The 72,089-nt window shown below is 35.8% G+C and overlaps 2 protein-coding genes across 2 annotated transcripts; one reads left to right on the top strand and one right to left on the bottom strand.

The window, feature by feature from the left end:
- Positions 1–15,242: 15,242 nt before the first annotated feature.
- On the bottom strand, positions 15,243–20,733 carry LOC100369944 (protein SPEC3-like). Its single transcript, XM_002741699.4, has 3 exons — positions 19,877–20,733; positions 17,174–17,356; positions 15,243–15,520 (listed from the first exon to the last, which is right to left on the bottom strand). Exons 1-3 carry the CDS (start codon positions 20,040–20,042, stop codon positions 15,390–15,392), a joined length of 480 nt encoding a protein of 159 aa, XP_002741745.1. The 5' UTR covers positions 20,043–20,733; the 3' UTR covers positions 15,243–15,389.
- A 23,444-nt stretch (positions 20,734–44,177) lies between these two features.
- LOC100371135 (potassium channel, subfamily K, member 13-like) lies at positions 44,178–65,340 on the top strand. Its single transcript, XM_002741706.4, has 2 exons — positions 44,178–45,226; positions 63,708–65,340. The coding sequence occupies exons 1-2, from the start codon at positions 44,866–44,868 to the stop codon at positions 64,634–64,636; spliced, it is 1,290 nt and encodes a 429-aa protein (XP_002741752.3). The 5' UTR covers positions 44,178–44,865; the 3' UTR covers positions 64,637–65,340.
- Positions 65,341–72,089: the final 6,749 nt, after the last annotated feature.

The following is a 72,089-nucleotide window of genomic DNA, read 5'->3' as shown; positions in this document are numbered from 1 at the left end:
TTTTTTTTACTTTTCATATAATACAGTAGTCACACAATGAGGCAGTTCATATTTGTCTCAGTGAATCATTAATTTTTGACAGACACCTGTTCAAAATACTTAGACTAAAGCCAGCTAAAATTTTCTGTTATCTTGCATGTTTTATGAATCTATTCACATCTAAATGCAGCACTTTTTTTTCAATGAGACATTTGTTTTTATACTAAAATATCTGAATTACTTTGAAGAAAGCTGGAAATTATGTCCCTTAAAATAATTAAACAAATAAGGCACCAATGTTTTTGTAAGATATTTACATCTTTTAAGGACATTCGGTAGACTGATTCCCCACTGTTGGTTCAACCCCAAAACTTGTTTGTATTCAAAATTAATTATGACAATGCATATTTATATTGAAACAAACTATGATAAGAGGAATTATATTATATAACAAAGGGCAAGGTCACCAGAGTTCAACTATGTTTTTAAAAAGTATACTAAAATGTCATTCACACTGTAGTCCAGACCTTTTAATGGAGAGAAACATATAAAATAGTCTGTTCTCGATTTTTTTCCCTAAGTTAACCCTTCTTCTCTCAAAGAGTTATTGTCGCATACGACTTATTTACTACTCCCGTGTCACTGAGAATGTTCTAGAACCGTACTGTGTCTGTGTAGAATATTCTAGATTTTGTTTAGAAACTGGTTGAATAGGTAATAGAACACTGTAGGAGGCAATAGAAGGTGATGGAACATTCTGGAAATTTATAGTAAATTCCAGACTCATTATGTATGCTGATGTAATGGTCTATTTATAGACAGTGTGGGTATATATAGGGGAGTTGTTCAGCACTGAGATCAGATCGGAGATCTCGTTGAATTGTATTGGAGTTTCTAGTTATTGGAGTAGTGGAGTTTTACCGCGTTATTGTACTTGGTGTTTGCAGAGTATAATAATACCAGTACCAGTTGAAACCTCATCTGTTGGCTCCGTGTTCGTATTTTATCATCGCCGCCAGGGAAGTCTTTTTGTTACTGCTGCCATTTTGGTATTTGAACCATCACACCTGTACTATACCAATTACGGTAATATTACGTTGCGTGTGACAGTTATTCACCCCTCAATATGAGCCATAAATTATTTCCTCTTGCATGCAAATTTGCTGACCCCCCCCCCCATTATCTGCCTGTATTATACACCTCACACAGAGATGTGTTAATTTTATGTCTCCAATGTGTGTAGTTATACTGCTCCAAATATGAATTCCCCCCCCCCCCGAACAGATTTTCTACTTCCGATATGTGATGTGACATAGACTGAATAATATCTACCTTGGCACCAATGTGTTTGTAAGATATTTACATCAATCACAGGTTTTTGGTAGATGTACATGTATATTCATATTGAAAAAAACTACGATAAAGGGAATTATATTATATAACAAAGGACAACGACAAGTTAAACTCTGTTTTGGGTCCCGTCCGTCCGTGCGTCCGTCCGTCCGTTCATCGTCATATCTCGGACATGCCTGAACCGATTTTGTTCAAAGTTTGTACATGTACAAAGAAAAGTCATAATCGAATATTGTGCACATCAATGTTTTTGTTTTGTTTTTCGATTTGGTTGACACACACATTTGAACATGTGGCCAACCATTTCTCGGGTATACATTGATCAATTTCATTCGAACTTGGCATTGACATCACTCAGTGTGGTGCACGTCATTTTGTTTGGGTTAAAAGTTGCCTACTGGCTGCCATTTTAGTTTCTCGGATTTTTTTTTTTTACAGATTTGGCAGATTTGATACAAAAGCAAGACGTGATGTGTTGAATGTGATCTCAGTTATTTTTGGATCTTGATGAAATTTAGCGACTGGCAACTATTTTTGTTAAAAAGGCCAAAAAGTCAATAAACCTTTTTTATCAGTTTTCTTCATTTGAACCACAGTTTCTCTATAGAGGGACTGTTTGAACTGTCAACAGATGCACGTGACTGTGTTTTGTGAGTTGATTCAAACTGATCTACCAAGCGGCCATTTTGCTTTTATTTTCACGTGTGCATAACCATTTCCCAGACATCATTGCTTCAACTGATTTTGATATGAACAAGACACATGGTGTTTTCTTTGGTTATTTCATTCAAAATGTCCAACTGGTTTATATTTGGGTTATACAATTTTGGACGAAAATAAGAGGTTTGACTGAATACAGTCTGGTAGGGGTCATTTGAAGTACGCCATATTTTTCACAAGCTAAATATTCCCCACTAATTTAATTATAGTATATGTACATTTTTGTATTCTTTATAACTGACAGAGAACGGGGACTGTGTCATTGACAGTGACTTTTTTTTAAATAAATTTGAACATACTGTACATTGGTGCTTTCAGTTGTGCTTTACTGTTTTGCGCCGATGAACTGATTTCTTTTGTGAGAACAGTAGATGTTATACTGTACGGGAAATATATCGTACAATATGACTAATGTTGACGAAACTATTGTCGTTGTACAATAAATAACGAGGGTCGTTAAGACTGATGGGGGAGGGCAATATAAACCAGCCAAACTTATGGATATGCGCTACTACAGTCAAAGTCAAAGGTTCTATCAAATAAATGAGATTTTCAATAGCACAAGCCCTATTATGGCGGCCATTTTTGAATTGAAGATTTGTCAAAATACATGCAACCGAGGTTCATAATTCAAAAACTAATTTGGTAAGTTTTTTTTGCCGGTTTTTCAAATAGTTAGTAACTGGGAAGAATTTAGGACTATTTCAGGAGATTTTAGTTACGTTCATCCTTAACAAAAATAATATCTAGCCACAATGAAATTGAACAGTCAGTTGTTAAGCAAAGAAAATATTAGAATAATTTAGATAAGTATGGTAATAGTATTATTATTTCGAACTTGATGGAAAAATAATTCAAATTATTCTATGTCTGATTATATTGCAATATTGATGGGTTTTCAAATAGTCAGTAACTGGGAAGAATTTAGAACTATTTCAGATTTGTTGTGTCAATAGTGGCGTTTATCTTTAACGGAAATAATATCTACCCACAATGAAATTGAACAGTCAATTGCTAACAAAAGAAAATATTAGAATAATTTAGATAAGTATGGTAATAGTATTATTATTTCGAACTTGATGGAAAAATAATTCAAATTATTCTATGTCTGATTATATTGCAATATTGATGGGTTTTCAAATAGTCAGTAACTGGGAAGAATTTAGAACTATTTCAGGTTTGTTGTGTCAATAGTCGCGTTTATCTTTAACGGAAATAATATCTACCCACAATGAAATTGAACAGTCAATTGTTAACAAAAGAAAATATTAGAAGAATTTAGGTAAGAAATGGTAATAGTATTATTATTTCGAACTTGATAGAAAACTATTCAAATCATTGCATGTCTGATTATATTGCTATATTGCCAAGCTGTCATTCATAAAGCTTTATTGGAGTCACGTGACTATTATATGAAATGATCGATGATCTGAATTTGTGCAATTTGTGGGAAATATGTATAAAACGTTCAATTTTCAACTCTTTTCAGTACACCTGAATGTTGGCGACAATTTCGTCTCTTCGTTTGATTGTGTGTTCAATGATTAATTTCCAACGTCATAAAGACGTTGTATTTTAACGAGCGCTTTAAATTTGATTTCTCCATTAAAGCGGGAGGGTCGTCACCTGCGCACGCGCGGGAATTGAGTCAGAAGCGCAAAGGCTCATGGGTAGACGCTTGTTTGTAAACAATGACACGCTATGGCCATCTGACGCATGCGCAGGTGACGACTCCGCCGCTTTTAAGCTTTCCGTTTTAATATAATGCGATATTCCGGGCTGTTTTCGTAATAATGACGCAGACAATTGTGAATATAGTTATTAAGTAATTTTAGTAACAATATAATAATACTAGTAATCTATAAAATTGTTAGAATGTGTATTGATTTGTGTGTGTAAAACAGTTTATTTCCTTCTGTACATTGTAGATTGCACGGACTAATGGCAATTATAAACAGTGTACCAAAGAGATACTTACTGAACAAATTCCAACCAATTATTTCTACCTTATAAAGGTGCACATACCTTGCATTGTACATCAACTATTGAGTACATTGCATCGCAATGCATGTAACGTTTTAGTTACGATCAATATAAATATTCTATTTTTTTACATTCCCACAAAAGACGTGTAATTTTTTAAAAGGTAGTTCAATTTTTGTGTTTCTTTCGTCTTTTGTAAATGTAATTGCTTTTATTTTTCTATAAAATGAAAGTAAATTGAATAGCATATTATGATTGAAAACAAAAATGAAAACTCAACACTCCTTATTCAAAGTCACCATCATCACAATAGACAGCATGTTAATTATCAAATTTTTCATAACAGAAAGATGAGTTTGTTCACATGTTTGCTTGATTGTGTGTAAACATCGATCCCCGAGTACGTGACAAAATAAAGAGTCGCATTAGTGTGCGTATAGTATATTTATAAACTCAAGTGACGGTTTGGGAGCATCTTGTCAATCAAAACACGCGTCTGTTTGGCTACTGTGATGATCCTGAATTATTTCCAAAGTGTGTTGTCATACATGTGACCTTTGACATGTGAAATAGATACGAAACTTATTTTATTTTGTATTATTTTGTTTGGAGCTTTGTTCTGCTGTGAGTTGACAATTATACATAAAATTTCAGGAGTGTATAGAAGACTTGCCGGAAAAAAATGATGGAACGACGAAACGTTTTCACTGTCGGCATATGCTAATTTACACTGTAACATTTAAATTCATCGTCCTAGCTTTCGAAATTATTAACTCACTATCCTGGGCCAGGTTTAATTGTTTTTCTTTAATTTATTGTCTTTAAAATTGAAATACAATACGTTTAATTCTCTACCCGCGCATAATAACATACGTGCCCTATCGATTGCGCCCCCTGTTGGTGGGCAAATCTATGACGTCAAAATAACCTATGTGGATGAAGTATTATCGTTAAAAATCGATAAATGTGTTTGGTTGTGTAGTCGCAGTCGCCCGACTTCTAGAATACAGTAAAATCTCTCGAAAACATGAACTTTATTGAAGGGCGACTACAGATCAAAAAGATACCGACGCTTTGAACGGCTTTCATGTCACTCATCTACGTCATAGAAGCACTTGGTCACTAGAGGGCGCAATTCATAGAAAAGGTGCATTTAGTAATTTAGTAGACCTCAGGCTAATAAAATTAACTACCAAAAAACTGTAATTGTGTACAACATCTCATCAACATAACATTCATAAAACATAAGCCTATTCAAAGTAAAATGGTGCTTTGACATATCTTTTCTTCAGTGAAAACAACTTGGACAAGACGTCTAGCCAGTTTACAACACAGTGGCGCTTCAATTTCACTCGATACCTAATGTTAAAACTGAATCAAGCACCTACTTACATTGCCTTTCAAAAAAATGGTTCTTTGTATATACTAAATTGAATTTCCTACACTTAATACATGTAAAGCTTGGCCGAGGTTATGTTGGATCCTGGCGCTGCGGATCAACGTGAACTATTACATGTAATTACGTCTTGTATTTCATATAATAAATCAATTTACATTTTACGCTGAACATATGAAATGTTTCCGAAAACTGGAACCTTCGAACAAATATTGATTCAAATGTGTTTTCGAATTACCTGTTGTTTTTTACGAAGCTAGCATTTACTTCTGTGAAATCGATATACAATGTTTGTTTTCCCAATCAGTTATCTCGTTTAGTTGGATATGTCAAAACAGGACCCTGAAGCCATGTTGGACAAGGACGGTATCATGACACTGCGCATTTACAATAACGACGTCATCTAAATCATTTACAAAGAATTTAAAGATCAATGAAATACAAGAATAAAAAAAAAACAGTATGATGTAACAACACGGTAATATAACAAAAAAGAAGCCGGTCACGTTTGAGACGCGGCCAGCAGTCATATTTTAGCGTAAGGATATCAAAGTTGACTAGCAGTTGTCTGACCTTCCCGGTGAGAATAACCCCAGCTGTTTTCCTTCTTTGAATCAATTCTAAATACCATGGTACAACGCATTATTATTCTGTTCGTCTTCCGCTAGCTTAAAATTAGATCAATTTGTTAGTTTGTTTTGACATCAGTAATCCGTTCATGCCAGGTTAATGACTATAATAGAGCACCTGCGAGTCTGCCCGGTGAGTGGTGAAATGAATGTTGCCGCTCGTTACGTACCGACCGATAGGTGGTCGGCTTTAATAACAACGCGATGCGTGGACGCACGTACGACGCTGGAAGAGTAGCAAACACAATCTGTACGTGGTGCGTAAATTTCGATTACAAACGCTCAAAAGTAAAATAACAGAATTATTGTCCTAAGCATTGAGCAATACCCCCTCCCTCTCCCCCATAAAACATATACAATAGAGGTGTATAAGCAGAAGCCGGGTGGAAAGTTTGACTGATATTCAATTTTACAGAAAATTTCAAATATCAATATCAGGATTACATATTTCTAAGTATAAGTGTTTTTTTTTTTAAATACGCTAAGAAACTTTACGTTGAAAGTAAGTGTAAATGTACGCCCCCGCCTTATTGTGCATATACCTGGAAGCAATGGCATTATATGATTGGTGCGCTTATTATCGTGATTGTCGAGTAATCATCTGCACGGTATATTCGATACCCGCCATTAGCTGTCTTGCACAATGGTCTGTTTAAGTAAGCGTTCAGCGAGCGATCGTTACATCGTTCATGTCAGTAACGACATGAATACATATATAGTATATCATGACCTAGCAAAGCCAGAGGGTACAAAGTCTGGGTAAAATTACATCGGATAAATTCTACATCCTTGTAAAATAGGTAACCATGGTAACACCATTTCGAAGCGTCTCGCGTCGCCAACACTCAAGGGATGTGTCTATGATTTAATCATCAAAGTACGGTTTTAGACTGTTTATGATGCGCTGAAATTTTATTATGTGTCAATTTTCATATAGAAGGGTCATAAACCCTCCATTACGTTCAACAATTGCTGTCACATACAACTCAAAATAAAGTGATTTCTTTCGTCGTGAATTATGATGAAAATATAAATTCTGAATGAGCTTTCAAACATTCATCGAAAAAAAATAACATTACGAAAATAACGTACCTTGTGTTTAATTAACTCTCTGTAACACTATTCTCAACATTTCAGGGAAATCTGCAATTGAGTTGTATTGTATTCGTTGTTATCTTAGCTTTATTCTTGAGACAATGAAGAAAAATACAGAAAGGTATATTATGATGTTTGCATTTCGTGCAATTTTCGTAAATTAAAAATTGCCGCCATTGTGTGTTTTATCGGCCCACTTTATAGTAGTATATCAAATTACAGGTGAATTTTAAATGGTTTCAAGTGTAATTTCATTATATCGGTTTGGGGAAGATGTGGGTGATATAGAATGGCGACGATTTGGAATTTATGCAAATTACACAAAACGACCAAACATGTTTGCACTCATTTGAATATGTCAACTCCTTAATTGCTATCAATTTGAAATGACGACGGCCATCTTGAATGGCCTTGGGCATGCACTTGAACTGAATAATGGACATTGCTGCATATCTTGATATAGTACAGAAACAGACCACATGACCCAAATTTATGGTCTACCAAATATTTCTGATAGATGATTGACAAACTGCAAGATAGGAAAAATTAAAGATTAAAGATGGCGGCCAAGATGGCTGCTACGATCTTTATGGGCCACACCTTCTAGATATGATGTGGTAATAATAATAATATCGTTGTGTCGTCGTTGTACAACTTTGTGACATACAATAGTGTAGCCACGATCACACTTCATCATTATCTTCTTGTATTATTTGTCTCATCACTACCACAAAGGTTCTTGGGTACATAGTTTGCTGCATTTTAAATAATTTTTTTAAATACAAAATTGTGGATAAAATGTGATTACATGTCATAATATAAAAACAACAAATTCGATGAGAAATACATTAATACTCTGGAAGCTTATGATATTCCCAATAATATAACAGATTCCGAACAGTTTCAAACGGACGGCCGCCATCTTGGATTAATGCAAATTCGACAATACCATAGTAGAAGCTCCTGGGTAAACAATATGTGTCGTTAATTAATATTATGAAGAAGTTCTGAACCGAATTGAAGATTTTATCTCATTTTACTAGACACAAGAGTTCGAAATGTCATGAAAAATTGTTATCCTTGTTTTTATGGTGAGCTTACTCATATCTCAACATTTTACATGGTGGCATGGGATAAAAAGTAATACTGACATGAATCCTAATATTGTGAAGACATTTCTGATTTACATATAATTTAACGAGGATGATAATACATTTCGTTATATACCATAGGAGGCACAAAATAATGTTGTTTTCTTTACAGTCACGGTGTCGGCCATTTTGAATTTATGCAAATAAGCAAAAACGATCTATGATGCACAGTTTGCACACATCAGCGTTACGAATGGAATATATTAGTAAACCCATTTCAGCTAACAAATCTGTGCCATATCCAATTGTACATTTAGTCGTAATTTTGGGAGTCAATAAGCCGGCCAATTTACGTGCGATACATTGTTATTCTCGCGCCAATTATGAGGAAATGAAAGAGATAGAATGGATCATCGTATGTTGATTCACAGTGCAAATATGAACATTGGCGACGTCATTTTTTCTTCATTTACGAAATCCTCCCCCAAATCCAAACTACTCCAATAAGAATCGCAATCGTAATCGTAGGTCAAATAGACACTGTCAGAAACAATGTAATCTACATATCTTATACTTCATAATTTAAACCTAAAAAATGTCATGCGATTATGACTTAAGCTAAATTAATCCAATGCTTGCGGTATTTAGTCATTTTCGTGGACAGACTGGGGCTGGATAACTTAATAATTAAATAACGATAAAGCTTCTGCATTACCCACACACAATTTTATACTGTTTCCAAAGTCAATGTCATGTTCAGTTGTACTATTTCAGAAAAACATTGAATACTATAGACAGTCATTTCCATACCACTTTGTCTTCCTTCCATGTTAATACTTGGATTGTATGTTTTAGCGCCGCTGTTGACTCGGTCGACAGTGCGGAGCTCTTCACATTTGTAATTGTTTGTCGTCGTCCGTCGGCTTCAACATTTTCGACTTCTTCAGCTGTATAAGTTTCACATTCACCGCATTGAAATGTATTGTGGGTGGTTCATTTGGTTACCATAACTTAAATTATCTAATTTCAGTGAACATTTGTGTTATTTATTAGTAGAAAAAATGCTATTTTCGACTTCTTCTTGAAAATGGCTAGCCCAATTGTTTAGATAATTTTAGTGAATATTTTTGTCAATTTCAGTAAAAATAGTCATTTCTGTGGGTTTTTTGAAAATACGACCACCCCGAATGTTTTGATATTCTATATTTAGATATGTTGGATGGATCACTGTCAGAATGACTTGATTCATTTCTCTATTAGACTAATTTATTTAGTGTCGATAACTTCCATTTTCCCATTTTAGTGAATAATCTTGTTATCTTGACAATGGCTAGACTGATTGATTTCATATTCCTTTCTCATTATGCATCACGAACAGCGAAGTTATTTCAGCCGGTAAGCTGCTTGTTGATTCTTGTTGAATTGTGGGAACGAGGCTATGATCGATGGTGAAAAAATGGCGTTTTTGATGCCGTACTTGGACACGAAAATGATATATCGTGCACCCTTATGTTCATGTTTGTTTCTTATTTCAATTTTTTATTTATTTATTACATAACAATTATTAATATTCAATTTTTTTTATATTGCTGACAGACAAGCTTTAATTTCAGGTTTTGTAAATTATTATAATGATTTTGTATATTTAATTCATGCATTGATCCGAACAACGACATTACGGCGCCCGGTATCCGGTTGAGTGACAAGTTCTTTTATATAGCCCTAGAAATCACGATTAACACGAACCAACTACAGGATGACTTATCTCCACGATCATTACTGTTGGTATTCCCTTGTGCTGCAGCGTCTATCACTGGGTCAACATGTCGAATTACTGTGCCAATGTAAACTCGGGAATGCAACAAACCCAGCAGAATTTGACTAATCGGGCACAAATTTAATGATTACGGTGAGCGTCTTCGTGTAATTACATGTTAATAATTCAAGTAATATATTTGACGACATTTGTATATGCGTCGATGAACTCCGCTCTAGTTTTAACGACGATGTCGCAGACGGTGTTCTAGCTGGTGATGCCGATGTAGTAGTTCATATATCCATCGCAGTCACGCACGGAGAATTGGCAAGAGATTGATAGCGTTATAGACGAAGAGCAGTTTTATCTTGAACTATATCTATTTGATCAAGAAAAGCTGTTGTGGGATTGCAGAGAAGGATCCCAACCTATCGCATCTGCTGTGTTTTCTGGCTTAGCTTGGGAAAGGAATATTCAGTACATTCATCTTACATGATTACTCTGTGCGTATTTTTTTTTTCGAAAGGATAAGTGATGTGTGGTGATGATTATATCAGGCTTTTCAGAAATATCTAAAAAACAAAATAAGCATTTATGAATAATATTCAATGTTGATCATTGATGTATAATTTAGTTGTGTATTAACAGGTAATTATACAATGAATATAATGACGAATATTCGCGGGTTATGTGTATTAAAACAATGTCATTAATTTGCTAATTAACAATCATGTGTTACTGGATACAATACAGACATATATGTGGATATTCTAACAAATAATGTAATCACTGTGGGTGGGCGTTGGGGCGGTGATGCGGGAGGGGAGGGGTTACAAATGTACCAGAAATGATCATGTACTGTAAATCATGCAAGTGAGATTCATCACGCGCCAAAATGTAACGATTTCAATAAATTACACTCCTGGTGTGTCAGATTCGCTGTCAAAACGCTGCCAAGTAGATCGAGATAGAATCTTACCTTCGAGCCACTGTACCATCAAATGTTGTAACTAACAATCCCCATGAGTATTGTTATATTCTTTTACCGAACATAAGCATATGTTAATACAGTATTTACGTTTTAAATATATTTAAAACTTAATTTCTATACTCCATAAAAACATCTTTGAGCGAAATAACAGATTTGCCACGTTTTCGGCACTTTAAATATGCCAGTAACACGTTGAAAATGTTCAATTGCCCGATAAATTCATGCATTTAAAGGTAACTGTTTAAAAACCGCAGTATAATTACATTTCATTCTGAAATCGAATTTGACGAATTCCCAGAAATAGAATTATTTTATTTTTAATTTATGCAGCATAAAAATTCACAAACTGGCTGTCCATGAATCCTTAAACAGCGAACCTTGCTTGAAAAATTGTCAGTTATGAACATAAAATCTGATTCACTACGATTCCCGACAACGAAGATACAGCTGGAGGCCGTGCTTCTATATTATTATGGCAAAGAGAAATAATGTCTTCTTTTGTACAAGTTATACAATACATTTTCTCACTACTATCATCATTTCTCACCATGCATAGTCTACAAATTCACCCCGAGTGATGTTAGAACACTGCCGTCACGGTCATCCATCAAGCTAATTATAAAAAAAAAGTCTATACAATTGTAAACACATATTTCTTTGCGAAAATCACAGATCGCGAAAGAAGCTCACCGCGAGGTGTCTGCAGTGATGTATCAACTATTTATGATCTCATACAAGTAATTCCATGTTCTCGTTACACTCTAAATAGTCGCACTATATTATCCGGCTGTGCACTGACTTATCAGGGTAATATTTTTCTCAACATGTAATTTGATCAATCATGACTCATCAAACGGGAAATTTGACCGAATGCGAAGTTTTTTCAGTGAATGCGTCCAAGGTTGTACGCATCACTGGATTGATCTTAAATGTGGTGATTATTCAAATTTGGTTATTCACCCATGAATTGTACAATATGAAAATTATTCCCGCCATACGTTATGGTTCTGTTCAGAGACTATGAACGATTTTTCGCTCCAAAATGAAACCACAATCAATAATTTTATTATATTCGGAATTTTCGTAAACTCGTGAAATAAAACTATTTTAGTGTAGTTGTCATTTATTTACACTATTTTCAAAACGGTAATGGCTTTCTAAATCGTTCTATGAGCATTTCCAATTGTATCCCGAACGAAATGACGGCCATTTTGAAAAATAATTCAGTGTTGAAAAATGTTATGGAGAGTGTGCACGACAAAATTAATACAAATGTAATAACGTGCGACATTGTGGTTCATACTGTATTGAACAAATAATGGTGAGCATTATGGTTTTTTTACAGTATGTAAGTAGGTAGCACGAGGTGTAATCCACTGCATGGCATTTCCTTCAGCTAAAACAAGATTTAAGTTAATAATGAAACTGAGGTTTATTAAACTTTTACTACCCTGCTGCACCGTGACTTCGACACCTGGGCGTGACATTTTACGATTCCAGTAGAATCCTTCGAGGCGAATCTATCTCAATGTTGAATAAAAATCATGGTTTACCGGAATAGGGAATTTTAGCGGAAATTGAAATAATTATTAATATACTCACTACAAAAAATGTAAAACAAACCACGATAATAACAGTAAAATATATTATACCTATTATATTATATTAGTTGTAACTGCGTGTTCTCGTGGTACCACGTGCTGAAAACTTGACAGCGCTTAGAGTCAAAGCAAAACAGATTGTGCGTGAATCAACAATATCGAATGTTTGTCAAAATTTGTAAGAATCCACTATGATTCAGTTCCGTTAGGAAATTTTGAATATTTATTTTTTTTGCAAAATTACATATGTGTGTGTTTTTGCGAGCTCTTTGCTTGTGAGTGTTATCGACTTTTTCTCAGTAACCACATGGCCGATTTATTTCAAGCGTACCAATACACTGCACGTATATTATTATTTTTTTTTGACATTTCGGTGTATTTGGTGTATTTAATTTAAATAAAGGACTCTGTGTCGAAACTTTTACTACGTGTTAACTCGTACGGCAATGTTCGCTTAGATAATGGGATCGGCTGTGTCTCGATCGTTAGTGTACACACCCCGTCATTGCCTTGTTTTATAACACTGTCATCCTTCAAGTTTGTTCCTAAGAATTATGGTATGGTCTGAGTACGATTACATTGCAGTAAGTATCCATTTATCTCTGTTCGTACATGTATTTGTAAATCCGGGAGTATAATATATTTCCACGCTGACGACGTTGACATTTGTCTTTGTTAGTAAGAAATTATTTGTGTGTAGAAAATTCAAAAAAAAAGAATGTGCCCATCTTGCGTCGACAATAACTTCCATTTGTCCATCTACCATCAGTCATTATAAGCTACCATATTGAAATGAATTTAGCAGGTGGTTCGTGTAATCGAATTTCAATGCAGGATTACTACAATCGTAATCGGTTGCTTTATCGTTCGTTTTAATACCTCGTGTGCGTCTCCTCTCAACTGATTAATAACATGACGTAATGCGCCGTGACCTCATTCGTAACTAACAATATACATTATAAGTACAGTCGGTATTAAGCTAATGAGAAATAAGCCAATCAAATACGAGAACGCAAATGTTTAAGAATAAGCTTCGCCTTTCAGGCACTTTTAATTGAAACTCCTTTTTTTAACTTTTTTGAAGAGTACACATCAATGCTAATATGCTGTGAAAGTTTCAACTTCAATATTATTAAGCACATTTGCCACGTGGATTTTATAAAACTGTCACGTGTTTATCTAGATGAATAATGTCTGAATCCTCACAATTTACTATACATTAACTTTTGACAAGACAATTCAGTAGATTTCAGGGCTAAGAATTGCATTAACCTCATATTCTACTTCCCGAACCCTCGATATGAGAGAGACCCCACTTAAATATAAAAAGGTGTCCCATTTGTACACAGAATATATTGCAAGATCCAGTTCATTTTCCTAGTCGGGAATCGCTATGGGAAAATGCTGAGACAAACCCTGTCCATGGACATTTGAAAAATTATCTGACATTTCTGGTACATATAAGGATGATTATGCAAATTAACAAATATCTCATACGCAAAAAAGTCAATTTGAAATAGTTTCAACTTCCCTTGGTAGATTGTTTTTTCCATTTTTTTCCAATCTTAGAATGCCGTAAAACATACGTACCTCTTTTTATTGAATTTTTCTTGAAAAATGTGTCTTTAATGACACCAGTTTACTCAAAATGGACCGGAATAAACGTGCCCAGGCTAATTTATTTTTACGATTTGTGACAAAAAATAGCCCACATTATGAATCACAAAAATTACCCACATTTTTTGATAAGCTGCCATATCTAGTTTCTGAATCACATCCTAAAAAATATGTATCTCATCATTTAACTAAAATAAGTATTTTTTACGTCTGCTTTGAAGATGGCAGCCAATTGGCATTTTTTTCTTTTTTTTGAGTGGCACTATAACATCTCGACGTACCGTATAACCTAGCAATGAATGACTTGAATAATAAATAAATTAAACAAATAAATCACCCACTCAATGAATCAATAATAAAATGAATAAGTAAATACATAAATTACTCGATGAACGATAGATTGGTTGTACAACAAATGATACAAAACTCGTTTATTTAAACGAAATTATAAGAACACGACAACACGATGAAAAATTGATGCTCGCAACTTGAAGGCGTTCCTATAAGGATGGTTAAGTATTGTAATCAACGAACGCAGCGATTTTATCAACAACGAAAGGACGATGGTTACCATGGTGACGTGTCTTCAAAGGCATCACCATAGAAATAAACTGCCTGCAATCAGGCAAGAGTAAAGTCCACAACAGAAGCAGTTAAATAAAGTCCACTTATGCGATTCACGTAGCATAAACACCTTTGTAGCCCATGCATCTTTCTATAACGAAACGCAGTGTCGATACCATGACATCACTGCATGTTCTTAATTCCGGTGGGTTAGAGGATGCAGGCGGACACCCAACTATATCATACCCGCAATGTTAGTACATATTCACTTTAAAAAGCCAACAACAAAACTGCGTTATGTGTCCATGTCGGTCAGAGTTAAAGCGCGGCAGTCGTCGCGCTGCGCATGTGCGACATTTTTGTTGATAAACAGTGATTTTCCCACAATCCAATGTGCTCTACTAATGGAAATCACAAGTATGAGGTTTTTCCTTGGCGCGACTTACCGCCGGTGACTCATTCGATACTTTACAACCACCTAGAAAAAAAACTAAATTAAAGCTTCGTAACGTCTCAGTTTGTACTCATTGATCTGCGCAACAGTCAAAGTCGCCATCTTTGTTTATATGAAACCCATATATCTCGCGCATGCGTGGCGCGACGACTACCGCCCTTTAAGTATATGTTTTAAGTCCAGCTTGGTATAGCTGCACCTCTTCGCTAGACGTCGGCGTAGCATACCCGGATGACGGTTGAGATACGGATGACAACGTAATAATAGCTCTATTGTCTGGATTGTATTCACCTGTAGATTAAAAGAACAAATATGCATTAAAATAACTCAACGCCTCACAATGAATTTTACATTTAGTTTAATAAAACCGTGCACATGACTGACCGACGTATCATGTATTCGTGGTAACCCAATATCTGTATATCATACATTTTTTTACACTTTTTGTATTTTCTCCCAGACAGTACTGTGTATCAGTAATAGCTTTTCATGAGGTTTTTATTCACCTTATTGTCCACCATGCATCGCTTCCAATTTCATAATTTTGATTATTCTATTTGGATTCTACTGATTCAGCCTGATCCAATCAGTTCGTATTCACAGAGGATTTAACTAATACTGTTTCTTCTGCTCCGTATATTCATAGCACATTTCATCAACGATGATATCGCGACGTGTATATGCCGTAAGGATGTCCTTATATGGAATAAAGCTCCCGGGCAAGCAACGCGGAAAACATCATCTTTACCAGCCATGTACTTGACTTGACGAGCTTCCACAATACTGAGTTCCGGGCAACTATCATCCATACTAATGCATTTTTATGCCTTGTCGTTACTAAATATACATACAAATTTTATCCAAATGGGTTGTTTATCTATATTTTACCCCGGATCAGCACATTCAGGGACAGAAAGTGTGTGTTTAGCGTCGAACATTAAAACACCAGGGTCATCGCCCTTGTCGTGTTCGATGTGGATCTTATAGTATACAACGCGTGTAAAGTACATTGTTTGTTTACATGAAATCGAAAGCGCGCTGTTCGAAGACTACAACACATATTTTTCAAAAAATGTATTTAATAACCTGTTATTTTGCGCCGTGCCGTTTCTTAAACATGTCTATGTACTTAGAGAAGTATGTACCCTCATTAATCTCAATACATCCATACAAAACTGGCACCTGCCAATTTTTATCTAAAGTGTAATCTTACATGAGTAACTGGCGACCAGCAGCTGTCAATTATTGAACACAACCTCGTTATTCTAAACATGGTAATTGTGTAAGGTGATCGGTCCCCCGAGATTAAATATGACGTATCTAATGCCCAATAACAGTATTACAACTAAGTACCAATTTCTTTCACTTAATTCAAAGCTAAGTGTTTTTATAAAATATTCACTGTGGATTTCCTTACTCCAGTATCCAATCCTGTTACTGAACTCGAAATATTATTTGGACAAGAACTGGCAAACGTACTTAATATGTAAATATGTTGACATAATCATAATCAATACATTATCGTATGTGGCTGAACCACGTCAACGTTAAAGCGGGGGAGTCGTCACCTGCGCATGCGTCAGATGGCCATAGGGTGTCATTGTTTACAAGCAAGCGTCTACCCATGAGCCTTTGTGTTTTTAGCGTGTGTTGTTATCGTCGCCTAGGACTCAATTCCCGCGCGTTAGTACGTGATTCCCCTTCTTGTTATGACAACCATCCTGTGCAGTGAGTTTCCGCTATGTTAAGCGTGCAACGGATTTTTCCGATTCGCCACATCCTTTCATTTAGTCCACTTACGCGTCAAAGGAACGACATACGTAACCGCACTCACACACCAATCTGTACGGTCACTTGAACTAAAACGTGTTGGCATTCCATTATCTCACGTAGCCTGTAGTTCTCACCCGGGTACCGAGAGTGTTAAAGAGTGTGTATACTTACTTGACATGGCAACGAAGGCAATTCCCCAAAGCACGCTCCATATCCAACCAATGAAAAAAATCCAGCAGGTAGCTAACTGGACAACGCCAACCCAGAAATTAATACAACATGTGCCTGCCTTCCCGTTACTGGATTGACCTGGATTGGCACAACAAAATACTGAAAATCCAGCAACAGCAGTACCTGAGAAAAAAATATACGAGGTTATTTGATTTGCTAGGAATTAAAGTAATCAGTTTGTCGATGAACACAGGGAAAATGGATCTTCCGTGGCTTATCGTGGATTAGGTTTATAAATATCCTGGCAGTGCGTCGCAATCTCCCACGCTACTCCGATCGGACCCGGAATACAGATTGGCCACTCACAAACTTAATTCAAAAAAACTCTAGTCGACTAAATGTGATTTCTTTCCATTAATCGTTGTTTGTATAATTAACTTACTATTTCTCCAGAGTCGTGTATTAACACTTTGAATGAGTGCCGTCCAATATAGACATGACTCCACATTAGATACATCTGTAATGTTCCTATCACCGATTTTGAATGCAATTACGAAGTAATATCGTTGGTTTTAATTTTATCGGCGATACTTAAACGCTTTAGACACAATAATGCCTGCTCATTATCCGAGTAGATCACAATGAACTTTCGATAATATATACTAAGTCACGGTGATTCAAATGTCAAATACAAATATATGCGAATTCGGAATCTCTATATACATATTGAAAAAACGACGATCAATGATTGCAGCGTCATTGTAAATTTTAAGTCAATTATCTTATCTTTAGAGTAATTTTCGATGGAATGACAGGTTAATTTATCGCCGCACGATTGTCTAATGCGAGTATGTACGAAATGTTACTTCGAAAAACTTAAAGCGCGGTAGTCGTCGAGCTGCGCATGTACCACATTTGTGTTGATAAACATTGATTTTCCCACAATTCAATGCGCTCTTCAAATGGGAATCACAAGTATGAGGTTTGACCTGGGCGCGACTTGCACTGATTACCGCCGGTGACTCCTTCGATGCCTTCCAACAACATGAAAATTACTTAATTAAAGCTTGGAAACGTCTCAGTTCGTACGCGTTGATCTGCGCAACAATCAAAGTCGCCATCTTTATTTATATGAGACCCATATATCTCGCACATGCGCAGCGCGCCGACTGCCGCGCTTTAAACATGATGGGGGAAAACTCTTTGGACGCACACTGTGGTTGATTAAGTTGGTTTCATATTCATTGCGCGCGTGCATTGTTTCACAGGGAGTTTACTGTTTACACGTCAGATTGTAAAATGAACTAACATTTCAAAATGGCTGGAAGTAAGCACACGCTAAGTGTTAATGTTGACAGACAAATTGAAATCAAAATAATGGATTTATACTACAGCAGATGTTAGTTCCCATGCAATCATGAATTGCTTCCCAATATAAACGACACGCGAGATCAACTAATAACCTCAAATCAAATCCTCCGTGGTTTGAGTACGTTGACTTGTGGCAATTCAGGGAGGAGATTTACAGAGACGTTCTCGTGGGACGTTATCAGTGGCTAACATGGTTGTCGATGCCAACATGTAGATGATTTTGAGTATTTCTGTTATGTTTTGGTTGATTGATTGTGACATGTTAACAACGTAACAGGAACCACAATATGCAATTTTAATATTGTTGTTTGATGTTTATATTAATAGATACATTGCAATATAATTTACCATGAACGGAAAACGCTACACACAACTGAGTATTCTCTAATACGCATGCGCCCCGGTTGTTTTGGTTCGTATAATAACAGTCATTGCACCGTGTTTCATTTTATTTTCTTTCATCTAAAGAACACAGCTGTGTATCCGGCAAACGCGACATTTTTATATGGAGTTTCGAACAACATTATTAAAAGAAAACATGCTTTTGCTCACATTGCATCTTTAATTGACTCTGGATTCATCATAAAATAAAAATGTTGTTTTTGTTTGCGAAAACAATTTGTTTGACGACGCTACGCGTATGCGCATGCGTTGTGAATTACTTATACGTACTATTAATTAGTCCATAACGATTCTTTAAATTATGGCGATATAGATCGTTCCAGTGTCAAGAGACATCTACTTTTAACTAGAGAAGAGGGAATAGAATTGAATACACGAAACACATGCACACACGATCGCGCATATTTTAGCAGCATGAATCCAAATAACACAGTTGCACGTGTAGAAGTGAATCTTTCAATTGCAATCCCATGGATACCTTGAGAAAATGAAACAGATAAGGCAGGACTAGTGGAACATAAATCATGTATAATTAATAAGCCAGTATTATTTCAATACTAAATCAACCAAAAAAGGCAATGAAATAAAGGGGAATTCAATGTGATATTAGACGAATGTACCATTTAAACTATATACACTATCCGTTGTTATTAACTATGCGGAGAACAATCACTCAGGTAATATATAAAGGTGTAAATACACTTTGAGTAGAGAAATAACGAGACTGACAACAATTACGTCTCCAAACACTACACAGATAAATTATTATTGTTGAGAATGCATATCAATCTAAGATAGTGGTGTAAATATCGATTGTTCGCTTTGATTTTCTGATTATTTTTACACAGAAAAGCGAATTTAAATTTCGCCATTATTCGACGTTTAATTATATTGAACACATACACAGAGCCAGTAATAATGTAGTCTTACCTAGTCCCGGAATACATATATTCAATACTAAACAGGTTACCGCGGCGCATATGTGCATGGCGGGTATAGCTGCGCGGAGTTGACTCGGTTTGGGCGTTTCAGCTTTTACCTTCACAGCTTCCGAGACCACAGGATGATCATAGGTCATTACTGTTTCTTTCATCATTTTCGTAGAAGAAGTGTATTCCCAAAGACTGTGAAAACTTCATCAATGATGTTACGAAGGGTGACGACCCATCCCCAATCACTCATGGAAATATACAGTGCTCGCAAATATGTTACGCAGTTGCGAGTGGCAAATGCCGCAAAGCATGACTCGGGAAGCCTTTTCAAATATGGTAATCGATGTACAGCCAAATATGACCCCGATGAACCGCGTTCAGACTGGTGTCAACTAACTAAAAATAAATTGAGGCATTCACCTGGTAGTTGAATTACGTTGTCGATATATTCAAATCTGTTGAGCGAACCACTGCTGTCCCTATTCGCTGCCTATTGTTAGCACCGGCATATGACGGAATGAACGCGGGCACACACACAGATATTATGAGATTCCGTGTACTGTGAAGTCTGTGGCGATACTTTAAGTATCACTAGCACACTGCATCTATATAATGTAAGTGCGCAGTTTACACATTATCCCTCGTCTGCTTGTAGCGTCGGCGGGAGGATGTTGAAATAGAATCGTCCTAAAATGGAAAATCCAATTTCACTAACGATGCCTGTAAGACATTGTTTCATAATCAGATTTGTTCGATTCGCCCAGTCAGTGTGTCCTAATACATTTTGTTGTTGTATTCTTGGAAGCGAGTAACTGGGCTGATACTAGGTGGAACAGATGTGACCACAAATCCCGACCTAGCGTGGAATACCACTGACGTGCCCCCTCTATCGTTTGTAACCGCACAGGACACAAGGACGCTTGGACTTATTATAATTTATATGTGCTGTGTATTCATATTTATAATGCACTAATATAATTGCCCGAGGGATTAAATCAATAAGACCGCGCATACCCCGTTCTTTAATATCTTTAAAAGTCGGCATCCACCAATACGAACAGGTATACCTGTATTGATGAACACGTTAGATTCGCCTCGGGCACCGTGACGTGGAGGAGATTCAAAGATAGAACTAAGTATATGTTCACAATGACTTGAATAAATAAGCACAGCGTGCATCAAATATATCATGCATGTTTTTTTATGATCTACAACTGATTTATTTTATTAATATATATATAATATAATATTTATGTATGTTAGATTTAGATTCAAAATAATTGAAGGCGAGCGAGCAGATTTTTTTTCATTTTTGTCATACTTTTAATCTATGTCAATTCTGAGCAAAAATTACTATTGTGATACCATATGAATGCACACTGAGTAAAATACGTCAATGTTCATGCTACGAATATACAAAGCAGCGCGCAGCTGGCAAAAGGATTTTTTCTCGACCAATAATTAATTTTCTAGCTATTTTCCTGTTATTGTCACAAATGTATGCCCGTTGTCTGAACATGTGTCTACTCATTGAAGAGCTGCATCACTAGTTGGAATTCTGCGTGCGGCTAAACAGTGCGAATTCATGTAAATCCATCAATCACAAACCAAATGGGACCGACACGTGGTGCAAACGTTGTATTGTATCGCAGTGGTAAACCTACCGTACGACAACAGCGTAATGCGACAATTTACGACAGTGATATTGCATTTCCCGACGTACTCGCACTTGAATTGTTACTTGTAGCCTGAACTATATATAGTTCAGATAAATATACCTCAATCAAGTCTATTAACTGATTTACTATAAGCAATACATGACACCCTATGAAGACCATAATATGTTGCTTGGTAAAAGAGGCCTAACACATTGACAATGTTATTCCATTTTATATTCATTTCCATCCAGTTGAAGCCAACATTTATATTCTACGGGTGCAACCATAAATTGATTGCCTTCGCAGTGTGTGATGGGATATGTTATTTTACTGGCCGATAGAGTAGGATATACCGAATGTTGACTAGACTCTACAAACAACTAAGGCTTCCAGGAGATTACAAATACGTCATTACTTTAACCGAGATTGATTGATGTACTAGTTTACGTAAGATCATTGAACAAGCATCTTTCTGTGGAATGTATACTTCAACTTCGTAACATTTGCGAGATTGCTAACTTTATAGAAAAAATGCAGCTTTATTCGTGATTACATTGCCTTAAACCCAATATGATTGGGTATTCAATATTTATAGCGTATCGAATAAAGTGCGACTACGTGCTTGGAATAGTCGTCTTCCCAAGGGTTGTACGTACTCGTAGAACGCGGCAGAAGAACGTTTCACTGCATCGATTATAAATTAGTATGCACACCATTTGTTTTCAGAAATATGCCATTTAACAAAATGAAAATATTCACAAATGTGTGTTTCGTTGGAGGACATTGATTTACACAAATGCGTTATTGGTGACTTCATGCTCATGTCGTATTAGCATATTGTTGTGATTCATTTGCATACCGAGATGTAATATATATTGATGCTTTAGACGTTGGTGGTGACATGTACATATAATAATGTATTCGCACTAACATGATATAATGCGTACTTCATTGATCAATATTAATATCTTTTAGTCGGTGGTCGATCGAAAATGTCAGTGAAAGCTGCTGTTAAGGGCATGCAGTCCCATGAGACTGTCATCAATCGTTATTTTGAATGAATAATGCATAAATACGAGTGAATAAAAGTCGATTCAAATAGTTTTTTTTTTCAAACATGAGATTTACCACCATGCATGTCCGAAGTGCGCCCTCTGTTGACGGGTCAGTGTAATGTTGTTCCTGGAGTATTGAAAACCCCGCAGTGTCATACTGTCATTCGATGGCCCAGGGACGTAATCTATACTTCAGATCTATGACATTTTATCACGTTTAAGTACTTACCTAATTATTCTTAAGAAACATAATGTATATAATAGGTTTCCATAGCAATCTGAATGGTATGGATCATTGGTTGCCATGGGAAAAATGATTGTCAAATTGAAAAGTATAGTGAGCTGCGAAATGTCAGTGTGGTCTGATTTAAGTCACAAAATAACATCCAAATATGTAGATAGTTGGTGCACAAATAAACGAGAATTAAAAAATAGATATTCAATGTTAATATGTCAAGAAACAGCTGGTGTTCTTAGTTGCATAAACGATTTTTGTTATACCTTAGTGGATGGATCTGAATTAACGGTTTCCTGGTGCCATAAAATATAAATATCATCACCCAAGGGCGGTTTTACGTCATATTTGTTAAATAGTTCGATTATTTTAGAATGATTTGCAATGTAACAGACAAAGAACAGTTGGGTATTGTGATACGTATGCATGCGTGTCATCTACTGCTACTGTGGTGCGTGACCAATAACGATAATCAGTCGCCAGGGTTTGTGCGTATGACCGTATTGATATGGTTACTAATCACACTGTCGATTGGTGGCGCACTAAACTTTGTTTTACTGTCTGCGAGTATGGTAAAGTCGGTCCTGGGATATTAGATTTCAACAATTCAAATACATGTAAAGTAAACTTGTGATTAAAAGGTTGTTGTTTACTAAATAAATCTATAAGATTAGTACGACCTCCGCGATTCTAATTCATTTTACCAAGGTTGTGGTGTTCAATGTTAAGTGTACGTGTTTAACTTGACTATGTTCGCCGCTGATGGCGTTTATAAGCTGCATGCATGGAAGCTATGACGATGCAACCACTTGAAAAGGGAGTTGCCAGAATTTAACCCCTCCATGTTTTTAAATTTTACTTACATCATGTATATATGTACATGCTTTCAAGCCACTGACCAGCCTTACGTATTAAATACCGAATATCAAATTTCACGTAGGGTTACTACGATAATAAACATTCATAAAACGATTCAGCGTTAAACAACTGTAATGAGACCAACTCACTGATACACGCGCTAAGTGAGAAAGTTAACAATTATAGCGCCACCAAGTGTTACAATCAAATGCAAAGTGCAAAGATTTCAAAGTAACAATGTGTTTTGTATTTAAAGTATTTTCTGAAGTAAACGCCATTAATTTATTTTCATGTTAGTTTTACGTGACAGTGTACTGATGCAGCCAATTGCCCAATAACTCGGTTGAAAGCGAGACAAATACAATGTCTCACGTGCCACAGTTATATTCCTAAGCGAAGTCACACACGAATGTAATTCCCTTTATTACTATAATAGACGTAATGATTTTTCCAGTAGCTATGTTACTATACGATGCCAGCAGCATCGTTTTGTGTGTCTTAAGATAAACATGTTATCATTTGGTTCAATACACTGTTATCGTTGGTTATTTGGCGACAACAAACCAAATATTGTAAAGTTGAACAAATCTTTCTGTTGTTGATATCAATAATGATAACGCATGCCAGGCCACGCACTTACGTACGTTATTACAGACCAGTAATGCTTTGACCAAGGGTCTTTTTTTATATCTTCTGACCCCCGGTTACCACTTGGTGTAGACCGAATGCTGTAGAATATTGCTGCAGTCAAAACAATGGACAAATGATCATGTTATATTTATTGGTAAATCATATCACCTGAACAGCTGTATACGTTAATATGTATCCAAAGAATTCAAGTTCTATCTAAATATTTTATAACTCCACGTTCAGAATGTTTAAGTTCACTGAATGAAAAAAAATGAAAATGTGGGATAGGAATTTATGAATATTTCTCCTACTATAGACACAGTTTTCAATGGAAATTGATACGCAAAATAATGAAAACGGCATCTCCCTTTCATCTGGTCTGTGAATCAGCTTGTTAATATATCTTGAGACCCTTTATATTCATAAGAGCGGGAGACATATTGGTCTTGTTTTTACTAATACATAAAGTAATACTTGTTAAACATGAAGATTTCTCAGCCTCTTTCGACTTCATTTATTGCATGTAGAAAAACAAATATTTATTTGTGTTAGATGCCAAATTTCATGCGATTTACAAAACTATTTATTCAGGGTATTCAGTATTTTGAATTCATGTAAACGAATAACATATACATTTAGAAATAGGAACAATTTCACAGAAAACTATTATATTATTAACTCCAATAAAAATATTAAAGTGTTTCTAACTAGATTGATTTAACAATTTAATTTACAATTTAAAATAGAAATGTGTTTATTAGAAAGGAAAAGTGTGAATTGCTAGTTTGTGTTTGGTATTTAATTTTATTATGACAGCTGATCGTCTGTGTACGTAATTTAATAGTTAATAGAACTGTATTTTTTTCCAGTGCAATCTTTACAAAATTTGCAATGTCTATTTTTTAACTGTGTTTTGTCATTTTTTTGTGTATAGCAAAAGTATGGTTAGTGATACAAAATCTGGAGTAGTTTTGAGTTTCTTAACCAAAACTCAGTATACATAATATTCTATTTTTTTTAAATTATGATTATGTTCACAATTTACAACTTATTTGAAAGATTCTTCATATGGCTATTCACATGAATGGCGAAAGTATACCGATTGTTTGTTTCGCGGTGACCTGGCTTTCGCGGTAACCCGGCCATTTATTGAAAAAAAAAAAACACAAAAAACACAAAATATATGTAAGTCTAAATTTACAACAAAGATACGATCGATTATAAAAGTACGTTATTACTAAATTTGACTTTTCACGAGTACTGTTAAATGTAGGTAGGCCTTGCCGGGATGATCGTAGTTTCCTAGCTGGTCTATATGTACATGCAGTATGTCCGTTATATACGAAGGCGTGGGACAACGTGTGCATTTAAAGAGAAGCATAACAGATTTAAATGAAAAGCGATAAAATGTGTGAACCCATTCCATTTCTTCGATATTCATTGTGTGTTATCGGCAGAAGACCTCCATTGCCATGGTAACTCGTAATGTACATCCGTTCAAAACAGCGCATTGGATCTGCAGAGTGGTAGCGGGCGGTGTTAACGATCTAGAACGACAGCCTGTAAGTGGGAGCGTCTGCCCTCGTCACATATGCACAGTACAAATAAAATGGACTACGAGCGACACGGCAAGATAGATGTCATCATACAGAGAAGTAGCTAACTTGAACCTCGTTACTTTTCGCTTTAAATCAACCTATTAAGCTACAAGAAGTAAGTACATTTGAAAAATGGGTTTTAATGGTATATTAACAAAATGCTTGTTACAAGGAATGTCGTTCAAATACAACATGATTGTTTTTAGACAAATGGCTACAATTTCCTTGCCGTTTCGTTATCTAATGATCGATGTGGCAAATCATCAATCCATTATATTTGATAATTCAAGTTATTTAGTTTAAATACAACTAATTGGGCTCTCATCTCGAATCACACATATACAGAAACAAAAATATATTATCAATCGTTCTAACATTGGTTGTTGCCAACATGGTTCTCCCTGTCAGTGATACATGAGTGCGACGTGAGTCTATATGGGGGGGGGCAGGAGTCATTCTAACTCTGTTCGATCGTAGATGCATTTAGAGCACATATTACGCATTTTACTGAATGTGAATGTTATGTGATGTATTATCTTATAATATGTTCATCAGTTTATTTTATTACATGGTCACATCTGGAACACAACTATTGTTACGTTGTTTCATTGCTGTTCTGTTGCCGTTTTTACACAACGCAGGCTAGTGACGTCGCGTCAATAGATGCATCAAATTATGTCCTTTCCCTCCTGTCTGTGGTCCATCATAATTAATTCAAGTGAATAGTACCAGCCCGCATTTGTAGTTGGAAATTCACTTATTAACCATGATGGCATTGGCACTAGCCTCTATCAATAACTTCTAATGTCGGTACTTACGAGGATTCAACTAGCTAATTTCACTGTAGAAATCAAACTATGCCACCTATAGCTCCGATTTCAATTTTGCATGCTTACTATGGTGGCCATTGAGCATCAGGGGATAACTGATCGTTGTTGTGACGATAATTGTACGCCCTAATTAGCAGATGAATGACCCCCAAATATCATAATGAGCTTTGCAAATCATATTACTAAAAATATAGTTTGATTTATGTGGGTGTATAATTATTATTATATGTTTTAATACTTCTGTATGTTTTATAGAAGGATAGTACTAGTATTTCTTCTATAAAATAATATATCGTTTTTTTGCGATCTGAAATGCATAAACATTGTGTTTACGAATGCGGTTGTACAGCAATTTGTATCTAATATTTGAAAAACAAATATTACCAAGGAATTGTTACTCGAAAAGCTTGTTTCTACGTTGTGTAAACATATACAGTCTGTGCATGACAATGGTTTTTATCTTTTTTCTATTTTCTATTCATAACACGGTGACATCTGGATGGTGGACTATTCGCCCTTACGCAAGGCTTCTATACTGCCCTGAGGCTATTATTGTCAATATCCAGGGGATTTAAGTTTTACCTACGATCTGTCAAAAATATAATGTAATGCAGTGATGATTTGAATTGAAGAATATAATGGATTTCCGTGTAAATATCCTTAAACTAATACAGCTTCACGTCTCTCGTACAACGAACAAAAGGAGATAAAAATGTAGATCGTGGCATAGAAATTGTTGACCCACTTTTGTTCTTGATTTTAAAATAAACAAAACCACTAAAATGTTTAATTTACAAAGGCACGCCGAGAAAATAACCCTTTCTGATATTTCTTCACATTATTTTAATTCAAAGGAAGTTTCATCCATGAATGATTGGAATATTGAATCATATCTTAAAATCAGTTTGGACACACTGGTAAAATATTGTGTTGCTATGAAAACTATGCTTGTAAAAATAAAATGTTCTGTATTCTGTTGTATTTCAATTTATCAAGTTGACGTACTATTGTCGTTCAAGTCGAACAACAGTGACAGATTTAAATGACGTCAACATAACGCTAAATTAAATTTATATATTACCATGCAGTTACCGAACATCACAGAGGCTATACATGATGTATTAGCTGCTATCATTTACGTATCGTTAGACAACCGTTACCATAACAACGCCGCCTTTGACCATGAATCCATAGAAAATAAAGCGTTATGCCTATTTTATGAATCCTACACTATCAGTAACAGCTTGCCAATAAATAGCGAATGGTCTTGTTCGTTCGTTAGTAAATACGGATTATCATGAATTTGCGGATGAAGACGAATGGATGGGCTGTCACCGGGTGCCCATCGTGTCTCACCGTATTATGGCTTTTCAACGCTAAAACATTTGTACTAGAATTGAATAGATGTAATCAGAGTAATTCATATGACGTCACCTCATGGCATATAGCATTACTCATGACCTCAATTTGTCGCGTATTTTGAATACTGACTTATTGTCACTTTCTGATTTCTCGAGATCGATGGTAGATTTGCAATAATTTGGGTCATCTGGATTTCTGACCTTACGTTGAACTACAAGTAGTACAAGTATCGATTTCGATGCAACAAATAGGGCCATAAAGTGTGTTGTGACTTTGATTGATCGGTTTTTGACGAATACCACACTAAAAACTAATCTCTTATTATCGCATCAGTAGGCGGCTTAGATACGTATTTCATCGACGTTATCGAATGTAAAATCTCATAGCAGTGAGAGATTATGAGTACTATAAAAAAAATAATTTGTCATGGTCCCATCTTAGCCCTTGTTTCACTGCTCTTGCGTCTTATTTTAAAGATATAGATATTACGCGGATCCAATCGTATCGACAAACCATACTTAAAACTCCGTATTCCTACTAATCTAGTAGTTTTGTTCCAGTTTCATTTCAAGATGCAATATATACGAAAACGTACATTTTTTTAATGTTTAATGTAGCATTTTGAAGACCGAATTGAATTATGATTTATCCTACACTAATAATTTTACTTTTAAAGCACACTGTACTGTATTTGTTAGATGAAAAATGAAAACAAGTTATACGCATGTGCGGTGATTGTTATTGTACGTACCAAAATAATTATTGCGCACGCGCATTATATATTATATTGTTTAATCAAACGAATACTTGGATATGAGCATCGAGAACAAGTTTGTGATAAACCATAATCACATGTATCTATCAACATGCAGCATAAAACAGCAGTATTAAAAAATCCGATGTTCTCATTCACATTGCATCTTTAACGCAAAGCCGTAATGACCGCTAAGTGTTCTGGGATATCATAAAATGGCGGTGTTTATTAACGGAAAGACAAATGTTTTCGAAAATAGAATTTGCCAAATAAAAAAGAAATATCGAGTCAAAACTGCTGTTGAACGATTGAATATCTAGCATTGAAGATAATAATTCATTCAATAGAAACTGTAGACGCATTTTCCCCCGCCAATTCATTTCGGGCAGATTATTTGAATTGTACTCCCCATCAGTTTTAGCCATGATTATGCGACACGGTTGGATCCGTGACGTAAGGGGCCACGTGATATTCCGATCATCAAATATGACCCTGGAGCCACTGAACCCATGTAGGCCTCCCAGTATCGTTGTCGCACCAAGTCACGCAAATCTGCCAAACGTCATATTGTGTGTCATTGCTAATTGGAATAAACGAGGCAATTAGTTAACATTAATTATAAACCTTATGTGAACAAAATATTAGTTTATCAACGAGTAATTATTCTAGTAATCATATAATTGATGATGTTGCTTTCAAGGGAGAGTACATTTGATTTCTGGAGGGGTGCCGTGCATGTTGTTTTAATTCATTCATATTGTTCCAGACGTTATGCATATATATCAGTATGGGAGTTGAGACACGAATGGTGTTCAGTCGTTATATCATCAATTTAGTCACTTGAACAGTTGGCACTCTTGAATATAATAACACTGAACGTAACTATATGCAGATAAAATAGTAACTAGTCGAATTAAGGAATATTTTAGTTCGGGAAAGAAAAAGCTTTGTGATATTGCATTCAATTCGAATCATGTTTGGCAGTTCACACTCTTTACCACACATAAGCATCTTTCTACATTGCTAAGATATCGACAGGGTGCTTTCGCTATTTTTTAGCTAAATATTGCTCATGTGATTTAACAATTTAATATGCAGCTATGCGAAGTGCAACTTAAATACGCAATATAGAATATTGAATTTTTAATACTGCTGCTTTATGCTATCTGTTGTTAGATGCATTTATGGCTTATCTAAAACTTTAAATGTTGTTCTTGAAGCTCATATCAAATTAAATTTGTATTCGTTCGAAGAAGCAAGCAACTCTCTAATGCGCGTGCGCAGTAATTGTTTTGTATGTACAGTCGTAATAATCACCGCACATGCGTATAAGGTGTTTTCATTTGTCATCCAACGACTACTATACAATGGGACTTCAACGCAAAATCGTCAAAATGACACATCAAACGACAATTTCAAACGACAATGTTTTTTTTCATCAATGTTGCATCTTTAATGATTGAGCGGTCTTCGAATGATTTTATCATTGTGAAAGAGTAAAAAACATTTTAAAATTATAATTATGAACTATACAATGTTTAGCGTGTTATAATACCGGTGATATTATAATATTTTTAAAATTAGTGTGACATTTATTATTAAATACATGTACATATTTACGAACAAAGAAAACGTGTTCCCACGATTTCTGATTGACACATGTTTTTATTCAAATATAATAATAACAATTATTATTATACATCTGTCACCGTAACGTCATAAATTACAGCGTGCCGCAATTTTGCGGTATTTTACGGGGTATTTTCATCCTACCATATTAGGAAATGCGAATTCTAAATATGGAATGATAACGCGCGTAAGCGTCCTCTAATAATAAAAACAAACATGACTGCCACCAGGGTTTGACCGGACCCCACACAAAGAAGTTCGCTGATTTTGTTCCAAACATTTTGGATTTCGGCATTCCCATGATGTATCCTTGGAAGGAAAAGATGTACAGTATAATAATAAGGTTATTACGAGGATACCTCAAAGTATGCACTCAGACAGTACACCGTCGCCTCGCTGTACTGTCCTCGTGCATACTTTGAGGTATCCTCGTAATAACCTCATTATTCTGTATGAAAAGCAATTATACATATAACGTGTGCGCAGAATTGAATTGGGATTAGAAATTGCGTTCATGATCACCAATTGTGTTCTTCAGATTTTTGTTATCTTGCTATTCATTTCCGATATATCTAACAATGTGTTAGTGGCTTCAGTTTACTAGTATTCATCGCAATCCTCTTTCGGTCATTTGCCAAGTGGTCACGCCGTCGTCTAGTCCATCGCTCTGTGCTGTGATTAAATATCAATTCAGTATCCACCTGTCATATTATTCCTGTCTTGTTGATAGCAGCGGATGATAATACGCCCATTCTGTCCAATTCAATATGCTGGCAATAAATTAAAATATTACTACGTTTAGACCTTTGAAAAGTATAATGAGTTTCCCGGTCACAAATCGACCAGAACTTAGTACCAACACATTAGTCCCAAACTTAGCTTGCTGTCTGTCCAGTCCGTACTCGATATTTAAATAGTCTCTCCAGAAATTATTTCATTCTATTGGTTTACTTGATCTTCTTCAGATACTCTAAATGTTATATACCGACTCCATCTTTCTACTACAAAATCGGAAACGTTTTTAAGATTATACAAGTTAAACTTTCTTGACAATAAAACGAATTTATACTAACCAGACCTCTCTTAGTCACCCTCAAATTAGTCTCAACAGTGACAACTGTCAATAAGTGATGGAAAAGTGTTTTATTTCCATATAAATGCACTACTCCGAGCTATATAACCGGTTTTATTGTTGGTATTAATAAACACATTACGCAGGTGCCAGAGATCATGTGACAAACAAGTCATCTACTTATATGGTATTAATTGACTTTTGCCATGTCACGTCATTAGAACAATGCCGAATCTTACACATTGCCAGAAACCTTTGCCCAAGTAACTTACATGTATTTTGCTTATTCACATGGCAAGTTTTTAATTCATGTATTTAACTTTTAAAAATGAAAATAATATTTTCATTTAACCTTCTGATAACAGGCCCATAGCCAGCACTTTTGAATAGGGGGTTCGAAAACAACAATTATATATTTGATGTGAAATGTGTGAATTTTATAATATTCAAAAAGTGTGTAACAGATTACAGACATTTTTTATATTATCGGTTTTAAATTCAATTGGTTTACTTTATGTTACGTTGGTAAGATATTTCACATAACATCTTTGAACTATTTTACCATTTTAGAGAAGGGGTCCTGAGCCATTTCTCACCTACAGACAAACACATCCACACCATTGATCCACTACGGCAAAATGCTGTACACAAAAAAGACAAGACTGTACTTATCTTAGCATTATTGTCTAAGTATTTTAAGGTAGAAGGCTACTTACGAGATTTTTCGCTCTTCGCAGATGTTAGCGCACATAAAAGTGACACGATTTCATGTCGAAATCTGTCTACAATTATTCCTTTTAGTATTAGTCAATTTTGTATTATGTAATTTTATTTCTGTACAGGGCCTCAGCCTATCGTATACTGTAAAATGTAATGGGTAGAAAAGTGCATAGCACGTTTTAAACACAATACAACATCCATGTAAACATACGGTACTAAGTTAAGCTGAATTCATATTCATCTCGTCGCTTGAAAACTGTTAAAAAATATAGAGCTATTTGATACATGGTGTGGCAGTTTGTGTAGCGACGAAGTAAGCCCAGACTGTCAGTATTTGCATAATTGCATGGGGTTATTGAAAAAAGATCAGCCCTTAGATCATTATAAAATGGACATATAAAAACAAAGTGAATTTCATTTTCTACCATGCTATATTCGAACGTATCACTGCAAAAACTAAAGAATTATTGATCTAACTGTATTTTTCTGGGTCTGCCTAATTTAACATTATGTTTATGGCCAAAACAGCGAAAACACGTCAGTATAAATTTTATTCTATAATTGCTTGCCAATAAATCTCCCAGGTTATAATACTACTTTGATTTTTCCAAAAGTACACAGCTTGGATGATTGTGAAATTGAGGCATGCCACTATTGTTTTATTCTTTGAGTAAATATCCCTAAGAAATTTGCAGTATCTTCAACTTGTTTTTCAAACCAGACAATGCCGAAACCACATTTGAACAGGAGATTTTTATGTGGGTTTCCCAAGCAAGTCTGCCGGTCTTGTCTAATCGTTTAAGCATGATATAACATGTTTTGGGGTTTCAGTAATTTTAACCAATATGAGATACAACGCTTGAAATAACCACAGCACAATGGCAGCCTTCCACATTGTCTAACATCGCTACATTGTTTGTACAACTACATGTATTAATGCTAAGTACCGGGTAGATATCTGCAAAATGCTATCTGTACCCTCTCGATTTCCAAATTTACGTTCCCCCATATCGCTACCATAAGAAATAGTTGGCACAATGATTGCATCAAACAAATTAAATGCACTAACCAATGGCATACTACCAAGTTTCTTACAGTATGTAAATATATTTGGTTCACTGTAAATCTGTTTTTAGAGGGCGGTAAAATAATATGCATACAGTGGCAGTTTAGCAGCGGTCTCAATAGACTTTAATGACTACAACTCAATCAATCAATCAATCAATCAAATATTTTATTTTACCTAATAATGTACACTTGTAGTTTACAAAACAACTCCTTTTATGAATCCACTAAAAATATAGTCAATTTTCTGAGACATTAAAAAAAAAACGTGTAAAAAAATATGTTTGCAATTTATGATTCATCGCATAGTTTCAGTGCTGAAGCAACACTTTGGGGGTAAATTGTTGGCTGCAAGAAGCTCTTCGACCTATACAACTCGTGATGATAAATCTTCGGCATTTTTTTAATGATATGATCAACCCGTAGCTGTACACTATTGTCCAATAACAAAGGCTACACGTACTAATACAATAAGTTAACTACATTTGGCTGATACACTTGAAACAAAACAGTAGATATGCCATCATTAACTTGAAGAATACAAAACTAATGAACCAAACTAGGAAAGTACACTGTGGTGTTGTCGTGCCAATCCCGTTCGATCCCCACACTTTACTAACTGAGCGAACATTAGCACAAGACAAACTGCCCTATTCAGGACCACCAGATCATTCAGAGAGTGACTACCATTACATTATTGTTTCAATGTTGTTTTAATATTTAACATCAGGTGCTTGAACGCGATCTCCATTACACCATCGCGGAAAACCCGAATAAAAGCATGCCTGTTTATAACAGTTGGCTGCTGTTGAGCTGAGACGGCATAACTTCTCGATTGATATTTAAAGCTCGTTGCCACCTAAATGCTCATTACTATGCATTACTCATTACATTATTCTGGTAGTTACCTCACGGAGTCAAGTGATTTAAACAATGATAATTATTTTAATTAATACTGTTTGTTTTATTATGTTCTAATCTACGATCATAAATATATTCACTTCCAAAATTTAGGGGGTTCGACCGAACCCCCCCCCCCCGCCGCCAAACTACGGGCATGGATAAGCATACCGGTGTGTGGTCATGACTACCGTAGACACATTAAAGTTGTTATAATTAATAACGCAACACAATAACTCACTAGCTGTTTTGAATTCATGGTTTTAAAATCGTATTAGGTATTAACGATTTTAAAGAATATGTTATACTTTGTTTATGTCACAGTGATTTACTGTTTTATTTGCATCTACGTCACACCCTGTACGTGCCTGCCTTTTCAATGACGGCAAAGGTTATTAATTACCAGTTTCTAAATATAGCTGACTCCCGTGTTGCTACATACGACACAAATGCTAATATTAATTGCGGCAGTAATTATGATTCAAAACGTGTTCTATTAATGTACCCACCTTGGATGTATGTCGATTTCAAGGCTATTAAGTCCGATTTCTAAGGGGTGCCATGATATCTTCATTATCGTATATATGTCCATGGTATTTATATATTGCTGTTCTGTTCCAAACAGATAGAGAAAATGTCTTCAATACCAAAAATCATGTTTTTATCGCGGACTAATAAACGTAAGACTATCAATTAGTTTGTACATTCACATTGAATGAAATCTCAGCAGCGCGTAAGGTACGAAATAAAATATATAATGTAATGTTTACTTTGAAATTACGTTTTTAGCGTCGACAGGAAACCCATTATTCTGGCCGATTACATCCGCCAAGAGTTAAATAACCAAAAAACGAAAATTTTGCTAAAAAACAATATACACATGACAGTATAATGCTATTTTTAGATTAATTCGATAGGGATCAATGATGATTTCGGGGGAAATAAATATAAAACCTTTAATCAAGCAACAGTATGAAGTTGGGCAAACATTCATGGAGTAAAACAGTGTAGATAACACACGAATACGCGGACTGTATGACATGTCAATTTAAAACTCTTTCCTATCTCCGAAAAACAGTGAATTTGTTTCCTCAAATATCCTGAATCCAAGCTCATGCATTAACGTAACTTCAATTGAGCTCGGGAACTTATGTACTATATATTATGAAACTTGGTCGAGTGATTGTTCAACGCCACTTTGCGTATTTAAAGTGTCCATATTCAGTGAAAATACTGAATACTTACTAACCGTGATTACAAGGGAAGTGCCTCCAAGCTAGGATGTTATGGGTGGAAACCCTGTTTTTATTCAGTATGTTGTACTAATATTTAATCTTAATTGTATTAATATTAAATGACTGCTATAAACCTCGTGTAGTTATTGCACTCATTATTACGTGAAACGGTCTGCGATGGTGCAGTTGTAATAGTATACATTAGTGAGTCCTAGTAACGGGGCAAACATGTTTGGAAGTTTGTAAATAACGTGACCTTCTTTATTGTTATGTGAGTAGTCAGCTTTCTTCAAGAGAAGACGATCTACAAGCTACTTTGTCCTTGAAGATGCAATTTGGATGAGAACATTGAATTTTTAATACTGCTGTTGTTCTTGAAGCTCATATTCGAATACTCGTTCGAAAAAAACAATGCAATTAACTAATGCGCGTGCGCAGTAATTGTTTTGGTACATACAATAACAATCATCGCACATGCGTATAAGGTGTTTTCATTTTTCTCCCAATAGCTACTACACAGTGCGCCCCCCAAAAAATGATTAGTGTACGATTACCCATAATCCAATTTCGTACTCAAAATGGCACATCAAATAACAATTTTATAAAATACATGTTTTCGTCCATATTATTTCTTTAATGATAACACCCATGAGCGGTGGTTATTTTTGTGTTTGTCGTTCCAAAACTATTTATGATACTAGCTCAACAATAGAGTAGGAAACACCATGAAACAAATGGTTGTTGTGAGGGAATAGCTCTCGATATCCCGTGTTGTTAGCTATTTATACACTGATTTTTTTTTTAATTTAATTTTAAAGTACTGGACAAGGTCAGAATATTTTCCCCATTAACAAATCGTTGACCACTCCGAACCATTTCCGGCTTTACGACTTCCTTGTAACTCCATCTGCTCAACAACACACTGAATATTTCAGGTCAGCTGCTTTAATGTTTACATTGCGCAATTCTGGCCGGTAACACCATGGCTTATCTCTCATTAATACAAAAAAATACCAACTGCCGTCGCTGATTGGCCACTCGCGCTGACAACCACTTGACCAATGTAAAAGGATGTTTATGTTTCTATTTATTAACAGTTATAATTGTCAGCAAGATTACGTACGCTAAGCCCCGTTATATAAATGACACGATTAAGTGTTCAAATGATGCTTTTGCATTGCATTGCATTGTATTGTATTTAATATTAGATACCACAATAGTAACAGATACAGATATTTAAACTATAGTTTTACCCGACTAGATGATAAATTACATATATAACATTGAAGTATAAGTGGTCAAACTTTAATTCTGGGTTTAATTTGGTTACATCAAAAAATGATTGTTGATATTGTAATAAATAAGTCTACATCAAAGTTAAACAAAATATTGGGAACTGGGTTGAACTATTTCTATTGTTCATAAAAAAAACATCGCGATCACCAAGGTTCACTATGTTATTGCATTTATAATAATTAAGAACTGTAATTCATTCTCAAATTCGCAAATCGGCGCCGCAACAATTCCGTTACGAATTCCATGGCAGCTGGCGGTGTCTGTTCAGAAACTATTGAAGTTATACTTCAGTAGTTATAGGATATGACGCTTGGGGTTGTAAACGGAAATCTGCGCCTGTGATAAGTTCAATTGTTAGTTTTCAAATACCACCTTGATATTTACATATCTTGGCTTGGACAGTCTCTGTCTCTCGCGTATATCGTTGCCGTTACTGTTTGTTATACTGCCCTCAGCGGCATTGTTATTATACACAGGTACACAGACGTCACAGAGTCATAGATCCACAGACATGGACGCGGAATCGAGTCTGTGTTCAAAAACGACTAAAAGATTAAGTCATACATAATATAAAATTATACCTATTGCATCAAACAATATGCGACTGCTTTGATGGTTTCGACAGTGTTTATTTAGTGTGCTACAAAAGGATATTTCCCGTGAACAAAAGCAAACACTTCGTACGCCCACTCATGAAATACAGAGCTTGGCGAACTTGCCGACAGCCTGGTGATCAAAGGTCTGGGTTAAAAGATGCAGTAACAGTTGGTGGTAACGATAAAATAAAAGTGACAGTGATGCCAATCAAAAAAACAATCATAACAACAGATTATAACCGATCGTACATTAGCGATTATCACAACCTCGACCAAGAACATATCTCCCACGTACCTGTAATTCAGTTGTGAACAAACACAATGTGAGCAGTAAATGTTAGGTTCCCTGGGAACGAGGTTACTGGTACAAAGCACATATATACTCGTAAACAGAATCTTCGTTTTGATTTTTGTGATTCTATCTGTTTTGAAATCTAAGATCTATTGAAAGCCACAGAAGAACGTGAACTCATTACAATCTACATAAGTAAACCTTTTATTATACATGTTAAATAAATACACATTATATTTCAACATCTTGCTGTCTAGTATATGTTTCAGGTATGTAGCATAACGTTTATAGAATACACAGCCATTATTTTCATTATTTACTCGGCTCATTCCAGTTATCATATTTAAAGGAAGGCAGTCGTCGCGCCGCGTCTTGTTCGATATGGGACTCATAGCGATGTAAACAACGCGTGTAAAATACATTGTTTATTTACATGAAATTCGAACACGCGCTGCACGACGACCACCGCGCTTTAATAGTATGTATATTTCATTTTTAATGTTGTTGATAGTTGTATTTAGTGTCCATACTGCTGCATAAATTTGATATGGTGTTGTGTCAATAAATTAAATTCTAAAATTCCCAAAATATAATAAAATATATAATATAAATTTGTCAACATGTGGATAATAAAAAGAGCTATTTACTGAAGAGTTTAGCAAAAGGTGGAGTAACGCGCTTTTTTTCTTCTTTTTTGGGGGGTTTTTATCTTTCACAATATTTTGGCATAGACCAGAAAAGAAGTTGTGACTCGCACGCTGAACAAAAACAAATCACATGTTGTGTTAAGCAAAATTACCCTCATTCGAAAAACACAAACAGGTTAATAATAATGTTTGTCACATGTTGACGCATAGTTCATTGAACTGTGGATACTACCCAGTAACAATATTTTACAAACACGGAGTTCAAAACATCCATGGTCTGTATGCTACGCAATATCATTATCGCAATGATTTGTCAAACTTTCGTATAATTGGTTTTTGCTTTAGCTTGTAAATACACTGTGGGATAAATTCTCTCGAAGTGCAATGCAGTGTATGAGCTAATACCTTTCGAGGAAATACCGAATGCAGTCTATTCTCAGGACGGCTGTAAATATGCGCTACTGTTATGTTTTGTCGCTATTTCACATCGTTCCAAGTGGCAATCAGAAAATTGTTGTAAATTAAGGTTAAAGTTTTAATAGCAGTGTGTTGTTTCCATAGTAACGTCCATGCAGAGACACGTGAGATAATAATGTTTATTGACGTGTGCATGCTTTCTCAATTCACAAATTCCCCAATGGAGAATTATATTTAAAAAATAAGAATATCGAGAATCGCACTCACAAGCATTACACTTTAGGATTCAGGTGTCAGTAATCTGAAGGAGTAAGGTTAGGCACAGTCAGTAAAAACAATGCTGCCTTCTTATTGGACAAAGGAGTATCACGTGATGGTAGGAGTTGAGCTATCCTAGCGTCCCAGAACGTGCATGCTCACTGATGGAAACAAGGTAATTTTTTTTTTTGTCGTGAGTCAACTTTATTACAAACACCGGTGTCATATTCTGTTCTATCGATGCAAACTTAAGTTCTAAAGCTAAAATTGTGTTGTGATGAAGGATTATTCTCCATTTTTCAAAGCACTCCAAGGTACTTCAACACCCTATAGTTCAGAATTTTTTGCGGCTTCTGCATGTGTTCAAGATATAGAACTATGATGACTTAGTATTTCGGAACAACGTTCGGTGGTTTGTTACCATTAGAGTTGGGTCTGAACATTTTTTCTTTCTAAAATATTTAAATTATGCCATTTTCTTCGGATTACTGAGATCCATTCTGAAATCAAATCGTTTTTAGTATTCATACTCAGAATTTGAACTAAATGTTAGACCTGCTGCAGCGTACTACTTTATTATTGTGTCACTTATCGTCACCAAATGTCACACTTTAAGCGTGAAAGCTGCCACAGTATACATAATTATGTCACTTTGTCAGAAATATTTAATAATTTCATTGTAATAAATTTCGAAGCGAACGTGAAAGGTCAATTTTCGTTCAAGAGTTCATAAGCGTATGATTGGAAAAAAATATAAGTATTACATGTCTTTCTAATTTCATTGAAATAAAGTGGGGACCATTGATCGAAATGAAAAAAAAATGAAATTACAGTCAACTATTTGGTCGCATGGCTTCATTTATTATTAGTGAACTATATACTGTTCAAATTTAACAAAGTCTGAGAAAGGAGTTGCAAGAACATTTGTGTTCGTCATTCCGTTCATATTTGTTGGTACATCACGGTGTTACTGGTTATAATTCCCCACGGCAGCTGGTCTAAAGGTTTCAGTGTGTAGTTGAGTGGGTGGAGTTATTTTAAGCAGCGAGGCCGTAAAGCAGTTATGCTCCGGGCTTCCGAATGGTCAGTGTCAAAAGATGGCGGAAATTACAGAATCATTTGTAGATGGAGAAATTAAAGCGGGAGGGTCGTCACCTGCGCACGCACGGGAATTGAGTCCCAAGCGACGATAACGACACACGCTATAAACGCAAAGACTCATGGGTAGACGCTTGTTTGTAAATAATAACACGCTAAGGCCATCTGACGCATGTGCAGGTGACGACTTCCCGCGCTTTAAGTTGACTTTGCCCAATACTTCAAATTAAATTAAAACAATCAGTGTAAAAGTAACATACACCACGGGACATTTTTTCGGAATGTGCTCTCACATCTATCTGTCCCATGGTGTTTCTAACACTAATAAATTCTAGGCATTACTCGACAATATGGTGTACATGTAGTTTACCGACAATGTATGTTTCAAGTTGTATATAGTACGCTTTGTGATACAATGCGCATGTTCACGAAATATCATCATTACAACAAAATGATTTTTTTTTCTTTGAAGTGCTCCGTGTATATCTCCCACACGTAGTTGACCTAATTTAGTTGGAGAGCCGAATGCATTCTATTTTCTTTGATTTCATCTTTGTGTTAGATTGGCTGTATCATATTGTAAATAGTATTCAACTTCATCCAGGGCGGCCAATTTCTTCTTTCTGAACTGAATTGTGCAATTTTCATGTCGCTCGTTTATTAAATGTTTTGGTCGGTTTGATCGGGTAATAAGGCTATTTGGGAAAAAAATGAAAATAAACAACAGTTTTTTTTTTCAATGATTATGTAGGAATACAGAATTGCAAGTCATAAACTGATACAAAATTCTTGAGGGCGTCGTTCTATTGCCATAGTACTGTGACTCCTAACGACACACCATCCTCGCAGTATGTTATAAATCCGCGAAATATATTATAAATCTGCGAAGTGTCTTATAAATCCGCGCAGTTTTTATAAATCCGGGCAGTATGTTATAAATCCGCGAAATATATTATAAATCTGCGAAGTGTCTTATAAATCCGTGCAGTTTTTATAAATCCGTGCAGTATGTTATAAATCCGCGAAATATATTATAAATCTGCGAAGTGTCTTATAAATCCGCACAGTTTTTATAAATCCGTACAGTATGTTATAAAATCAAATCCGCGCAAACATGTGTGAAGCTAGCGAACGCTAATATGTCGAGCGCAGGTATCATTGCAGAGACTGCCGACTCGTCTAACATCATTAGTATTTCAGATAGTACACGTATTTTTTTAATTCTTAATGTCTTTCTGACTAGGACAAATCCCATAACAGCATTGGCTGCATTGTGTGTATGTAAACAAAATATGAATGAGTAGCATTAATTAATTGAGATCAATCAAGTATCTATAATACCGCGTATAGCGCCACCAAGTGTTCAAATTGAATAAAAACATTGCAGCGTTTATGATCCCGATTTTCCGTTGAAACCTCCATAATTACAAATTATGGTTGAGTCTGCGTCCCACGCATCTATGCGCTCCGGGTCAGTGTGCACTGCGTTGAAAAACACGACCTGCTTGCATATATGTTAATAAGTATGTCACATGTGTCATTAACTAGTTGAAGTATGAATCCAAAATAATCCAAAGACTCTTTAAGAAAAATCCATTCGTAATCCTTATTGGAACGTTCATGTGTCAATCACCCTTCCCTCTTTGCATTTCACATGCAAATATTTTTAATTTATTCATGTCAACTCCGGGTGATGTTCCTAGGATGGTATGTAACTGAGTTGAACCAATTGTGACTAAAGAGCGCTTCTGCCCTGAGATAAACTAGGCTGTTGAGCCTGAGCTATTTGGAGAACACATGTCCGTGAAAATGGGACTTATTAAGAAGCCGCCATGTTCTACTTTACAAGTTGTGACGTCATTTCCTAACAGTGTTTAATGACGCTCGACTGTAGCACCTTGGGCTGTGCTAAAAACGACGGTTTGAAATTCAGATAAAAGAATCGGAGTGTAATTGGGGTTAAAAGTCTATTATACAAACACGTTTTATGTAATATGAAGTGACTGGACTGCGGGTTCGACTAACAATCAGAGGTGCAAAGTCCAGTGACTACACGTCATTCTACATTACCCCTAGAGATTGTCTGAATCACAGTCACTTTTAAAATGTTTGTTTGTCTACAATAATATTAGGTATTACGAGGGATCTCGTCAACTATTACAATAATTCATCCGCTTATTGTTTTGTTGTGGATCAGTCTGTGCGGTATCTAGTAATTTTCACATCGGTAGTTTCGATGGCTATAAAACCACGCGGACTTGAATTGCTTTTACATGCAATATCGCCGCCATGCGTTGGGCAAAGGCCAATGAACTGGTTAGCAAATGTCATCATCTCCAATGCATATCATGAACTATCCAGTGCATATATACAATACAATCTTCGGGGTAAGTCAAGTTTTCGTTCGACTGATTGTGTTGTTAAAAATGCATATTAATGTACACTCTTTAAAGCGCGGTGGTCGCCGCGCAGCGCGTGTTGGAATTTCATGTAAATAAATAATGTATTTTACACGCGTTGTATACGTCGCTATGAGTCCCATATCGAACAGGACGCGGCACGACGACTGCCGCCCTTTAAGAACGTAAACGACGAATTTGAGTAAGATAAAGCACGATCACTTGAAACACGAAATAAAACTGTTCCAGAACTCTGGTATTTATCCCGGGGGCACTTATCTGTTCGAGGGATACGCATGCGCATTCTGAATTTCGCGGAGAAAGGAATATGATTTTTTGAAGTTCGCATGTCCACGAAAACCAAAACTGAAAAGAGGTACTTTTTAGAAAGACTGACTGCTCATAGGTCAAGCATGAGACCAAGACTACAAAGTGTTTTTGAGAGACATTGTTGTTTTAGAAGTTCCACCTGAATCAAGCGCATCAAATGCGCAGAGACGATCGAACAAAACGAGACATTATCGAATCTTCTCGGTGTTTTACTAAAATAAGGGTGTTTTGTTTTTTCCAGAAGTCTACATTTTATCCCCAAAAAGGGCAAATTTGTATTTAAAAATCAGTGGAAAGAGGTTGTTTTTAATTTTGCAGAACCCTGTCCTACACATACCAGATAAGTTCTTCCCCGTGTGGACATATATATAGGTTATACTAGTCTAGTCTATTTCCCGTTACATGTGACTGTGTTGGAGGGCGGCGCCAGGGACTGGGTACACATGCGTGTATTAGTTGTAATATATAAATCAATAAGAAAAAAACGCATAATGTGTAGGATAAAAAATATTTAATCTAAAAGAACTTAATTTGCGTATTTTGGATACGGAGCAATAAAATATACTATTACTTTCACACTGTTTATCGTTTTCCTTAATCCATTCAGTACATGTTAATGAAATAATATCAGTGTACCCGCACTATAGCGTTAAGTAATAATTCACAAAGACAAACATGTATTTGTTTTGTTTTTTAACGCGAACAAATGCATACATATACCATACAAAGGAATTAAACCAGGTCGGGTTCTATGGTTAGGTCGGGGATTAGTGATACGTGATTCTTTACCATTGTTAGTTCCATGGATGGTTTTAAATATCCTACCACGAACCATACAAATAGTCCGTTTATAATACTAAGGATACGAATCCAACATCTGAACCAGGCATTAATATTAAACTGACAGTCACGTGACACCGATATCGAGTCAGATGCACCTGTTCAGTTCTGAACCGGTCTTCAAGAACAGCTGTCGACATATCGATTTGTTCATTCATAACACCGATTTCTAACGGAATTTACTGACTTTACAATTACCACCTGTTAAACTGCCTACGAGTCGATGCAAGCCAATGTTACAGTTGTTTCTTTCGAAATAACGCAATTTTCCCGTGGATAGAACAGTTTATTTGTAATATAAACACGACGCATGCGTGATAGGCAACTCCCGGCGCATAGTCACTTTCTACAGGGGATGTTGAATAAAGATTAGAAGAGCCAAAAGCTCGACTCCGCCAATCGCTTTCCCGAATGATAATTGTAATTGAAAAGGACAGCTTTCACGTCTCAGGGGTAGGACTATATTGTGTAGGTTTTCCATTTTGCATCCATGGTAATACGTAGGCAATTATTTTTTTCTTTTTAAACACAACCCCCCTTTATGCACAAGAGCTCAAAGCCATTTCTGTCCTATTACGTATGCGCTCACCGTATCTCGTTTATTTCAGGGAAGTCGCCATCACCTTCGTAAAAGATATCTACAACGATGACGACGGAGATTCTATATTTTCCTCGTGATTTTTAATATGAGAGATATACACTAGTGGGTTTCGAAGAGACGTACAATAGGTAAAGAGGATAGCTTATTTACTTCTGGCTCTCGCTTCTTGTCGCTTATCGCCATCTTGTTTATCGGGCAACTGTGTTTTGCTTCGTGGATACCGACAACCATATGTTTACTTCGAGATCACCAAACTGGCATGTTCTGTTATTCGCGAACGATCGTCCACTAGCAACGACGAAAACGGAGAGATGATTTTTTCAAGATGAAACGACGATTTTCCATGAAAGCGGAGGTTTGCGTCGAAGACATCACAGAAGACGGGAGAAGAGTATTCATTATATATTCATGTCATTTTTTCTGTTGACTGAAATCTCCGCATCGAGGAAACTTATCTGGATGGACCAAAATGGATGCCGTTGACTAGTCCGAGAGACCACAGTCCACAGGGGCGTTTCCCTAAATTTAAGTATGGGTTGTTAATTGGCAAGTACTACATTTGTCGCCAAACACAACCCGCCAACGATCGGTGCCCGTTCTTGTGCCACCACAATGGCGCGAAGCGGGGGTTGGTGTTCAATGATTCATTTGAGAGAGGATAACGCACGCTTTATACTGTTAATGATTTTTATTCTAATTTACCTCATGATCGGAGCAGCTATATTTTCGGCAATAGAACATGAGCAGGAGAAAAAAGATAAACTTGAATACGAATTGAAAAAGACGGAGTTTCTAGATCGAGTGAATGCAACTATGAATAGTAGTGAATTTTCCACATTTCAAGAAGAGTTCGAAGAATTCCTCGAGTATCACCTGAAAACTGCCGTTAAAGGACTATTAGCAGATAAAAAGAGAGATCGCTGGGATTTCTCTGGATCATTTTATTTTGTGTGTACAGTAGTTTCCACAATAGGTATGTTTTAATTAATATTTTTTTTCTACCGTGTAATGTAGTATCTGCTTCTTACAGGTGGTCGGCGACATATTTTTCACTGATGTTGTTGTTGTTGTTTGTGAGTCATTACGTCACTCTAATATTATCTATTACTCACTCTGCCAACAATTCGTGCCATTTGGTTTACAATGGTGACGAGTATTGTCAGATAGCGAGTACCGTTTTTTTTTTGGTAACAATCTCTCAATCATCGCCGAGTTGTCTGATGCACTAGAGATTATGCGCAACAATGCAGTGGTATGAAATGCCAGAGCCCCCGGTGTTGGCGAGAAATAATATTTCTATTTTGTTTAAATCCCTGCGTAATGACCCGCTGTATAACTATGCGGATTATTAAGTTCCCGGCAATAAGGCGAAATGTACTACTGCTTGCGATGACAACAACGCAACCATGTTAGATTGACTGGGAATTCCCGTTTGGTTGAACGATGAATTAATCAGAAAAAAAAAATACATTAACACAGTCGTCATACACGGAGATGAAATCGTATTGATTTGTGCATTGATTGCTCATCTACGGAATAAATTGCACATGGTGATATTAAGTAGCTACATTACATGAACACGACGTCTGGTCTAAAAGTGGTTATAATGAAATCGTTGCCATTATCATCACGGAATACATCGCTAGATGATTGAAAACCAATCTAACCTCGTCCTTGGCGTTTTTCTCTCGTCGTTGGAGGGAGACAAGTTAATAACAAATACAGGTTACGTGAGATGAACCCACAGCTTGTACTGTTTGATGACACACTGCTAATGCGTATAATGAGTCGTTAGCATTTTTTTTTTTTATAATTCGGCTTCCTAATTAGAAAAGAAACCTTAGCGTTACAGGAAAAAGACTACACAGCCGGTGGAACATCGCGAACAATACGTGGCGGGATTGTGAGTAGATTTGTCAAGCGTTTGAGAATAATTTAATCCTCTGGCACTGCGAAACAGTAGAATAACCAGGTTATGACGCGTTTACCGCCTAGCAATGAAAAACAACAACCTTTCGAAGAGAACGCGGCCATATTGAGACGTGTACTTTCGTTTTACACCGACACTGCAGCCGATGTGCTTGAACACGACAATTAATATATGTATTCAGTATATATGTCTGTGTTTATGTGCGTATTCGCGTACTGGTATATAACCTGAACTACGCAAAGATATATGTGTATAAAGTGGCGAAATAAATGTTACGTGAATGTGTGCCAAAAATAATCGCGTATCCACGAGAAACACTATGACACTGACACGGACAAGCCCGTGACAAGAACGACGACATACACGGCAGTGTTGGTAGCAATATGGCGCGATTAATTACATGTATTACGGAAAAAACTATAAACAGCCCCCGAATTAAAACGTATATTCTCACTGAAATATGGAGCTCGTAAATAGCATGGGGTACCCGTCATTGACGCTGCTGCGACGGATGCCAGACTGGGGGCAAAACCCGTACTTGAAATACTACGTTTTAACATTATTTACATAAAATGTGTTTTTTTTTTAGGACAAGAAAGTCACAAAATAAAAATTGTCCAAATTCCAATGTATATAGTTCTATAGCTAATTGTGTTTGTTGCTTGGGGTGCGTTACGTTGTCTGGGATTCACGCACCAATGCTCTCACGTGACACATATTACGAAATGGGACTCACTGCGGATGAATTTATCCCTCAATTTATCAAACCTGTTTATCGCATGCTTGGATTTACAAAGTTGGCATATACCGCGAAGCTATCGATCGTAACCGTCGTGGTTTGAGGGTAAGAAAGATATATTCAAAGATTCCGTGATCTGGAATATTGGATATATTAAATCAAAATAAACCCGGAAAGGGACCTGCCCCGCACCCGACATTTCCTCTCATGTTACATGATAGATAGTGGTTTATGTAAATTATGTTATTCCCGACCGACCTTGATAAAGTTGAATCAAAATGACCCAGTAATTTTCAGACGGAATGACGACAACCCATTACAAATATTAAGGGAGATTATTGGGGTCCTAAGTCGGTAATGGCTGCTTTATATGATTTTATAATGCGATGTGAACATTTTGCTTCGAATTTGGATCATGAAATGTTAACTGTCTATTCGTTTCCGATAGAACTATAATTTATATTTCGTATTTGACGGCATCTGGTAATTGGTCTTGCCTTCCTCTTTGTTCGTTTTTTTGTCTTATAATTTTCAAATGGCTAAGTTCTATTTCAATATATATCCAACTGATTCAGTCATTATATGAAAGGCATTTAGTTGTCAAGAAAACGGCATTTAAATAGTCTTAATCCGTGCGGAAAATGCAATGAAATATTTAAAATTCGCCAAATCTCACACGGATAAGCTCTGTGATGATGGAAACCAGTTACTAAGCAACCAGAGTCAGCCATGACAATAGCGATGATGAGAGCATCATATCTGTGGTGGCTCGTCATATTTTTACTGGGAAGTAGTACCCATGGAAATGCTAGTCTATTCGACGGGGTTATGGAGTAAATAACCATTTTCACTGCCGTGTTCATTGCTGGGAACACCCGTAAAACGTCAAAACAACGTAATGGAAATAACTACTTCATCATTTAAAAAAATAATAAATGTGTATATATTCTGTCGCAACAGATTGATTCCAGTACGCATGGCTTCGTTGCGTGTTGTTTTAATTCACTCATAAATAATGCCGCGTCGCAATGAAAGTACGAACATTTGCTAGGTTCAGCACGACGACATATTTCAGTAAACAGTAACGCATTGAAACCACGAATATGAAATGCGACTAATAATTCTAATCATGCCGGACTTCGTGTTCATTATCTTATCGCTCATGATCGCCGAGAGGGACATATTCACCCAGGCTATACAAACTCGCCAGTTGGGTAGCGATAACGATAATGTATCGTTTCAATGTACACTGGCATAGTACGGCAATCCGACATGATGTTATTATGATTTATCGTCGTGTATGTGTGCCCAAACCTGTTTTATATTCATTTCCGAACTGTAGAAGCTGTGTGGCGACATGCACAATAGTACAAAAATGAAACAAAAAATTCACTTTCTCTCTTCTAAGTATGAAAATTATCGATCAATTGTTGGAGCTCACTATCGCGACTGAAATCATTTAAAATATGAGCTTAAAGCTGCCCAGTCGCCGCGCAGTGTCGATCAATTTGGGTCCAGTCGAATGCGACGTAGATTTGCATTCAGTCTCTTGTTTGTTTTTTCTGGTGTTTTTTCCAATAAAATAAAATATTATGGGAGTGTATAAATGGTGAAAGCTGGGTTTCGCGGCAACCCGGCTTTCGCATTTATAAACTTCCATGGTATTTTATTTAATTGAAGAAACACCAAAACTGTACATATAAAACGCATGGAAATATTATTCGAACACGTTATGACTATTCCGGAGCTTTGAACAATGCGTCGCTTTCGATAAAAAGCGCTAGAATACTGTACATGCCACTGCAAAGCTGTGGTCGTCGTTGGCGTGCGACTGTGGAAACCCATCAATATCACGAATCTATGCATATAAATAGAATACTTCTGTTTTACCGACGCATTATGTTCACTTTTCACATTCGATATCAGTTTATTTTATATTATATTATTTTATTTATTTCTTACTAAATGTCAAGGATTGTGGGCAGACTTGCGTCCACGTCTAACCACTTTCCTGCGTTCCACGACACCGACTCGGTAGACTCGATGTAGCTCAACTCTATACTACCGAGTTGTCACTTGTAAGTTCGTGTTAGTTGAACTGTTTGATGCCCGCATTAGCGGTTACATGACGTATTACGTCGATTCTGAACTATCCACAAAAATTATAGGCATATTTCTTGAAAAAATACCAGAATCTATAGTTTTGATCGCGATATCGTCATTCGCGATACCCGCACAGTGATCAAGTAAATAATGAAATATGGTAAACTGCGTGCGATTAGTGGCATTTGCATAATGATTTACTATTGCGAACGAAATAGCTTTTGGAAGCATAATACATTAACATTGATTGAAAAGTCATGTCAGGGCACGATAATCCGACACAAATCGTAGCGATTAGGACACTAATTACAAATCGAACATAGTTTCCACATTTTGCATTTTATAAATATAACTTTACCCGTTGCTTTATTTATAGATCAGGGCATAATCTTGAACATTCTTTAACGAATTCCGACTTCCAGGAAAAGTTACCATAACATAACGCGAGACTTGGTAATGCGTGTTTACCTGCTCCGATGTTCATTGGTTATGATAATTCACATTTAAATTATCTTCTATAAAGGCGTTGATATGACACTTTAATTTAGTTTTATTCTCCCAATACATTCTCCTTTGTATATTATTCGCCAATTTTTAATGAACCCAGGATTCGACGGTGCTCTTGTATGGCTTACACTGAAAAACCTGAAATTCATTAACACTTGATTATTAATAATATGATAATGATGATGGTGAATAGTTAATATTCAAATAAACGCAACAACAAATGTATATAAAACGTTGCCAGAAATATAATTGTCAATATTAAATTGATTGACCTTAAATTTGACCAATATTTCAGTATATAACAGTAGCAGCAACAAATACAAATAGATGTTGAACGAAATCCATTTACTAGTATTTAATATCAGAAACATGAATAAAAAGTGTTGAAAACACATTAATTTCACATTAGTAGCGTTGAGTAACCGTAATAAAGCTTAAAGCGCGGTGGTCGTCACGCAGCGCGTGTTCGAATTTCATGTAAATAAACAATGTATTTTACACGCGTTGTATACGTCGTTAGGAGTTCCATATCGAACAGGACGCGCACAACGACTGCCGCCCTTTAACGTTACGGGTCTCCCCGTGTATAACAACATACATTCCGGTCATTTGCGCTCCGATAACTTGTTGTAATCGAGTAACACGCGGTCATTGTCGGCAAAACACCACTCGTACACATATGTAAAACAACATTATTTGAGCTTATGATATTTTGACCATTCTGTTGTAGTTTGTGAGGTTCTGATCTCAATGCGCGAAAGTTCTTCACGCGCGTCTCCAGAACGGGTCTTAGTCCGATCTACCATGAATATCTAAGTTTTTTATCTAGATTTTTTTCGGGCTTTATGCCAGCGAATAAGCCTAAATGAGATGTAATTGGCAGAGTAAATGTAAAATAATATTTGTCGAGTAATAATACGGCTCATTACAGGGCTATTCACAAAAAAACGCATGCTTGTTTAATTTCTTGGCGGACGTCGATTAAGAGCGGGAAACGAGCACGGAAATGAGCATGTTTTCACATGCGCCGGTCGATTGCGTGGGTCGGTAATCGGTTCTATCGAAAATAAAATATAAGGGAAAAAAATACAGGAACGGGGTATTAGTCGTAACTCGGCCAACCGATGAAACCTACTAAGAGTGTTGATACACCTTTTTGTGACAATTGCAGTCGTTTTTTTAATCCTGGCGTTGGTTCTAAGACCTGTCTTTCAGTATTTACCAACTCCTCTGTCTCACACACATTACTTTAATTAGAAACGCGACCACGACAAACGGAAATACGCCCACAATGGAACTACTAATATAAATCCTTGCGTAGACATAAACAAATTTCGAAATTATAATACCTGGACACATAACGTAATGTCTACTAGGATAAACACGAACGAGACGTGCACTTGTCAAAACAAGACCATAACATGTCGCAGCGTAACAGTAAGCAAATGCACTCAAGATCGCACATTTTCCCCAATATGAACGATGCTATAGTGACAACATATCGACCAGGCGACCCGCAGTGAGAATACAGAGTCATTACGTGCTTTGTAGTACGACCTTACAGAACTATTATATTCAGCTGTTAACGCTCCACATTTCGTTAGTGAATAGTTCATCTGAACATATGTTCTCTCGACAAAAAAAAATAATAATATCTCATAACGCAATTCCATGTACACAGCGCAGCCCCTTGTGGGAAAGTCCGTTCATAACAATGTACCGCGTTCCATGAGAAACTACATTGCTCCGATCATTTGTATTCACAACCACTGCCACACTTATAGATTTCATGTTCAATTCACTGCTTGATGTGACTAATTTGGAACATGAAAACGATAAATTACCAATCTTCAGTTTCAAATAGAAGAATTTTACGGCATTTTAATTGGACAGTCGAATCAACCCTTGGTCCTGTGCTGCGATAGTAAACGGTATTCGATTTTTTCTGCACACCTAACTACCTATTTCGGGATACATATTTCTCGTTTTACGTCATTGTAGTGCCAATTGCCCCTTTACGACCTTTGCCAATACGTCAATATATTACCATGTGTGGACAAATCTATTTAAATGTTTTGCTAAACACTATATTTCCAGGTGTAAGACCTGCGTCCTTTCAGTACAGAATCCATGTGTACTCATCATATTGATTGCAAGTCTCAGTTAAGCATTTGCTCTTCACTTAATTGTATCACGACCATATTTTAAACACGCTGGCTTTCACACGAACATAGTAGATATGGTGTAATGTGAAAGTCGTGCATTGTGGGATAGAGTCGGGCAATCCGTGTTTCACAAGCTCATTGACGCTGTCAAGAACTCCGTTCCCTGTCATTATAGCTCCGTTGGCCATTAGTAAAGTTTTGTTTAACCAGGTACATACGTGAAAAGTGGCGACTATATAATCAATGTAAATATCAGTGACGGTATTTGCAATCGCTAGATCAATTAGCTTGTACATTGTGCGTAATCTAAAAATACGTGCTCCATCTCGTTAAAGTGACATGTCTGTTTGGTTGATACCATTTGCTTGATTTGCCGCATGTTATAGTCAATTTAATTCATTATAGATCTTAAACGAAATGGCCGACGAGATCTCGTTGAGAACGAGAAAGTCATGTCGATGAGAGAGAATGGAACACTATTCGAGTGTCAAGAAAAGTTGCGTGGCTTTCTCGCTATCCATGAGACTCCGGCGGCCATTTGCCAAACGTCTATTGCAATAACAGTAACCATAACTATGTCGACTATATTAGTTGAATCGATTTTTAAATATAATGGCATCGTGCGTAGCCCATTTAGATTTGCGTAACAGCCCGAATAATGTATTTTTCATAAAAAGGCAAGTTGTTTCTGTTCACATTGTTTTGCGACTAAATGCCACTGCAGAAAGTTACATCAATATAATTGCTCCGTGTATGGTTCGATTTGTATTATGTTATCCCACATTGCACATTAGAATAAATGTACCATATGTATTACATGCCTTTAGGGAACATGTCTGTTCTACATTCACATAATTTATAACTGTTTTCATAATATCCATAATAATAAGACCAGTAAACAAAAATCGTCTATAAGACTTGGAGTGGAATGTAACTTATCTATTTTGTTATCGTCATATTTTGCTTCACTAACTAACGATATATTAAAAGGACATTCTCTTCATGACACATGAAAGATATCTTGACATTGGAATCCAATACACGCATGCTCGTTGGTAGAACTAGATCATTCAATCCATATCATTGACTAGAACGGGCTTATTCGACCATTAAATTATGTTACATTGGTTCCAATCATTGTTTTTCGCGGAACACATTAACGTCTCATGACCTTAGTATTCTTATCCCACTATGTTTCCTCCATCATGTCAGTGAACTGGCGACTGGAATCTTTAGATTCTAACTAATCTGCCAATGGAAACAGTTGGCGGAGAACGTTTCGGAGTCGTATAGTTACATGAACAATTTACAAATCATAATGGAAAACAAAAAATTACGATATTTTTTAAATGTTTACAAACGTCACAGAAAAGATATTATCGGAAATAGATCATAAACAATTTCAGATTTTCCTTGTTGTGAAACACGGTCTAAACTCATGTGGAGAAATCATATATTGTCTAATAACTTCGAGTAGATGGCCTGTCCATTGAGAAGATGGCGAAAGACGTACATGTTATTTTCACGACGAGAGAAGAGTGTCAAATTGTAGTGTCAACTTTAAAACAACAAATAATAATTAGTACATATATCACTGGCGGTTCCAGAAATTTGGTAAAAGGGCGCCATTGCATCGCCTCATGACATGGCTGGGTTTTTCAATTGACTCTTGTTCTTTTTTGTCAGAAGAATTGGGGGGCGTCTAGTGTGCCTTCCCCCTAAATCCACACATGTTATGATTTTATGCTTTCGGAACTCCAGAACCACTGAATTCACACCCCCGTGTGCTTCTTGGTAAGATCATGTTTTCTGAATGATATTGCACCTGAACTGCTATCAATATCAGGTGAAATTATATGAATTTAGGTGGCGTAATTGGATGAATTATGCAAATGCAATGGACGAAAGCACAGACGACTAAATAGCGATCTGAAGCGAAACTAATGAGACCTTTAAAAGCGATGACAACCGTACTAAAATATACCATACCCATATGCAGGAAACCTGGACACAGAATAACACCACCACTTTATAGCGCATGCATACGAGCCCATGTCAGTTTAAATACGTTGTAAATCATTATTTGATCCGTGGTAGCGGGACACATAGAACCGATGCACGGTATACACACAACAAGCAATACATAGTCACAGTCAGTCGACGTAGTCACACTCAGTATGACGCAGGTAAACACTGTATGGCGAAGTATCTAAATCATCATACGGAGAAGGAAGTCAATACTTATGCATACTCATTAGTATTGGCAATGCATCGTAGACATATTAAAGCCGTTGCTTCGCTGTTTTCACGGGCCAGTAAGCTATATTTTATCTGTGCCTTTACAAGAGATCCGTCGGTTCGCCATGATTGCCTGCAATGCGTACAATATACTCCGCGTAGCGCCATGGTTCAGCGGAACGTGAGGTCAACTACTGTACAATATCACGTAATGACGTCCTTCGTGTTGCTATAGTTACTGTGGAATTTCTGTTACCGCGGCGACTGTTTTTGTTTTGTTTCGGTTGACTATACCTTACTCGTCTTACTAGCGATACAGTGCATCGTGTGCAAATATCGGAAGTGAATTTGTGATGTTAAAATTTGTCTTTATTCAGTCACAGGTACCGATGTATGTAGAGAACGGAGGAATAATTAGCCACATTCGAACATTGAACGCGTTTATATTAACGTATTATTGTATAAATTGAAAATTGGAAATTTGCTTTCATTTTTAAATAAGTCTTCTTATGCCTTTTCCCATTGCGGAAAGCCAATCAATGCTATCAAGTATCCTCGGAAATCGACAATCAGTTACAGCAAGCATTGTGAAACTGGCAAGAAATGAAACGTTAAAAAGAATAGTGAGACTGAAAGAACTGACATTGCCATTTGCCAACCTTTTAACTAAATTGCTCGACATAACAAGCGTTGTTACATTGGCTGTGCAAGCAGTTTGCCGTCATTTTTACTTCTTTCGGGGAAAAAAATACGCCACTATATTGATACTGACAAGAACGATACGCGATCGCACGTTTTGATTTTGTTGCCCAATTATCATTTACAGTGCTTTACACTGTTCCCAAATCCCGACTCAACTCATTTATTTCGCATATTCAATTGTTGCCATGACAACACCTCGTGTTGTCCGCGACAACACGTAACAAGTAATTGTCTATATATTCAAGCAGCTTCCGTATCCTAGCGCCAATGTAGGTGTATCAATATCACCATGCATTCTTCTCCAGATAATCTGCAATTAATAAATTCGTGATAACTGGAGTCGTTATCTTGAAAGAAGACGGAAAAAAAACGTTGCTACACGTTGTCATGGGCGTGGCGGCTGATAAATTGTGACCGAAATGTTAAATTTTAATGTTTTATTTATATTTGTTTATTTTGCGATGGTTGATAATTACGAACGAGACAAACTGTCAATCATTCAAGTGTACTTTATAAAATTCTAAATAGAATATAATTATTATTTTTGCGTGAGGCATGTAAGACATTGCTTTTTTATAGCTCCAATTGTATTTACGACTGAAGATCACCATGGAAACATCTACATGGGATCGTTTTAGTCGCCAGGGCTTTTTTGTTATTTCCTTTCGTTCTCAATTTTACCATCATTTAAAAAAATGACAGGAATGTGATTCAACCGAGTCGTTGTTAAATTATGTATTTCTTTGCTTATGTTTTTTTTTTTTTTTTTTTTTTTTAATAAATGCAACTGACATAGAAACTGGAGGGGTGACATACATTATTCGAGACAGCTGGTAGACGCACGGATCACTGCTAAGTAAATAAATGAACGTTTCGAAATCAATACGCCGAACTATTTGTCAATAACTATTATTAAACATAACATTTTGCGACTGGCGTTTTAACATATATTCTCATAAATAATATTGGACATCATCTCATCGATCATTTTATCTTCTATTCGTGAAAGATTTGAATAAACCTTCGATTTACTAGCACTTTCCGGCTAGTCCAGTTAAGAACCGCACTCCCTTAAGGTGTTTGTCTTGATTCCATTTCTCGTCGCTTGCTATTCCAGTCCTCTGTTTCTCGTTTAGTGAGTGAGATCACATGTCGGGCGGCCTCTCGTCCTTATGTGTTTGATTTTATCAACTCACCAAGCACTGCTGATGTTGTGTGTGTGTGTGTGTGTGTGTGTGTGTGTGTGTGTGTGTGTGTGTGTGTGTGTGTGTGTGTGTGTGTGTGTGTGTGTTTGTTTTGTTTTCTCGTTCACTTCGAATTTGCCATCTGTCACACTGTTCGCGAGACATCGATAACACTGATTATCACGTATATATTACTCACGCATACTAGCTGTCAATGCGCTTAGAATATTGATTATAAGATAGCAAATTAAACGTTGTCTTTACTATAATTTAGCTGCCATAAAGTTAACGGTCTCTTTCAGTGATAGTCATGTTAACACAATCTGCTGAATTAACAGAAAACAAACTGATGCAGTACAAACGATAGGACTCAATTTATCGAAAGGCGACAATAACAACGGCGCCGTATTCACAATGTAATAGTAATAATAATTTATATAATTTACCACAACAAATATAATACAAATAATAGCACGGCAGTGTAATTTATGGCTACGCTCTATTTGTTGCCTAGGATACAGTATCATATCACTGTACCAAATCACGTAATGATATCACACATAGTTATATGTTGGCCCGAGGTTGTTACTGGACATATGCTACTAAAACCATGACATTATATATACAGTGATGAAAAAATATTACCTTGTTCCCCGCTTTTTAAATACATTTTAATTCAGATTATCACTTACGGTGAATCGGACCACGGCAAATTAAACATTGTCGGGTAGAATGTATAAGATAAATAATAAAGAAAATATAGTTTTAAGGTTGGCAAAAAATCGACTGAAGTTGCTTGAGATTCAGATCACATTTGTTTATCACGCTGTGATACAAAATTCCATTATTATTCAAGTTTCTCAAAATTGAATATTGTTGATGCTGTTAGTATTCCACTAGCAGCGAGAATTAGGCACTTCTCCGCAACTTATTGTAGAAAATAAACCTAATATCCATATATATACACTGTATGTACTTGAATATCCATTTAAAAAAACAATAGTTTAATCAAGAAGCCACACTTTTAATTGTCGGTTATTAAACCACACGTACATATGTTGAAATTATATCGTCGGAGCGAGAAAGGTGTTAGACGCTAGATGTAACTGTAAGTTATAAATTCAAGACTATAAGCATGACCCTAGGATGGTTCTGATCTCAGCTGGATAAAACCCCTAATGCACATCATATTACACATTTTCAGTGACTTATTGTGAATCAGACTTAAACATCTCCCTGGGCCATCCGAATATAATAATCTTCACATTATTGTACACATTGTCACTAGATTTAGCTATATGTAGCAGAAAGACACAAATTACATTTCAAAATGTGTTTTTTTGTTCAACATGTAAACCTACGGGGAAAGTATGTGTGATATAATGCTAATCAACCTAACAACGTCACTCGGTATGTTATGGGCCTCAAACATCCAATAAAAAACATAAAATATTCCCATAATATGTAGTTGGCGTATGAGTAGGATTCAGCTTTGTCAACTAGTTGTATCCAATAGTTGATTTTACATGAACGTAGAATTAACTTGAACGTTTTTTTCTTCTTTTTGAACTGATATATATATTCCAATACGATATGCATGACACTAAGTAATAATATTTTGAAAACAGTAACATTGTCAAGTTTAGAGTTCAGGTCCACGACATCCAACAATTAATTATTATATACTTAGAGAACAAATAGAGATAATACAAATAATAATGTTAGCTTTACGTATTTGCGAGTCCAGAATGACAGGCAGTGGATCGAATTAACTGTTTGATGACATCTATGTTTCTATGGTGACCATCAAACATAGTGTGGCTGTGTCATTGTAGGGACGACTACAAAACCGTGCGTGTTCAATTTTAATTCCAGTAAATAGTCGTCAAAATATACTGACAAGCCTGTTTTTATTCATAGAGGGATATACTATTTGTTCAACTTGATCACTGGGTATTGCTGTTATTGGCCATGAGAAATACTGTACTGTCTGTCAAGTAGATGAAATGTACAGACTGGTATTTTAAAATACACATATTTCATTAACTCGTTTGCACATAGTTTTCAGTTTATATGTGCAGATAACAATCCCCATTGTGCATGTAATTTTAATTGTATGGAGGCGACCGAACAACTCGAACGTGATTGAATACATGAAATCACATGAAATCATGATTGACGTAATATTACTAGTGGTATGATTATTTTTATTATAACATTTATGATCATGGTTTTAATTGGAGATTATTTATTTCATTTTCTACCTGTAATATTATTCAAGGGCTATGAGAAGTAAACATGCACAAATCATACATTTTATTTACCATCTGAACTAAAAGTTACTCCTGTCACTATGAACGTATTATTGTGATAATACATTTATATTTACATACATATTTATTTTCATTACAACGTGTTGTTTCCATGTATGTGTGTTTATGTCGCACGAGAATGACTCGGAATCCCAGTGGCATTGACTACCTGAGTTTAATATGGGGAATTGGCGATTTGAACAATATGGACTACGAGTTTTAAGTTACAAATAAGGGATCAGTACCTGCAATGATTGACAACAGTCAATGATACACTAGAACCCATGGTGACCTTTGTGATAATAAGATTACCGCCCCAACAATTGCTCTTTTTGTGCAACTCTGCAACAATGTACTGGCGTTTTAAGATGATCTACATAAAATTTGCTACGTCAAAAAATACGCCGCCACGTCTAAATTATAATATTGACTAACTTTAAAACACACGTTTCATATAGAAATGTCACATATTAGCACATACAAATCAGATTATAACTCAACTGCTCGTTGGAGCTTTGAACTTTTAAGTTTGAAAGTAAATAGAAAGACAATTCATTACCACTGAAATAAAACAATATACTACATTTGACGAAGAGCTCCATTGGTACATTTCTGGAATATCGAAACTGTCGATTGTTGAGTTATTTTAACATGAATTTCGATTCTGCAATTTTCATGCACACTGGTAATATCTTTTACAAATAATAATCATAATTTGTATAAATAGGAATTACTCAAACATATAATAGCGTGTTACCACGATACAGCAACTAACATTACCCATACTTACAAGGTGGTACTACTAGTGTATTCACGTTATTTACTATTTTATTTAGTTACTAAAACTGAAACGGTAAAGGTGCAATGACTAAGTTATTAGAACAGATATAAATACTGGTGGCATAACTATGGACAGGTCATAACATAATAACCCGCTACATGACACATTGTGTTTGTTGAATATAAATCCAGACAAAGAGAGTCAATATTTAAATTCCCATTTTTTTAGTATGTAAAACATGTTTTTTTGGGGAGAGGTTAATGAATATGTGTTTATTAGTAATACATGTATTACAGCATAAAAGAGTGGAAACCGGTTTTGAGATCAGTGGGTCATTGGCCTATACCCGGATGTCCATATTTAACCACGATACACGTTATGACAGCTCCATTGCATGATAAAAATAAACATATTCAATAGTCGTTGTTTGACACAAACTTGGTTTAATCAATCATATATTTAGCGTAAATGGTCAAGGTTATATTAAAAGTACATCTAAAAGTACATTAACATATTAGGGGATGTAATCATCGACGTTACACTAATAATATTGTAATGCCCAAATCTGTCCGATCTTCGCGAATCAGTTTAACGTTTACTATTTACGTCTGATATTATCACGAGTCATTTAATATATTAATATGTTATAAATACCCGTGGAGTGGTTCATATTGTCGTTACATATCGAACTACATGCACCTAAAAGCCTCATTCAATTTTTATTGTGTAGATTACAAGACAGGATGTTTTTTGGCTGTTAGCAATGTTGTTTAGAAAATGTACCATTCTCTGTACGTTAATTCATGATCCATCCGAGAATCGTTGATATTTTCTCGAAATGTGACAGATGTACTTGTGCACTTGCTAGATTCAGTTTACATTTTGTCATATATATATATATATATATATATATATATATATATATATATATATATATATATATATATATATATATATATATATATATATATATATATATATATATATATATATATATATATATTACAATGCAACAAGCAACCTTTGTAATGTATGTGTGCATTTGTTATAAGGGTTGTTACATACAGCCCACATTAAGCTGCCATGTTGACTGTGGTAATATATCATAGGCACTTTCAACTTAGCAAACACCATTACCAACATGCTAATGTACCTAATCAACATACGTATGTTGCCATGGGTACGTGTGTCAATAGTGAAACATAACAATATGTTGAAATCTTTGAATTCATACTACGTTCATAAGCATTTTTTTAGATAATGATCTCAGCATAATATCAGCGATACGGGTATCGTTTACGTCATATTCCACGGTGACTAGTTCTCGGTTGTTACATGACGCATGCCTATAAAATGCTGGCTAAATGCCCTTGCGAATAAATGCACTGCTCAAGTGTCTAAAATACAGTGATTATTGTACGACCTTTTCATTCAAGCATTCTTGAATTCAATCTGCTTTCACCGAGTCTCATAACCTTCGAAGGCTTATACATTAATCTTTCCGATCACGTACACTTTCTCTTATCTTACGGGAACTGCTGTAATGAGTATATCCCCCGAGACATTGTCAGACTACATTGTTGGTGTTATTGTATATTTCAAGAAATTGAACAATCCCTTTATAAATTGTTGTAACATTTCCCTTTATACGCTTTGCATTAAGCATGTCAGTGTCGCTAAATTGTGTTATTTTTACATCACAGTGACTACAAGAAAAGACACTGGTTAATGTAAATACCAATTACCCCCTCTCAGTCAGTATTAAGTTCGGGTTTACACAGGTTGTAATTCTGACTTTCCTTGGCTCCATCTCATTCGTATCTGTCAGCATCGACGACGGACAGTCTCGTGGTTTACTTGCAGCTCATTTACACATGCCGCATATTGCTACTTGTGGCCCAAGGTTCCATTAATCATGTTAATTTAACTGGGTATCACATCCTTACTAGAATCAGTATCACTACCGGCAGGTGGCATTGTCTTACCAGAAGAACCGGTCAGGAAATTGACCGTTTAAGAAATATCGGGTTACACTGCCCACTTTAGTATATTGAATTCGTTTACTACAGACTATAATCTCTATTGGGAATTGTCTCATTTCTCAACCCTGAATATTAATTAAAATAATGCTATGTAGCATCGATTAGTTTCTTCTACGTCGTCGTAGCTTGTTAATTACGGTATATATTATTCATCCCCGTAAATGAAATCCTCGCTAATCGCTAGTGTCTGTAACGTTGCCGCCTTGGACACGGCATTTCACTATCTGGCTATCTACGTCTACGTTATCAGTCTATTTATGTGTCTATGATTTCATCGGATGGGTTGCATGGAATTTCAGAAGTAACCAGCTTTAATATTTTAATATAACACCACGCTTTATAATTTTTGTTTGTTTTTCGAACTAATTAAATGATTTTATAACACGGGGTCATGTTTCTCATTAAAGATTAAGGCGAATTTTGTAAGGGCACTTTAAGTCACAGTGACGGTGTGTGAATGTAACTAATCGCCAATATTTCCAATTATACACAGTCGGTCATTATGATTAAAGGTGGCTGACACACACACACACAATAATATGGAATCAGTAACACGTATAAAGACTAAGAATTAGGAAATTTAATTTGATTTTGCGGAGACACTTCTCAGTGATGTTATAGTAATGTAACATATTTAATCAATAATGACAACGTGGAGGCGCAGAAGTTGCCCTTGAAAACATTAAAAAAATCTTTTTTTTTTAAATTATCATTAATTTTAGATGTGGATGTATACTCCCCAATCGGAGCTGAAAGTTCTTTTCCAAATATCTTCAATATCTCGTAAGACGTGGAAACAAAATATCAGCCTGTATTGGCCCACTCGAATCACTGTGCAAGTTGCGTTGTTACCAGAAATATTAAATATATTATTAAATTATTTTTATCAATTAAATTAATAATATTTTATATTTAGGTTTCCCTTTTTGTTTTTCAAAACTTAAAACAATGTATGTGATTCACCCGTATTGTAGAAACTGAAACTAACAACAGCAATTCCCCAAAATGCCCGGTCAATTAGAAGAAAAGTTGATGTTGTAAACATCATTCTACTTATAACACTGATAAGCCAGACTGTGGAAGAAACAAACTTTCAATACTCTCATCAATTTTTCTTGTATTTGCGTAGTTTGAACAGTGGCGAAGTAGTCTGCAATACATGCTGAAAGGAAAGTAGCACTCCCAACGGGAAACCTGTGCACAATAATAGTTAACGTGCGTTACCATGACAACGCTTTTTTAATTTACTGACGCAGTGTAATCAATAAACCCCAATGCGTGCAATCATATTCATGTCTTAAATGTTAATACCTACCATTTGCAAACCCCCGATTACTGAATCCCTTCAACTAACACAAGTCGCATACTCGCCCCCTTAATTGATTCTGAAAGTAATCCCGAACCTAAGATGACGTCACTTACTCAAAGTGTACCAGAATGACAATTCGTTTCACTCCTTTTTGTTATACAATTGAACAAAAATTTGATTGAAATGAAATATTAACATGATTGTGTTGATAGATTTTAGGGCGTTTTTTTTCAATTCTCATCTGTTTTTCCTGCCAAAACCATTCTGTTTATGACAGATCGCGTGATGGCGGCTGCACTGTAAAACACACTCACAACGAGAAAATGATGATTTATCAAAAACCATTGAAATGCAAATGTAGTTTACTTATTCAAATGTCTAATCAGTCATGTATGAATTCCGTGTGCGATAAACAAATAACACAACCACCTAATAGTCATACTACGCCTTACAAATGTTATTCAAACCATAGACTCACTTTTAAAGAGTCTATGTTCAAACACAATTGCAGCACTTTTTGTTCTTGTCGGAGGGAGATAAGTGTATCATTGAAAACAACCGGGGTAGTACAAAGCCGCCATCGGCCATATTGAATCCAATAATCCATTCTTCCCGGTCTGGTGGGAAATCAACATGACTATTTATAGTTTTTATTAAGTATCCTCAGTCATGTGATCTCTTGCCTAATTTCATTTATGGGCCGAACATGTTACAATGTATTTGTAAGTAAGCTTCTTAAGAGCAGCAGTTAACTAAGCTTGGAATCTGACCGTTTTTTTGATGGCATGAGGTGAAACAGGGACAAAATACACCGCTTATATAAACATTAAATATTCGCATTACACGTATACACTTGCCATACGACCGCCATTAAATGGTATGCTGATTCCTTGTTATCGATGGCGCATAGTAAGAGTCGTATCATGTATAATCAAATGATAGACTTTACTCATTTCCGGCGCAAATGTTGAAATTGGAATCGTGCTTTTCCTCTTTCTATAAAATAGATATATGTACAAGTTTAATATGTAAATTTAATATCCCAAATCAAAACAAGACTAGTGTCCCCAGTGTAGTGATTAGTCAACGAGGCCAAATTCGAAAGTCGTGCAAGATCAAGCGTATGCGGTTCATTAAAATGAAATTGACGGATTACATGCAAGTCGTTTCAAATCACCAGGCCCTAGAATACCCAAGAATTGTTGTTTCTGGTTAAGAACGTGCTGGTTCTAATCCCTCTAGATGTTCTGTTTGTCCATTACTTGACATTTACTTAGAACAGTAAAAAAAATGTAAAGGTCTTTAAATAAATGGGAATATGTGTGTATGTAGTTTATTTTAGTCATGCCAATCGTGAAATTCTCCTTGTCATACAGCCAGACCTAGTAAATTCACGATATGCACAATACTTATTAACATCATTTTACTTCATTATTTTGTAGGTTTCGGTATGACGTCACCTTCTACAGATGCTGGGAAATGCGTGCTTATAGTGTACGGACTACTTGGTAGTGGTGCAACTATTCTATATTTTAACATATTTTTAGAGCGTCTTATCACATTCCTCGCCTTTGTGATGAGATCGTGGCATTTGAGGCAGCTAAAAAAGAAACAGCCTGTAAACGGACAGCCAGCGTCCAAAAACGACAGGAGGGGATCGCAAGGATCTGAGGACAATTTGGATAACTGGAAACCGTCGGTGTACTATGTCATGGTGATTCTTACAATATCAGCTATAGTCATAGCCTGCTGTGCGTCAGCAATGTATTCTGCTGTAGAAAAATGGAGATACTTGGATGCAATTTACTTCTGTTTTGTTGCCTTTAGTACAATTGGTTTCGGGGACTACGTGCCGAGTCAACACCCCGACTATCCAATGCAGACTCTGTACAGAATTGGCAATTTTCTGTCACTGCTACTCGGCGTACTTTGCATTTACTCTATGTACAACGTGCTTACAATTATTATCAAGCAATTTCTCAATTGGTGCATTAAAAAGCTGGACTGTCGTTGCTGTGTGAAGAGGAAACCTCGGCCGAGGAGAAATGCAATAACGCCGGGACACTTACAGAGACAGGCGAGGGCAGGAAATACGAAAGGTCGAGACAAAAACGTGGAAGTGACTGACATGGACTCGACCTACGACAGCGACACGGACGGAAGGAGAATGTCAGGGGAGATGATTTCAATGAAGGATTTCTTAGCTGCGAATAAAGTCTCGTTAGCTGTCATGCAGAAACAGTTGTACGAAACGTCACAAAATAGAAATAGGGACCATCAGCACAGTCGAAGTAATGGCGCATTATCACAGGGAGTGGGGGCCTTAGCTATGCTAAATAATAAATTGCAAGAAACTGAGAAGAAAGAATGAAGTAACTGTGACGTAACATCGTCGCTCGCCTTGTACCATCATATGACAATATCCATAAGTAAATGCGATATCTAATAATAATCACGTCTGTAAAAAAAATGCGATATTTCCATTATATCAGCATAAGTAACATTAATGTGATATCCCATAATATCCACATATTTGAGCAGAATGCGATATTTCCACGATATCTACATCGATATAACGAATGCGATATCCCATAATACCCACATCCCTGGGCAGAATGGAATATCCCATAATATCTACATCGGTATAATTAGTGCGATATCCCATAATATCCACATCCGTAGGCAGAATGTGATATATAGGTAAGAGGAAATGTACAGTATGTGGTACAAGTGCAGCAGAACATAGCCTAATCATTTACATGTAGAGCCAAGACACTGAACGGAGTGAAAGAAGTTGAATGCATAATGTATTAAAACGTGGTGCTTACTGTAGACCAGTAACGGTGAACAAAGCACTGTCAGTATTGCATTTATTGAGTGCCAATACCATAGTACGACTTACGAGACGATTCCCCTGGATTATATTTATTACAATAATATAAACAAGAATATGTAAAAGAAGAAAAAAAAAACAATTATTGAGAAACGTCCAATTTTCAAGTGCACCTTACACACAGAGATTTACTTGATTATATAAAAGCACAACTACAGCTACTTTACAGGGATAAAATATAATTTGTATTCTTTGTTTTTGTTTCTTTGTTATTATTCATTACTAAGCTTTAATTGTATTACGTAATATATATATATATATATATATATATATATATATATATATATATATATATATATATATATATATATATATATATATATATATATATATAACGTGGATTTTCAGAACGTGTTTATGGAGACGTACGCTGGACTGTGCTAAACATTTGGAAAACAAGCTATGCAATAATAGACTATTTGACAGTAACGGAGAAAGAGGTAAAATAAAAGAGTGGCAGCAGATATCTTGAAGTCCATGTTAAAAAAGATCAAAAACGAGTAGCAGTACAGGGAATATTTTGGCCTGCCTTGCAAACCTATAGTTTTCTTCTTTCAAAACACACGTTCAATGTTATTCTGTATGTAAGTCCTTCATTGCTTTTTATTTGCATACAGTTCTGCCGGGGGTAAATTCATGGGAACTATTTTTATACACATTTTTAAGGTCTATTCTTCTTGTCTCGAGACAGCTATCTTGAAGTTGTATCCAGGCAGGGAGGTGGGGAGGGGGGTTCAAATTTGGGTGGTCGAAGGTGACGGGAAAGCTGAGAGGTGGTCTCCACTCTAATTTCAGTAATTCTTCATTAAGCATTTACCAGTTAGCTGTATTTTCTGTTCTGATAATATGATAATGCAATATTTCTGCTGAGTCAAATGGGGGAACAGTTGGTCTTCTTGTTTCTAAAAATAAAAACTCTGTATAGATATTTTTTTCAATTTCTTCTTGCGTGAAGCTACATATATATTGTACATATTCCTAAAATCTGGCCTTGATTTTGACTTTCTGTATAGTATTTGATATGAATTCTTCAATTGTAAATATGTCTTTTTTTGTGACTAAAATTTGACTAATGGTAACAAATTAATTATATTGCCATTAACTAGTGCCCAATTTTAATGAAATTGCGTTGTTAGGGACAATTTTCTGAAGAATATATACATCCTGCCCACTTTGTACTAGCAATATTATTCAATAGCCTGGCAGTGAATACGTTTCTTTTTTATTTAATTTTTATTATTGTGTTCAGAGATAAGAAGAAATAAAAAACAATTTTATTGCACCTACGTATACTTTAATTGATAATTTTCGCTTGCCGTAAAGTGTCGCGAAAACATGACAATTTACGATCTGTAACCATGGTTACCGCTATCTTGGCTCGACAAATTAAAAATTTGATTGAAAACTGGGCTTCTGATACGGTTATGGGAAAAAATGTATAACCTTGTCAATTTTTAATAAATCATTCACTCACTGAAATATCTTTTCTTAAATAAATAAATACAAGCATCTCCCATCTCATGTAAACATTTGCCGTGTTTTATTGGCTAAAATATGTACAGCTATAATAATACGATTTTAACATCTTTCGTAGCAAAGTAATATTTTGTTTCCATTCTCGTTTTTTTTTCTGTGTACACAATCATGTGAATATGTACAATTTTCTAAAATGTTGGGACATTTTTTGCCTTCTCATGTGGAGACAATGTCACCTTTACAGATTCCTAACATCATATCGTTGCTGTCATCTCACACCATACTACGTAAATATTCAAGCACAAGCGATGATATTTTTTTATTATTATTTTCAAAATAAACTGCTCACTGTCTGCTTGATATTTGGATTATATTAAACCTAGTAGCTCATTGGGTTAATTAGTTTAACATCTTTCAATTGATAACAGATTCAATCCTGTCATTTGGATTATCATTTGGGTTTTGAACTGATTGTATTCTGTCAATCAGTTTCACAAATTCCCATTTTGTGGGACAATGTGACTTTTTGATGTAATTAATTGAATGATATTTTTTGTCGCCAAAACTGATCGTTCAATAAAAGCTGTAAAAAATAACGACTCTTATTATTATTATTACGTAATACCTTTATACATACTATCTCATTACTATCTGAGAACACAGGCCACATGCACCCTCCGGGATTAGATGATGTTGTTGACGAGGGTCCATCTTTCGAATTGGTTTCCATGGAAAAGAAAAAAAATATGCCGATAAAAACTCGTGTCGTTTTCTTTGTTATCAAATGAACTGATGCCATTATCCTGGACGTCACGGGCCAGCGTGATACACCAACCTATTGTCAGAAACACGGAATAGTAAAAAGAATATACGAGAATGAAATAAATACAGAAATTGCTTAAAGGTTTTTTTGGGGGTGATAAATTACTTGGGGGGGGGATCGAGATTATTAAAAGGTATCGTATATTTTATTACACTGTATTTCGTATTAGACTTGAACCAAACTATACTGATAATTTACACATGCTGGATAACAACACGGCAAAAGTTGAGATAATTACTAATATTACGTAAGACAATGTCATATTACAGTATTAGTTTTATTAGTACAGGTTTTAACATATGTAGATGGTCATCATATGTCGTACATCCGGGTACATTGAATATCATATGTAGTACGTGACGTGAACTAAGTGAATAACCGGACAAGGTAGTGCATGAACTGTGGTGTGAATGATTCTGTAACCAAAAACATATGGTCAGGGTCACTGAGTCTTGCCAACGTTGAATACGTTGTCACAGTGGGTTGTGGGAGGAGGAGCGACAATGATAATGGTCACGTGAAAACGCTCAATGATGGACGATAACTCAAGCCTGTGGAGACGTAGCTCAATTAAATATCTACGACAAGAACGCCTTAGCGTTTTTTTTATCAAAGTCATAAATTTATAATATTCCATTGGTCTGTAATTTAGTGTAATCGCTAAATCATTATCCATGGCGTAATGATTATCCTTCTAAATGTAGTCAACTCGAATTACACATATTTTGCGTAATCGCAACATTATTTAGCGATGCTTGATATGTGTACGACTTTAATTTATTCTGGGTTCGCATACAAATTTACAGGGAACACATAGACGACGCAAGTGGCACTAATAACGGGTGGCGAAGGAGTGCACTGCATACTAAATGCGGCATACCTAGCAAAGTGTCCTAGCTACGTCGTTAGAATAGTATCACAAACATTACATTCACCTAAAAACGTTGTTCTAAGGCAAACATGTCTTTTTTACTGGTTAAGTTTAACCCGTACGTCTATCGAGGAATCTGTTTCGTGCGTGGTATGACGGCAAGTGACTGCTTTCGCTTGATCAGGTGTTGTTTATGAGGAACCGTGCTTTCTTGGAATCACTGTATCTATGACAACAGTCGACCAAACCTCAGCGGTGACATCAATAAGTAACGACATGTTATAATGTACAAATTCGAGCTACATTCTGTAATAGCGCATGGAATTAAAAAAAATAGTGTATTAATAAACAACATATATCCATCTCTTCTGTGGTGAAAATTGAACATAATTTACGTGTATCGTGCTTTTCTACTGAACCGTTGCTGGACAGGATTAAACATGTTTTATGAACCGTTTTTATCAGCGACAATGTCAAGCTATTGTCTATCTATCTAGATATCTAAGAAACACATGATTGTACACTATATTTCTGTCATCTGAGCCATGTTCAAAATTAATTATATTTTTTTCAAGATCACAGTAAATGTAGTAATATCTAATTTGGTTCCGGAACTAAATGTAATGTTTACATTGCGGCGTAGAAAGAATAAACAAATCTGAGCCAGATAATAGATTCATATTATTATTGCCGTCTTCCCAATTCGAATTTTGCTACATTTCCTCATCTAATATTTCTTCAATTTGCAATCGTACCTATTATGATGATATTGTTACCCATAGCAACATACATCATTCAACCACCGCCCACGCGCGTCACAGGGTTTTTGCATTCACAACAAGCAACAAGACGGACTCCGTGCTCGTCAAATTGTGTCTCTGTAATAAATTCTTGGCATGTTTTGTTTTATTTTGCATTACATATTTATTTTTAACACGTAACGGATTCGAGGATCATTTGTAAGGTGGCATACACAATCGTATCACTAAAATTTCGGTAACGAAATAAACATATTATATTAACATACATATTATATATATATATTACATTTTGTAAAATACAATACAATTGTCATTTTATTGATGTAATTAAGTGGGTGTTAAAAATTCTTTTTACGACAATGATGCATTCAACAACAGTTAATTATCATTCTTAAAATGGTGTTTTTCAATATTCTCAATTTATTGCAATTTTTCTAGCATAATGTAAAAAAATATGCATATTATATTTTAAAACATGGAACAATGTGAATATATTTGGGACCGTTTTTTGTAAATATTTATCTATAATAGGTTATACAAAGATAATTTGTCACAAAATTGTCATAATTCATGTACTTGTTAAAGATTGTCCGGGTGACATGGTCATATAGGTTGGCATACTAACAGTGGCTGATTATTATTGGCTGATTTTATGACCTTTTTTTTTTCTTTTATCAATTTGAAGTAAGTGAAAAACACTTCGACTTGGTATATATTTAATATATGCAAAAATGATGACGTCAGAAACTCGTCATACGCCGCATTGACCCGCCAAATTATGTAACGCGACGACGTGTGCACACGAGTAGTGATTTAAGTAGCATCACTTATAAAACTTCATTCGTTCAAAATTGCGTTAGACAGGAAAGATTCGGCTATTTTTTATGATACATTTCTTTTTCCACAGCCATAACCTTTTTCGATTTTGAATGCCTTTTGTTAATGTTCGTACGGATCTGCAATACATTTAGTAATAATGTAGTAGACTGAATGCACATGTAATTGTGTACACAAGGAACTATTGCAGTTATTTCTATTACACAATTGTTTTTCTTTAAAATTTCATACAATGGAAGCATGCCAGTTTCAACTGTTATTATTTATTTTGCGCGCGCACGAGATGACGCTAGATGGCGTGTTTCGAATGGCAGGATTAAACCGGTGCTATTATTCTATCCTTGTTTTACATTGTAATGTTAATCCATTACTGTGGGATTAACTCCAAAGAAAACTGGCGCGTTAAGATTACTACAGAAATTAATAAAAAAAGATGCATTAGGTTTAGGCTTTTGAAATTAATTACTCCTTAAATTGTGTGGCGCCAAATCGTTGAGTCAACTAAAAAGTATAAACCATACAGTGGCCAATCGCAGTCTTTACAAATGTTAAATCACTTTTACTTTTACGAAATGGTATGTTATATTTACTATGGTTCTAGCATAATATATACAATTATTGTTATTCAATACGCGAGAGGTTACGATCATTAAAGGAATATATAATAATGACACGTGATTCGACAGTTGCCAGGCGCATTAGTTTCATCGCATGAATAATTGTCAATAAGTCTGACAGCAATTAGTTCCTCTTATTGAAACCAATAATTTGATCTCGGACTTCAGATAGCGTGCACGGCATTCACCAACGTCACAAACTACCAATGCCACGTATGTCAATGATATTTTCAAACATAAATTCATGTTTTCAGACGTGTCACGTGACAAGGCATTCATGACGACTCCCTGACGTCTAAGATTGCACACCGCTGGCGAATATTTCACGTTTCTTTTAATTGATACCATAGCCACGGAGTTTATACAGGCACTAATTAAACTGTAGATATAGAGAAACTTAAGGAAGTGTTTTCTACATGCCATTGCTGTACATTTGGGCATGATGACAACCCAAGCAGAAATACAAAATCGATTCATGATGGACGGCGATGGCCACGTGACCAGCTACGTGTTGGATTCATGACGTCTGCATCTTTAGATTTAGTAATTCGAATTGATCCGTCTGAGGGTGGCGCAGGACCCATTTTTGTAATTATTTGAATTTTATTTTATTAAATTCGATTATGCCTATTTGCTTGTATTTGATTTCTGCATGGGGCATTGGAAAGTGCAGAAAAAGAAAACAACAACACGAAGTCAGTTCATGAGTATATTTAGAGTACGCTCCCGAGTAAAAATGATTTAACAACATGTTTTCAAACGATGCGAGGAAGAATTCAGTTTGAAGAATTCAGTTTGAATTACAAGTATTGTGTTGAAAACATTTACAAACAAACGAAACAAGAAGGAAACGGTTCAGCCAGTTATCGTAGTCCACGAGAGCAAATCACACGACGACGAGTGATCACTGCCGTTGTTGCTATGTGCGCGGCAACGGTTGCTAAGGGTATAACATATTAAAGAAAAAATGGAGTCTATTGATGTAACATTTCGCTCCTTACAATTATTCTCCTTTCGCACTGCTACAATTTCAAATCAGTAGTCGATCCCATGGGACTTCTACGTAACCTGAAGGTAGCACGTCGACACTGACCGGAGAGGTAATGAAATAAAAGAAAGCTTCACTGAGTGATATGGTCGGATCCATTTGTCACATCACACGTCTGTAGTATTTGTATCAATTTGACAGATTTGACCTTGTACGATTCCTTTAGCCACGAAAACACCATAAATACATATGTTTCAGTATACAAATTATAAAACTAAACCATAATTATGAAGAGTAACATTTAATATAGAACATAAAATTCCGTATGCGCAGCTCGCTGTCAAGAGATACGGGTTCTTCATCTGGAAATCGAAGCTGCCGGAGGTCAAAGGCGAAGGAAGAAAGGCCCGTATGGTGATATTTTGGTTATAAAATCAATGACTTAGAAACATTGATTCTATAGCACGTAGTGATTTAATTATGTTACGTTTTTAATAAAAGAAAGGGTCTTTAATGTGTACGTTAGTACATTCTCTACGTTTAGTAGCTGCAATACTC

The sequence above is a fragment of the Saccoglossus kowalevskii genome, chromosome 2, assembly GCF_978046115.1.
Source record: "Saccoglossus kowalevskii chromosome 2, keSacKowa6.1, whole genome shotgun sequence".
NCBI classification, from domain to species: Eukaryota; Metazoa; Hemichordata; class Enteropneusta; family Harrimaniidae; genus Saccoglossus; species Saccoglossus kowalevskii.
Note: the sequence above shows the minus strand (reverse complement) of the source record. Positions and strands in the feature narration are given on the sequence as shown.

Coding starts and splice junctions, on each gene's coding strand:
- LOC100369944 (XM_002741699.4), bottom strand. CDS start 20,042: ATGATGAAAGAAACAGTAATGACCTATGATCATCCTGTGGTCTCGGAA. Junction 17,357..19,876: donor TATATGTATTCCGGGACTAG/GTAAGACTACAT, acceptor TTTTTTTCTCAG/GTACTGCTGTTGCTGGATTT. Junction 15,521..17,173: donor TGCCTTCGTTGCCATGTCAA/GTAAGTATACAC, acceptor TTTAATCTACAG/GTGAATACAATCCAGACAAT.
- LOC100371135 (XM_002741706.4), top strand. CDS start 44,866: ATGGCGCGAAGCGGGGGTTGGTGTTCAATGATTCATTTGAGAGAGGAT. Junction 45,227..63,707: donor TACAGTAGTTTCCACAATAG/GTATGTTTTAAT, acceptor ATTATTTTGTAG/GTTTCGGTATGACGTCACCT.